This window comes from Nycticebus coucang, unplaced genomic scaffold, assembly GCF_027406575.1.
Source record: "Nycticebus coucang isolate mNycCou1 unplaced genomic scaffold, mNycCou1.pri scaffold_64, whole genome shotgun sequence".
Lineage (NCBI taxonomy): Eukaryota > Metazoa > Chordata > Mammalia > Primates > Lorisidae > Nycticebus > Nycticebus coucang.
In genome coordinates, this window is record NW_026515589.1 from 478,457 (window position 1) to 550,545 (window position 72,089).

The 72,089-nt window shown below is 40.7% G+C and overlaps 1 pseudogene; it reads left to right on the top strand.

Moving 5' to 3' along the window:
• The first annotated feature begins 25,755 nt into the window (after window positions 1–25,755).
• On the top strand, window positions 25,756–45,000 carry LOC128579531 (solute carrier family 5 member 4-like; annotated as a pseudogene).
• The last annotated feature ends 27,089 nt before the right edge of the window (window positions 45,001–72,089 follow it).

Sequence of the window (72,089 nt, forward strand, 5' to 3'; positions counted from 1 at the left end):
GACATTTTCAAAGGCAATGCCTTGGGAAAACAACAAAAACAACAAAAATGAAACTCCTTTTCATTCTGGGTATTACTCATAATACCATATCCGCTTCGAAAACTGCATGTGTAGGCATCACTTATTTTAAAAATACTCTGAAACACTTTTCTTTATGTTACCTTTCATTTTGAAAAGGACACTAAGCAATTCATACCTTTTCTTACTAAATGGCTATTTAGATGGAACTATTTACTCATAACAAAGGAAGGACTACTATAATGATGAGAAAAACCTGTATGATTGAGAAACCTTCTATGAAATAGGTAACTAAAAAAATAAAAGAGTTAAATAATTATAAAGGCAACAGACCACATGCTGGCTAAAAGAATGGACTTTGAAGTAAGATTGATCTAGGTCCAAATGAAGGTTAACTAATTAGTCTTTGACCTTGAGGAAATTGCTTAACTTCTCTAAGTATCAAATTCTATTGTAAAATGAGACAAATATTAATGAATACCCATGTACAAAAATGATAAAATTGTTACAATTGTTATAAGTATCTAAGAGAGTATGCCTGTAATATCCCAATAAATGCTTTGTTTCTCTTGTTATTAATGCCAGTCACATGAAATATAGTGTTTGTAAAATTATTTAGCCTTGTCCATGACTTATTTACGATGCAGAATAACATACTTGGGTGAGTAGTAGATAACAGTAACTACTATTGTTTAGTGACCGAAAATACCTCTCACAGGATTGGACTTTCAAAACTACTTTTCTCTTTTCTAATGTTTCATAAACATGGAGAATGAGAATTAGAGCCAGTAGCTGCCACTATGTTCTAGGTTGAGTGTTAACTGAAGTGATATTTAGTGTTGAACAGAAAGTGACTCCTCTAGGACACCTCTAAAGGATATTCCAGGTATGTCTGTATCAACCTCTTAACTGTCATTTCTCAGATAAAATCCTCACTATCTCTGTCATGACTAAAAGAGTAATTTCGTATCAAGTCTATTGCTTCTATACTGGTCTAACTTCAAACCCAGTTTCTAACTAACATGAGCCAGAATTATATTTTTTTTGCAAAAAAGGAATAATGCTATGCCACTCCCCCAGCAGAAGTCCTTCAGAAAAAACGTCCTTATAAGAGGCTTTGTGGACCCAGGTCCCCAAGATGATCCCCAATAATCCTTAATTCCTGTTATTCTCACTCTATTGTAGCTCCCTCCCATGCCTTACCAGGGGTGGCCTGTGTGGCCCATTGCATACATCAGAAATGATGGTACACTACTTCAACAATTAGGTTTTAAGAAACTGTGGTTTCTATTTTGGGTGCTATTTCAATTGCCTATTCTCTTGGATCTTCCACTTTGAAGGAAGACACTGCCATTACGAGCAGCCCTGTGGACAGATCCACATGGACAGCAGACATATGACCAACAGCCAGTGGAGCACTGAGGCTGCCAGCATCCATTTCCAAGAGTCTTGAAAGTGGATTCTCCAGTTGTAGCTGAGCCTTGAGATAATTATATCTGTGCCAACAAGCTTGAGTGGCCTGAGGAGGTCCCATGAACTATAAGAATCCAGTGAAACACTCCCAGATTTCCAAATCAGAGAAGATGTAGGAGATGTTTACCGTGTTGTGCTGTTATGTTTTGGGGTAACTTGTTGTACAGCAACAGGTAATTAACATGCCTACAAAGGTCCTGATAAGCTAACTTTGCTTCCATTTTTTTTTTTTTTTTTTTTGCTTCAAAGTATTACCACCCTCATCTGCTCATTAGGCTCCAGTTACACAGGGCTTCTTTTTACTCCTCTGAGGGCCAAGCTCTCCCCACCACCTTTGTGCTTGTTGCCTCTACCTAAAATGTTCCTCCTCCCTATATCTATCTAAATGGCTATTTACATTTCTTCCTTCAATGATTTTCTCCTTGACTACACCTACCAACTATACACCTCATCTTTTACTTCACCCCGTACCCTATTTCTTCATATACTAATCACAATCTGTCATCCTATCCCCCCAACACACACATAAGTTCCCATATTAAAATGGAAGTTACCAAAGAGCAAGGACTGAACCCATCACCTTCTCCGTTATATCTCCTACATAACTCAGGCGTGGCACAGGAACTAAATGAATGCTTGTTGCATAAATAATTGAAACATTTCTTTACCAAAAAAGGAAAGAATTATAAAACTCAATTTAGATGCTGGGCATAGTAACAGAGACTAGACATTGTGACCATAGGCACTGAGTCCATTGAGTGAAAGAGTATCTTTGCTAGTGAAAATGCAATTGGATAATGATTACCAATAGAGAATATTCATTCCACTTACTTGGTTTTGGCCACAACAAACACATCATTGTACAAGAATATATGACGCTTCTGCTTCTTCAGGCCTCTTTTCAGTTCAACTGGGCCGTCGATCAGCAGAGTCCTATTGGAGCACACAGATGGTGACACAACAGGTGTTGACACTAGCAGATGGTCTTTCCCACAGCTCAGTAAGTTAAATGATGCAATACAGGCTAAGTTTATGAGGACAAAACCCATTCTCTAGGGAGGTGCCTGAAGCTCAGTGAGTAGGGCCCTGGCCCCATATACTGAGGGTGGCAATTTCGAACCTGGACCTGGCCAAACTGCAACAAAAAAATAGCCAGGTGTTATGGTGGGTAACTATGGTCCCAGCTCCTGGGAAGGCTGAGACAAAAGAATTGCCTAAGCCCAGGAGCTGGAGGTTGCTGTGAGCTGTGATTCCATGACACTCTACTGAGGGACACAGGGTGAGAATCTGTCTCTAAAAGAAAGGAAATGAAAAAAAATCCCAGTCTCTAATACAAATTGAAAAGTGAGCTAGATGTTGTGGTGTGTGCCTGTAATCCCCCCTACTTGGGAGTCTGATGCAGAAGGATCACTTGAACCCAGGGGTGTGGGTTGCTGTGAGCTTGGGGGATGCCATGTGCCCAGGCTGACAGAGTGAGACTCTGTCTCAAAAAAAAAAGGAAAGTTTGGTGAATAAAACAATGCATTTTTTTTAGTATTCTTATTTCCAATTGTTTCTACAAATAAGCTTTAAACTTTGATAAAATGTGCAACCTTTATGTTTGAGTACTATGTGATGTGAGGTACACTTTTGAATCACTTTGAACCCAGCTGAGCATACACACCAGCTCTGAAAAGCTTTATGATTCCTACAAAATATAGGCCTTATAAAGTAACCTCAGGACAGGAGTCAAATTTTTCATTATTAAACAAACAATGCTGGTGCTAATGGAAAAAAACAACAACAACAAAATCAGCACCTACAAGAAATGTGACCTGAAACTCACCATGGAATATAATGTTCTAAGCACACACCACATGTGCAGTACAAAGCCTCGCACTTACCTGCCAGTAGGAGGCTGTTCTTCCAGGACTCTGTCTAGCAATGTGTTTGTTTTCTGTTTTGGAAAAAGTAAAAGAAGACCATGTAGTTTATAAGAAAGTAAACATTGACTTTCAATCCAATTCAACAAGTTTTGTATTGCCCATCTTTATATACCAAGGACTCTACAATTTCATTATGCCGATAAAACTATAACATCTAAAATAGAAAAGTTTTTTTTTTTTTAAAGGATAGCAAGTATGAAAGCTTGTATAGGAAGTAAGATTGCGTTGTATCTTCAGTGAATAAAGTGGTTAAATGTTGATCACAGTACTTGGGAAAAACACCATTATTATTGGTATGTTGTGCCCAGCACTATGCTGAAGGCTGAACATGGATTCCCTGATTAAAGTGTCATCCCAGGAGGTACTACTCTACTTCAAAGGCAGGACAGGTCCAAACTACCCTTCAAGGAAAGAGCAGTACAGGGTGGACAAATAGTTAAAGAAAAGGCCCAGAGAATAGTGTTCTCATGAAAATAGAACGAACCTTGAAATCTTATTTTAAATTTAAATGTTTATACATTTGTAGATAATTCCTTCCATATCATTTTTTTTTCTGTAATTAAAAGGGACAATTTTCTTTCTAATTTAAATATAATCAGGCTACTCTGTTTTCAGTGATCAAAAATTTGGGATAAATGCGGTATTATTTAACTCGAGTTATCAAGATAATTATGCTCTAAATTTAACCTGATGTACTTAACACCTCTAAAATCAGTCCCTAGAGATTCACGAGAAAAAGTAATAACAAAGTCACAAAGAGCCATGAGTGGACTTTAGGCTGTATTACCAAACCCATTTTCCCTGCTCCAGCCTCTCCCCCTGGCTTGGCCAGAGCTCTGACCCATTGTCTAGGAGACTAGACCAGCCCTGCATGACAGCTGCCTGTTGCTCCAATAGGAACCACAGAAACCCTACTAGGTACCGCAGGGTCATTATGCCAATGCAGGATTTAAAAGAACTAATTCTTAGCTAGTAAAATAAAACCTAGCTATACCATCTAATTACAAATGATGCATTTATAAGGGGCTGAGAATAACGCTTTCTTTGGTGTAATTCTTAGCTCACCACATCTCCAAGTCCCCAGAGATCTCTCCCAAATTATTGTTTTCACCCCTGCTCTGTCCTCAGTTTTGCTGTTCCCCTCATTAATCTGTTGTCTCACATGTCAAAACTATATACACAAATTCCTTTCAGGCAACTGTAGGAATTAGATACAACATTAATAAAAGGTTGAAAGCAAATAGGTTAAAAGGAAAATTATCAAATTTCTCATTCAAGAGTTATTAACCTTGAATTATGTTTAGCCTAACTTACTTGCAATATTTTTAAATTTTTTTGCCATGTTGTATATTTAGTGTCTCTGTACAGAAAAAGCCCATAGGTTCCATCACTTTCCCAGAATAGTCGAATCCCTCTCAAGTTCAGTGATTCAATAACCTAGTTTATACCTTATAGCGTGAAAGCCAAATGTCAGTGGTTGCATTACCCACAACTCTTAGGAACACAACCCTCAGGAATCTAACTCCTTAGGCTGATGTGACTACACAACTGGCAAGAAGAAAGGAACTCTGGGAGACAAGGATTTGCATTGCAATATGAAGTGTAGGAGAGTCTCAATGCTGGAAGACTGGATTGAGTTTACTAGAAAAGGAGGCAGTTTGGAAATACTTGATTTTACTTGTGGATACACACACACACACACACACACACACACACACACACACACACCCTCCCTCAATCTCCGAAGGGAAAAAGCACTGAAGACAAAATGTAGATTCAATACACCAAAGGATGAGGGGGCATACTGACTCTCACCCACAGTCAAGTCTTGGGAAGCTCAGACACTTCCAACCCTGGGGAAGGGCTCTCACCCCTCTTCAATGGCCCTCTGGCCAACCCAAGATCCTAAAGGGAAGATTTAGGAAGGGCACTAAAATCAGGACAAGCAGAGAGCCTGTGCAACTCCCTATCACCCTTCAGCACCTTGAGAAAGTTTAAGGAAGAGCCAGGTTTTCCCTCTATCAGCCACTTGTTTCCAGAGAGTCTGGAAGGGTTCCACTGCCATAAGGAAACACAGGGCCAAATATTAGAGTGACTTATGCAGGGGGACAGGGAATTCAGAGACATGGACAGAAACACCAGTGCCAGATCCTGAGTGAAGTGAATGGCTCTTATCGCAGGTACACTTGCTTGGAATCCTTCTACAGAGACCTGAACACCATGGGAGCCCTCCTGCTACCTGGTGGCTAAGTTATTCTGAAGGGAATGTACAAGATGAATTCCTCCTGCCACTTGGTGGCTGTGTTTATCTAGGGAAATCTTATAAGTCATTGCTCAGGTTGCCCCTCCCAACTATGACAAGAAACACATGACACCCTAACACCCCCAACAACACCTGCACCCCTCTCTAGCCTCCAGAGTCCTAATTGGACAGAGGAGCAACACCACCAGGGATCACCACCTCTGCCCTCTCTACAGTACACCAAGGCCTACCACCCCCTGGGTGACCCAGTTTGGTCCAAGGCAGGCCAATCCTCCAGGTCCCCATGGTGACCAGGGTCATGATCCTACACCCACCTTTCCAACTCTCACCACAACCTCCCAGACCTGGAGTTATTTCTGGGCTCCAGCAGTGGGTGTGGGATATCCCCCTTAAATCATACCATGCAGACACCAGTGGTCCATCCTATTTCCCAAAGCCCACCACGCACCTTCATCAAAGTTTGCTGTTCCCCAATGGCACGTGCTGCTGCTCTTGACATCTCTGAGCTGGCCTCACTGAGGGGTGGTTGCCCACATGTCACCTTGTAGTTCTTCTCTGTCTGTGTCATCTCAGTCCTGGCCCCGCCCAGGTTCAGTTGTCCATAGGTCAGCGCTGGGATCTTGAGCTGTGGCATCTCCAAGGTATCCACACCAGTGGGAAGTGGTGCACACCTCAACTTAGGAATGGTCCCCACCAGAGGCAAATCTGTGTCAGTCCTGCTCAGGGTCTGTAGCACACAGGTCACCTCAGGGATGGCCCCCACTGGGGTCAACTCTGTACTGGCCTCACCCAGGGTCTGTTGTGCACTGATTACCTCTGGGATCCCCAACTGTGGTGTTTCCAAGGTGGCCACACTAGGGAGGAGTGGTGCACAGCGCACCTCCAGGACCTCCTGCTGTGGCATCTCCAAGGTGGCCCCAACAGGTGGGAGTGGTGAACAGGTTATCTCAGAGATGGCCCCCACTGAGGTCAACTCAGTACTGGCCCCACCCAGGGACTGTTGTGCACAGATTACCTCTGGGAACCCCAACTGTTTCGTTTTCAAGGTGACCACACCAGGGGGGACTGCTGCACAGCTCACCTTCAGGACCTCCAGCTGTGGCATCTCCAAGGTGGCCCCAACAGGTGGGAGTGGTGCACAGGTTACCTCAGGGATGGCTTCCACCAGAGGCAATTCAGTGTCGGTCCTGCTCAGGGTCTGCGGCACGCAAGTCACCTTAAGAATGGCCCCCACTGTGGTCATCTCTGTTCCGGCCCCACCCAGCATCTGGTGTGCACAGGTCACTTCTGGGATCTCTAAGTGTGGCATCTGCAAGGTGGCCACACCACTGGGGAATGGTGCACAGCTCACCTCAGGTATGGCTTCTACCAGAGGTAACTCTGTGTCAGACCCACTCAGGGTCTGTGGCACACAGATCACCTCAGGGATGGCCCCCACTGTGGTCATCTCCATGCCAGCCCCACCCAGGGTCTGTTGTGCACAGGTCACCTCTGGGATCTCCAGCTGTGGCATTTCCAAGGTGGCCCCACCAGGGGGCAGTGGTTCACAGGTCACCTCAAGGATTGTCCCCAATTGGGTCAACTCCGTGAAGGCCCCGCTCAGGGTCTGTGGCACACAAGTCACCTCCGGGATCGCCCCCTCCCGGGGCATCTCAGTGCCAGCCCCACCCAGGGTCCGTGGCACAAGGGACACCTCGGGGATCACAGGCCTTGGCATCTCCAAAATGGCCCCTCCACGGGGCAGTAGCTCATAGGTACCCACGGGGACTGAGGGCTGAGGACAGGGATAGACAAGGGAAGGACTTTCTGGACTCCCACCCCGGCCTGGGCTTCCCCCTAAGGGAGGAACCAGGCTGCGGATCTTGCTGTTCATGGAGCCTGCAGGGTCTTTTCCTGAAGAAATAAAACTCTCTGGAAGTCTCCAAACTCTCCACAGGATCACAGTGAGTCAAGAAGTAGCGGGAGGGTCTCGGAAACTGTGTCACGGCCAGTAGTGGCAGGAGCGAGAGTGCGGGAAAGTCTCCAACCGACGTGGTGCGCGGGCTGGGAGCCCACCGGTCAACCTCCGCTGGTGCTGCAGGCCCGCAGGTGCAGGAGCTCGAGACCCCAGGAAGGAGGGCGCGGGACAGAGGACGCCGGAAGGATGGCACAGGACTGACAGCGCGAGATGGAGGATGCAGAAAGAATGGGGCGAGAGGGAGGACACGGGAAGGATGGCGCAGGATGGAGGACGAGGGAAGGATGTTCCTGGAGGGAGGACGTGGGACGGTTGTCATGGGAGGAAGGATGCAAGATGGAGAATGGGGGAACCACGCGGGAAGAAAGGTGCGAGACTGAGGACTCAGGGAGGATGGCACGGGATATAGGAAACGGTTAGGATGGCGCGGAAGGGAGGACGCCGGAAGGACAAAGGAAGCCAGAAGGATGGAGCAGGACCAACATCGTGAGATGGAATATGCGGAATGTATGGCACTGAAGGGAGGACGCGGGAAGGATGGCTCGAGAGGGAGGACACGGGAAGGATGGCTTGGGACTGAGAGAGAGAGATGGAGGATGCAGAAAGGATGGCTCGAGAGAGAGGACGCGAGATGCAGGATGCAGAAAGGATGACTCGAGAGGGAGGACGCGGGAAGGATGGCTCGGGACTGAGGACGCGAGATGCAGGATGCAGAAAGGATGGCTCGAGAGGGAGGACGCGGGAAGGATGGCTCGGGACTGAGGACACGAGATGCAGGATGCAGAAAGGATGGCTTGAGAGGGAGGACGCGGGAAGGATGGCTCGAGAGGGAGGACACGGGAAGGATGGCTTGGGACTGAGAGAGCGAGATGGAGGATGCCGAAAGGATGGCTCGAGAGGGAGGACGCGGGAAGAATGGCACAGGACTGAGAGAGCGAGATGGAGGATGCAGAAAGGATGGCTCGAGAGGGAGGACGCGAGATGCAGGATGCAGAAAGGATGGCTCGAGAAGGAGGACGCGGGAAGGATGGCTCGGGACTGAGGACGCGAGATGGAGGATGCAGAAAGGATGGCTCGAGAAGGAGGACGCGGGAAGGATGGCTCGGGACTGAGGACGCGAGATGCAGGATGCAGAAAGGATGACTCGAGAGGGAGGACGCGGGAAGGATGGCTCGGGCCTGAGGACGCGAGATGGAGGATGCAGAAAAGATGGCTCAAGAGGGAGGACGCGGGAAGAATGGCTCAGGACTGAGGACGCGAGATGCAGGATGCAGAAAGGACGGCTCGAGAGGGAGGATGCGGGAAGGATGGCTCCGGACTGAGGACGCAAGATGCAGGATGCAGAAAGGACGGCTCGAGAGGGAGGACGCGGGATGGATGGCTCGGGACTGAGGACACGAGATGCAGGATGCAGAAAGGATGGCTTGAGAGGGAGGACGCGGGAAGGATGGCTCGGGACTGAGGACGGGAGATGGAGGATGCAGAACGGATGGCTCGAGAGGGAGGACGCGGGAAGGATGGCTCGAGAGGGAGGACACGGGAAGGATGGCTTGGGACTGAGAGAGCGAGATGGAGGATGCAGAAAGGATGGCTCGAGAGGGAGGACGCGGGAAGAATGGCACAGGACTGAGAGAGCGAGATGGAGGATGCAGAAAGGATGGTTCGAGAGGGAGGACGCGAGATGCAGGATGCAGAAAGGATGGCTCGAGAGGGAGGACGCGCGAAGGATGGCTCGGGACTGAGGACGCGGGAAGAATGGCTCGGGACTGAGGACGCGAGATGGAGGATGCAGAAAAGATGGCTCAAGAGGGAGGACGCGGGAAGGATGGTTTGGGACTGAGAGAGCGAGATGGAGGATGCAGAAAGGATGGCTCGAGAGGGAGAACGCGGGAAGAATGGCACAGGACTGAGAGAGCAAGATGGAGGATGCAGAAAGGATGGCTCGAGAGGGAGAACGCGGGAAGGATGGCTCCGGACTGAGGACGCAAGATGCAGCATGCAGAAAGGACGGCTCGAGAGGGAGGACGCGGGAAGGATGGCTCGGGACTGAGGACGCGAGATGCAGGATGCAGAAAGGATGGCTTGAGAGGGAGGACGCGGGAAGGATGGCTCGGGACTGAGGACGGGAGATGGAGGATGCAGAAAGGATGGCTCGAGAGGGAGGACGCGGGAAGGATGGCTCGAGAGGGAGGACACGGGAAGAATGGCACAGGACTGAGAGAGCGAGATGGAGGATGCAGAAAGGATGGCTCAAGAGGGAGGACGCGGGAAGGATGGCTCGGAACTGAGGACACGAGATGCAGGATGCAGAAAGGATGGCTCGAGAAGGAGGACGCGCGAAGGATGGCTCGGGACTGAGGACGCGGGAAGAATGGCTCGGGACTGAGGACGCGAGATGGAGGATGCAGAAAGGATGGCTCGAGAGGGAGGACGCGGGAAGGATGGCTCGAGAGGGAGGACACGGGAAGAATGGCACAGGACTGAGAGAGCGAGATGGAGGATGCGGGAAGGATGGCTCGGAACTGAGGACACGAGATGCAGGATGCAGAAAGGATGGCTCGAGAAGGAGGACGCGCGAAGGATGGCTCCGGACTGAGGACGCGGGAAGAATGGCTCCGGACTGAGGACGCGAGATGGAGGATGCAGAAAGGATGGCTCGAGAGGGAGGACGCGGGAAGGATGGTGCAGGACGGAGGACATGGGAAGGATGTCCCTGGAGGGAGGACGCCGGAAAGATGGCGCTGGATGGAAGACCTGGGACGGTTGTCATGGGAGGGAGAATGCAAGATGGAGGATGGGGGAAGGACGTTGCGGGAAGGAAGGTGCAGGACTGAGGACTCAGGGTGGATGGCATGGGATATAGGAAACGGTTAGGTTGGCAGAGGAAGGATGGAGCAGGACCAACAGCGCGAGATGGAATATGCTGAATGTATGGCACTGAAGGGAGGACGCGGGAAGAATGGCTCGGGACTGAGGACGCGAGATTGGGGATGCAGAAAGGACGGCTCCAGAGGGAGGACACGGGAGGATGGTGCAGGACGGAGGACATGGGAAGGATGTCCCTGGACGGAGGACGCCGGAAAGATGGTGCTGGATGGAGTATGTGGGAAGGTTGGCGGGGGAGGGAGGATGCGGGAAGGACCACGCGGAAAGAAGGCAGGGGACTGAGGACTCAGGAAGGATGGCACGCGATATAGGACACCCTTACGATGGCGCGTGAGGCAGGACGCGGGAAGGACGGCACAGGACCAAAAGCGCGAGATGGAATATGTGGAAAGTATGGCACTGAAGGAAGGACGCGGAATGATGGCTCGGGACTGAGGACGCCAGAAGGATGGCGTGGGACGGAGGGCGCGGGATGGAGGTCGCGAGTAGCATGGCTCTGCACTGATAGTGAGGAACAGAGGGCCCAGGAAAGAGACTAGGGGGAGGATGGGGAGGGAAGGAAGGCACTGGCAGCAGCTCTAGGGCCTCGACATCTCTTGGAACCTGTCCACACTCCCAGAGGCTCGAGTCACAGAAGACCAGCCCTGATGGCCCTTGCAGCCTCTTCCTTTAGGACCTTCCATCACCTCCAGCCAGGGAGGGACCTTCACTGTCATGAACACAACTGGCAAGAGAGAAAAGGGTGCTGGTAAGGTGTGGCTGAGGCTCTCAGGCCAAGACACAGCTCCAGTGAAATCGGCCTCTTCGGGGACAGGCACCAGTCTGGAGGCAACAGAGCTGTGACTGCCTTTCAACCCTCTGGCCTGTACCCCTGCAGCCCTCCTCCCTTCTCACACTCCTGCCTTGCCAGGTATGATGCTGGCTGAATGCCAGACCCTTTCCAGGCAGCCACAGCTGTGGAAGTTGGTTTGGGGACATATGCTTGAGAAACCGGGTGGTGACCTCAGTCTGAGTGCAGAAGCTTAGGCTCTAGTGTTGAATGGAGGGGGCACTGGTTAAGCAGAAGCGGAAACTGCGCAGCACTGCCCAGACTCTTGAGTGGGGCTGGCCTTGGTTTCCACATCTGCCTTGGGAAGGCAGCCCCCAGGCCCTGTGGTTCTCAGAGGGTGGGTGCAGTCCCTGAGCTGGAGCTCAGAGGAACAGAGCAGGCTCTTGGATGGAGAACATCCCTCCTCCTATACCCCATGGTCAGAGGCAGGAAATGAGACGAAGCTTCCCCTTCCATAAAAGGTAGAAAGCTCACTGATACTAGGGCTGTGCAAGCTTTGTGTCTGTGAGCTGGAGCAGCATGGATTGCTAGCCACCCCCTCTCTACTGGGGGGAGGAGGAGGCCCAACCTTCACCTGCCTTCACAGTGCCCCTAGATCCCACCCACCCTCCCTGTGAGCATGGGTGGGTGGGAAATGCCTGGCTCAGGTGTTGTTCTACACCCTGCTGATCACAGAATCCACTTCCCGCATGGCCACCCGGGGCCTGACAATGTCAGCTAGGACACCTTCACCTTCTGTCTATGCTCTCTCTTCCAGGTCTTGCAGATTATGGTCATCTCCACACCCTAGTCATGTACCCAGGCCATGCCATTTACTTTTTGGCCCCCTCTTTCAAGCAGAAGCAACAGCGTGCAGCTCCCTCCACAGCTGCATTCAAATCCCTAAGCCATGGGCACACTTGCCACCAGTGGTTGGGGCTGGCCAGGGCCAGCATGCTGGGCAAGGAGGAGGCAGAAAACCAGGGCACAGCAGAGAGTGACAGCATGAATGAGGAGAAGGCGGAGCGCCCAGAGGCCTGGAAGGGATTTCAAGGCAGCTGGGCCAAGCCAGCCCAGGCCACAGGACCGCTGGAGGCACATCTGGGAGAGCCATACCCAGCTGAGAGGAGCCACATGAAGATGCCAGCCCTGCCTGCAGGTCACCACATCTAGTGCTTGTTGCAGCCCAAGGCAAAATGGAGTTCCTCCTGATCATGGACTTTATGGTGACACTTACTCCAATTAAGCCTAGACTATGGTTTTTCTTTTTTTTCCTGATAATTTGTGAACTCTATATTTAGTACATCTTTTTTTAATTGCCCTGTTTTGTTCAAAGTAAATAAACAAGGATGTAGTTGAGTAACTTATCTTGAGTATTGTGATATGAATAGCATTTTAGTCATTCAACCCTAATGAAGTACAAATAACATTTTGTATTTATGAATGACAAAAAAATCAAAATAAATATGTAAAGGTCATTCCTTATACAAGAATTTTAGATCATATATCCAGAGAGAACATTAAAATAAAACCTTTAACACCGCTCATGAAATAATGGATTTAGGCAATGATCACCAAGGAATGTTTAAACAGGTAAAAGCTGGATGGAGAAACTAAAATTAATTCACCAATCATGTTGAATCAATTGATCAATCTTGCCGATATGGGACAATCATATATATTATATAACCTCTTAAAAAGATGCTTTAGGGCGGCACCTGTGTCACTCTAGTTGTGTTAAAGGCTTTATTTATTATAAATGTACACTGATTTATTTGTGGGTGGAATGACATATGGTGGTTGTAAGGAGTGGAATAAAGGAAACCCAAGTGGCAAAAGTTGATGGAAATTTAGTATACTGTTATCACTCAGTTGTATGTGATTTAAAATTTTTATATTCAAATATTAACATACTAAACTATTTCTTTGAACACACAGAAGACATTTCCATCAAACTGATATGTTAGAAAATGCCATAAAGGACAGATAATATGTTGAATGGCAAATCTGGATTCTAATTGGCCATCATTGTTACAGTTTCAATCCCACAAGATGAGCTTTAACAAAAATAAATGCCATAGCAAATGTTCAGAATGAAAGAAAGCTTACTTCTTTGCAATATATGAGAGAGAACTCACAATGCTGATATGAAAACATTTTCACAGCATCTGTGATTGAAGACATGTTTCAAATCGTGGATGCAAACAACTCATTTTTTTTGTTCTCATTTCATAATAACAGGCTAGGATTGCTTAGTTCTACAATTTTTGTTATAAAAATAAACAGGCTTGTAAATTCTATTTTTATGCTTACCTGTGATGAAACTATATAGGCAAGGTTTGTGTGCTGTCTTAACATGCAAGTCACTATTGCACATCAATACTAGCTGTAGTATACTTTGACAACCATGGTGGATACTCAGTTAGGTAGAAGGCTCTGCTGTACAGTGGCTGGCTGTGTTATTCTTATTTTTATTTTCTATCTTTTTTTTCCTTTTTGTTGTTGTTTTGGCCGGGGCTGTGCTTGTGCTTGAACCCGCCACCCCTGGTATACAGGGCGGGTGCCCTACTCCTTGAGCCACAGGTGCCACCCCTGGCTGTGTTATATATATATATATATACATACACACACACACACATATATACATATATATATAAAAATTCATAGCTTTGTACATTAATGCAATCATGGGGTACAATGTGATGGTTTTATATACAAATTGAAATGTTTTCATCAAACTTGATAACATAGCCTTCATAGCATTTTCTTAGTTATTGTGTTAAGACATTTATATTTTACACCTAGTAAATTTCACATGTACCCTTGTAAGAAGCACGGTAATTGTGGTCCCACCTATTACTCTCCCTCCCCTCTTTCTCCCCCCTCACCTCTCTCTCTCCTTTTCCCTTCCTCCTGGGCTATAATTGGGTTATAGCTTTCATAAGAAAGCTATTAAATAGGTTTCATCAAATAATTTGAGTACATTGTTACTTTGATACAATGAATATATTGGACACTTTTGCTTTCATTCTTGAGATACTTTGCTAAGAAGAATATATTCCAGCACCATCCATGTAAACATGGAAGAGGTAAAGTCTACATCCTTCTTTAAGGCTGCCTAATATTCCACGGTGTACATATACCGAAATTTATTGATCAATTAATGGGTCCATGGGTACTTGGGTTTCTTTTATGACTTAGCAATTAGGAATTGGGCTGCAATAAACTTTCTGATACATAGATCTTTTTTATAATGTGATTTTTGGTCTTCTGGATATACACCTAGTAGATTCTTGGTAGAATCGAATGGCAGGACTATTTTTAGATCTGTAAGTGTTCTCCAAACATCTTTGCAAAAGGTTCCTATTAGTTCGCATTCCCACCAGCAGTTCGAAAGTGTTCCCTTTTATCTACATCCATGCCAGCATCTCTGGTTTCGGGATTTTGTGATGGGGGCTAATCTTACTAGAGTTAGATGGTATCTCAAAATAGTTTTGATTTGGTATTTCTCTGATGATTATGGATGATGAGCATTTTTTCATATGTCTGTAGGCCATGCACCTCTCTTCTTCAGAGAAGTTTCTCTTCAAGTCCTTTGCCCACCCTGAGATGGGATCATTTGTTCTTTTCCTGCTAATACATTTGGGTTCTCTGTGGATTCTGGTTATTAAACCTTTGTCAGAGACATACTTACAAATATCTTCTCCTATTCTGAGGGCTGTCTGCTTTCTTGACTTACTGTGTTTTTGGCTGTGCAGAAGCTTTTTAATTTGATCAGGTCCTAGTAGAGTATTTTTGATGCTGCTTCAATTGCCCTGGGGGTCCTCCTCAGAAAATATTCGCCCAGACCGATTTCTTCAAGAGTTTCCTTGCAATTTCCTCTAGTATTTTTACAGTTTCATGTCTTAAGTTTAAATCTTTAATCCAGTGAGAGTCGATCTTAATTAATGGTGAGAGGTGTGGGTCCCAATTCAGTCTTCTACACGTCACCAGCCAGTTCACACATCACTGTTTGTTAAATGGGGAATCTTTTCCCCAGTGAGTGTTTTTAATTGGCTTGTCAAAGATCAAACAACAGTAAATAGGTTCATCTCTTGGTTCTCTATTCTGTTCCATATATCTACCTCTCTGTTTTTGTGCCAGTACCATGCTGTTTTGATCACTATCAATTTATAGTATACTCTGAGGTCTGGTAGCGTAATTCCTCTTGCTTTGTTTTTACTTCTAAGTAATGTGTTGACTATTACAGGTTTTATTCTGATTGCATAATAAAACGAAGTATTTTTTTTTTGACATCTTTAAAGTATGATACTGGAGCTTTAATAGGGATTGCATTAAAATTATATATTGCTTTGGGTGGTATGGACGTTTTAACAATGTTGATTCTTCCCAGCCATGAGCATGTATGTTTTTCCATTTGTTAGCATCTTCAGTTATTTCTTTTCTTAGAGTTTATGGAGACATTTCATGTCATTTGGTAGGTACCCACCCAAATATTTCATCTTCTTTGGCACTACTATGAATGGAATAGAGTCCTTGACTGTTTTTCCAGCTTGACTATTGTTGGTATATATAAAGGCTATAGATTTATGATTGTTGATTTTGAAACCTGAGATGCTACTGTATTCCTTGATCACTTCTAAAAGTTTTGTAGTAGAATCCTTGGTGTTTGCACATATACAATCATGTCATCTGCAAAAAGTGAAAATTTGATCTCTTCTGACCCTATATGGATACCCTTGATCGCCTTTTCTTCTCTAATGGTGAATGGCTAAGACTTCCATTACAATGTTAAAAAGCAGTGAAGACAATGGGCAACCTTGCCTGGTTCCTGATTTGAGTAAAAATGGTTTAAATTTAACTTCATTGAATACAATACTGACTGTGGGTTTGCTGTCGATGGCCAGTATCAGTTTAAGAAAAGTCACTTCTGTACCAATTTTATTAAGTGTTCTGATCATGAAAGGATGCTGGATATTATGAAAAGCTTTTTCAGCATCAATTGAGAGAATCATGTGTTCTTTGTGTTTTAATTTGTTTATGTGATGAAAATCTATTTATAGATTTACATATATTGAACCAGTCTTGAGACCCTGGGATAAAACCCACTTGGTCATGTTGTATAATGTGTTTGATGTGTTGCTGGATTCTGTTTGTTAGGATCTTGTTTAGTATTTTCGCATCAATATTCTTTAGTTATACAGGTTTATAATTTTCTTTTACTGTTGGGTTTTTTCCTGGTTTGGGGATCAAGGTGATGTTTGCTTCATAGAATGTGTTGGGTAGTATTCCTTTTTTTTCTACATTTTGGAAAAGGTTTAGTAACATAGTTAACAGTTCCTCTTTAAAAGTTTGCTAGAATTCTGATGTGAAACCATCTGGTCCTGAGCTTTTCTTTTTAGGGATACTTTGTATAGTTGATGCTACTTCAGAACTTGATATAGGCCTGTTCAACATTTCCACTTGATTCTGGCTAAGTCTTGGAAGGTAGTGTGCTTCCAAGTATTGGTCAATTTCCTTCGAATATTCATAATTCTAAGAATAAAGTTTCTTGTAATATTCATTAAGGATTTTTTGAATTTCTGAGGAGTCTGTTGTTATTTCATCATTACCATTTCTGATAGATGAAATTAGAGATTTTACTCTTTTTTTTTTTTTCTTGGTTAAGTTAGCCAGAGGTTTCTCTATTTTATTGATGTTTTCAAAAAACCAACTTTTTGATTTATTGATCTATTGTATAATTCTTTTGTTTTCAATTTCATTTAATTCTGCTCTAATTTTTGTTATTTCCTTTCTTCTACTGGGTTTGAGTTTGGAATGTTTTTCCATTTCCAATTGCTTGAGATGTCCCATTAAGTTGTTAAATTACTCTGTTTATGTTCTCTTGAGGAAGGCTTGCAATGCTATAAATTTCCCTCTTAGGACTGCCTTTGTGGTACCCCAGATGTTCTGATAATTCATGTCTTCACTGTCATTTTGTTCCAAAAATTTGGTAATTTCCCTCTTAATCTCATTTATGACTCAGTTATTATTCACCATAAGGTTACTTAGCTTCCATGTTTTTGTATGAGTGTGCAGATTCCTTTTGTTACTGAGTTCAACTTTTATTCCATGGTGGTCTGAGAAGATGCAAGGAATCATTTCTATTCCTTTAAATTTACTGAGTTTAGACTTGTGACCTAAGATGTGATTGATTTTGGAGTATGTTCTGTGGGCTGATGAGAAGAATGTGTATTCAGTTTTGTTGGGATGAAATGTTCTGTAGATGTATGTTAAATCAAAATGTTCAATGGTTAATTTTAAATCTAAAATTTCATTGCTCAGCTTCTTATTGGAGGATCTATCCAACACTGTCAAAGAGTGTTATAATTTCCAACTATTATGGAGCTGGAGGAAATCAAGTTGCTCGTGTCTCTTAGAGTTTCTCTTATAAATTGAGGCACATTCTGGTTGACTGCATAAATATTAATAATTGAAATTTCATCCTATTGAATATTACCCTTAACAAATGTGAAGTGAACATTCTTAACCTTCTTTATGTTTGTTGGTTTAAAGGCTATTGTATCTGCAAATAGAATTGCAACACTTGCTTTTTTCTGATTTCCATTTGCCTGAAATATAGAGGATCATCCCTTCACCCTGAGGCTATATTTATCTTTTAAGGTAAGATGAGATTCTTGTATGCAGTAGATATCTGAGCTGAGTTTTTGTGTCCAGTCAGCCAACCTGTGCCTCTTTAGAGGACAATTTAAGCCATTCACATTAATGGAGAATATTGATAAGCACGGTAGAATTTGGGGTATTGAGTTTTTCAATAGTCCAGTGGACATTTTTAATCCTTTTGTCACTGTGGATGTTGGAGTTTGATCAAACGTTTCTGAGTGAGTTTACTTTTGTATTGGAGAATTGTGCTTGTCATTATGAAGGATAGGTCTGAGAATGACCTTGAGAGCTGGTTTAGTTATGGCAAATTTCTTCAACATGTGAATGTCATTAAAGTATTTAATTTCTCCATCGTAAATGAAACTCAGTTTAGCTGGATACAGGATCCTGGGTTGAAAGTTATTTTGTTTTAGGAGAATAAAAGTCGATGACCACCCTCATCTAGCTTGAAAATTTTTAGCAGAGAGAACTGCAGTCATTCTAATATTCTTCTCTTTGCAGGTTACAGTTTTCTTATGTCTGGCTGCTTTCAGAATTTTCTCCTTCATATTAACTTCAGTGAAGTTAATTATGATGTGCCGGGGGATGTCTTATTCAGGTTGAGTTGTGCTGAGGTTCTGAAACTGTCTGCTATCTGAATTTCAGAATCTCTTGGCATGTCTGGAAAATTCTCTTTCATAATTTCATGGAGAAGAGTCTCTGTGCCTTGCAAAGCCACTTCTTCACTTTCAGGGATTCCTATGAGTAGAATATTAGTTTTCTTTGAATTATCCCAGAACTCTCTGAGAGAATGATTCGTTTTTGCTCTCCATTTCTCTTCCTCTTGGAGAGTTTGAAAGTGTTCAAAAGCTTTATCTTTGATGTCAGAAATCCTTTCTTCTGCTTGCTCCACTCTGTTACTGAGGGATTCTACTGTATTTTTTAGATTTTTGAGGGCTGCAAATTCTTGTCTCAGTATGTCAAAATCTTTGGTGATTTTGTCTTTAAATTCCTTGAATTCTTGAGACAACTTTTGAATAACTCCTAGAATTTCTAATTCCAACTTTTCCTCCATTCTATTAATCTTGTTTGCAGTCCAAATTGTGAATTCGTTTTCTGACATCTTGGCCGTCTGTTTATGAATGGGATCTTCAGTTGTGTTTGCCATATTTTTTCTTGTGGGGGTTGATCTACTCTGGTTGTTGATGTTACCAGAGTTTTTTTTTTTTTTTTTGCTGTTTCCACCCCATGATTATTTTACACCATTTGACTAGATGAGCAGATAAAGAGAAGTTGGGTTGGGGGCTCCAGGAATAGTGCTTAACCAGCCCTTTGCCCAAAAGCTTTTACTAGTATCTGTGTCTTTTTCCTTGGAGCTTTGCCAATGACCCATGCAGTGATATGGCCTGAGCAACTGGGGACCTACTTGCTGTGGTGGGGCTAAGTGACTCTGTCTTCTTTTCATCTGGGCTCTGTCCTACCCTAGTGAATAAGTAACTCTGGGTTGAAGTCTCAGCTCTGGAGATATACCAGCAATTAATTCACCCCCCCACACACACACACAGAGACAACAATTGGAACATGAAAATCAAACCTTCCTACAACTACAAACCCAGGGTACCACTTGGATAGTCCTCGGGCGATTGGCCCAGTTCAAGAGGTCCAAATCAATTGTCTCAGTCAGCACCTGTCTCAAGTGGGAGTGTTCAAAAGGTCTCTGGCAACTAGATTGCAGGGGTCTACTGGCAACTCAAATACAACTTGCTCTGGTGCTCTGTGAGATCAGGAGGACCCACCCAGGAAATATATTAGTCTGGGATGTTGAAGCCTCCTTCCCCCTCTTGCACCTCTGTCACACTCAGTCACTGATAACCACACAGAGCTTTGACACAGTTCCCTCCAATGAGCTAATACTCCAGGAAGTTGCACCTGCAAGAATTACAGGGAGATCTATGTATTCTCAGCCAGGCTGCTGCTCTCTGCCAGTATCCAGCAGGTGGAGGTGAGGCCTGACAACCTCAAGTGCTTAATGGAGGCTGTTAACTCAGTTTCAGCCCTGCCCCTGATTGATGTTACTGACAGAACAGAACAACTTCGCAGAATTTGTTTCTGTCCCACCTATCTTTCCCTGCAGAAGAGACACTGTTTGAGTTTGTAAAACCTGTGACTCAGGCCCTGTCTGTGCCGCTGCCCTGTCTCAACTGCAGTTTGTGTTGGAGTGGCACAGTTAGCTGTCAGTTCCAGCCTCTGCCTGTCCTCCTTTGTCTCAGCTAATGATCCCCTGAGGGCTGGATGCATCATATTCACAGTTTAGCGGTCCTCTGGGTCAGCCCTGCCCTGAGAATCTGCCGGCTTTGCGTGCATATATTCTAGTCCCCAGCTCCACCCAGGCTGGTACTGCCTCAGCCAAACTCTTTACTCATGGGGCCTGCATTTCAGTTCCAGATCTGTTATGCCAGTGATTTCCATGGGAGAAGATGCTCGGCCTCCTCTGGTTGCCCAGAAAGACAAGGAGTGTGACTCCGGAATATCCAGGGGTGAGCCCTATTGTTGCCACTGCGACACCTGCTCTGTGCCTCTGGGTACTGCTGCTCCTCTATGGTTCCCTCTCAGCTGACTGTCCTCTTCTTACTCACATGCTGCAGAATCAGCACTGACTAGCATAGTCCATGCCTTGTCCACAACTTTCAAGAAAATACCCAAGAATCTGGAATCCTGGGGGACAGGCCTCCAGACCTCTGAGTGAGAGTGAAGGGGAGTGCTGGGAGTTCAGAAGAGGTAATAACACAGATAGAGAATATATACAGTTTTATATAGTTTTATGCCTGGGAGGAGAGTGCCATGGCACCCTAGTTGGGGAAATAGGTCCAGTTTTAAGAGGGTCTCTCCCGTGGGATGGGAGGACTTTTGAGCTCTACCCACTTGTTTGTGTGAAGTACTGAGAGCCATTCTCATAGGGAAGGGGACTCCCATCCACTCGAAGATGGATTTTGTACCTTTTGTTTGTATCTTTGGGGTCACCGCTCACCTCAGCAGGGTTGATGTGCATTCTTTAACCTTCTCTCTTGGCTCAGCTCTAATCCTCCAGGTTACTTGCTAAACTTCTGTCCTTTAACTGTCCTCTGGATAAGAGCCTCTGTGGAAATCTGGCTTCAGTCAGCCATCTTGCCTCCCCCCTACCCCCAAAGTGAAAGGTTCTTAATCTAAGGAAGAAAGATTATTGCAAGGCACAAAACAAAGGAAAATGGAATCCCCATTCTGTAGAAATCATGTGGTCTTTATTTCCACCAGGATGCAGGTGGGGTGGAATCAAGAAAGGAATTCCACATGTGGATTGTGGTGGATGGGGAGGTAAAGGCTAGTGAATTTTATTTTCCTTTAACTCTCACTTTATTTTGAAAATTTACTCTATTAGATATTAGGCCGGTCTCAGAGACTCACACCTGTAATGTGCTTTTTTTTTATTTTATCCAGTCTCACTATGTCACCCTCAGTAGGTTGCTGTGGCATCGCAGCTCACAGCAAACTCAAACGTTTGGGCTTGAGCCATCTTCTTGCCTCAGTCTCTATGCAGCTGGGACTACAGGAGATTGCCACAATGCCCACTTAGTATCTCTATGTTTAATAGAGATGGGGTCTCACTTTTTGCTTAGTCTGGTCTTGAACCCTAGAACTCAGGTGATCCACCTGTCTCAGCCTCTCACAGAAGCTAGTATTAAATGCTAAGCCAACACGCCTCGCTTAGATGCATAGAAATTTAAAATGTTAAATTCAAGAGAGCTTCTTCCAGTAAAGTCCCAAGGGCCTCACTTAGCTGATCAACTTACTCTCAGAGCACTAATATTTCATGTCTTCTCTCCTTTATTACTCCTAGCTTGTTTTCTTCCACATCTCCTTATTCCAATAAATATAATTCCAAAAAAGAAATGGCCAAAGTTTGTTTTCTTTATTTGACTTCTTGATATTCAATTTTTCCATCCTTCTTCCTTTTGGAAGCCTTTCTATTTAATGTTGCTTAGGGATTTTTCGGACTTCTAAGAATATAGTGCTTATTCAGAATAATCAGGACACTCAGTAAATAGGCTTTATAAATAATCAATAAAGATTAGAAAAGCAATAGGTTATAGTTGTTAAGGAAAACACACATGTGGATACACACACACACACACGCAGTTAGACATTTGTGTTTATACACACAGAGCTTCACTGGAAGAATAAATAAACATCAGCACCATGGGTCACTTCTGCTGACCCAAAGGATCAAGCCAGAGCATTTAGAAAGGGGAGTCCCTTTCTTTTATTTTCTTTCTTTCTTTCTTTCTTTTTTTTTTTTTTTTGAGACAGTTTCACTTTGTTGCACTTTGTTGAGTGTTGTGGCCTCACAGTTCAAAGCAACCTCAAACTCTTAGGCTCAAGGATTTGCCTTGCCTAAGCCTCCACAGTAGCTGGGACTATAGGTGCCTGCCACAATGCCTGGGTGTTTTTTTTTTTTTTTCTTTGTTTAGAGATGGAGGCTCACTCTTTCTCAGGCTGGTCTCAAACTCATTATATTGAGCAGTCCACCCACCTCAGCCTCTGAGAGTGCTGGCATTATAGGTAGAAGACACCATGCCCAGATTTGGGAGGTTCTTCCTTACCATTTTCTTTAAATTTTTATTTTTAACTTGTGGTATAATTTAAGCCTACTTTTATGACTTTTAATTTTATATCTTTATGATGCATGATTTCTTAAAAATTAAAAAATAGGGTGGCGCCCGTAGCTCAGTGGGCAGGGTTTCGGTCCCATGTACCAAGGGTGGCGGGTTCAAACCTGGCCCCGGCCTAATTGCAACAAAAAAATAGCCGGGCATTGGGTCAGGTGCCTGTAGTCCTAGCTACTTGGGAGGCTGAGGCAAGGGAATCACCTAAGACCAGGAGTTAGAGGTTGTTGTAAGCTTTGTCACGCTATGGCAATCTACCAAGGGCAATAAAGTAAAACTCTATCTTTACAAAAAAAATAAAATAAATAACAAAAGACCCACAATTTTTCAGTACCAAGGAAGGGCAAGTAAATAATAACAAGATGAAAGCAGGGCCAAGCATTCCCTGGCACTGTGGGCCCTGTTCCTACAGAACCAAACACTTTCAGGGACCCTGGGAGATATGCTAATTTACAGAAGGAAAATGCCTGCAAACCAGCTTGATTTATATCTGTATCTATGACTATGTGTTTGAAAATATGTTTTTAATAATTTTTGAACAGAGGAAGGACCCACAGAGGTAAAAGTGCATGTGACGGTGATATGATTGGTGGCAACTTGGCAGTGGTATAGAAGATCCTCGGTGGAATTGTGCTGAGGGAGAGAATCCTGACCTCAAAAGGTGTATGCCATAGGATACCATTTCTAAATTCTAGAAAATGGAAAGCAACAGGGACAGAAATTAGATCAGTGCTCATGTAGGGCAGCATTAGGGAAGGAATCTGAGGAACAATCAGAAAGGGCCGTCCAGAGGCCTTTGTAGCAGTGAGGTTCTTTATATTGATTGTGGGAATGTTTTCCAGGGAGCATAAAATACCCAAGTGTGTCTAATTGCACACATTAAATATGGTCACATGATTGTGCATTAGTTATCCTATGGTTAGAAGAGACTAAGAGGGTACAGCCAAGAGAACAGGTATGGACGCTGCAAACTCACACAAGGGTGACATGGATCTGGGACATCCTGGAATCAGGAAGAGGATGGATGAGCTGGAACTGCCACCTCAAAACTTCCTTGAACTTCCTTACAAAAAGATTCTGTGTATCAAGCTGATAAGGAGCAGGGTTTTCTGTTTCCTTGGGGACACTTTTTCTAGAAATAGATTGCTGTGAATAACAGAAAAGGTGGAGCTTCCACTCCCAGGTGGCACCTGTGGGTTCTGCTGTGTCCATGGTGGCAGCAGCAACAGCAGCAGAAGCCACAGGCCAGGCCTGAGCAGCAGCTGCTGGGTATACACCCTCTTGGGGGGTGAAAAGGAAGTTTTTGTCTCACTACCCCGTGGGCCTGGAGCACTGTGGGTGCACCCAGGCTGCTGTCATAGGACTGACAGAAATAATCAGCCTCATTGTCACTCTGGAGTCCCGTGATGGTCAGGGAGCCTGAGCTGCTAGACTTGCAGGCAGAGAATCTGTCAGGGACCCCTGAGGATCTATTGCTGTTACCATAGATGATGGATTTAGGGGCTGTTCCCTGGAGCTGCTGGTACCAGGATCAGATAGAGAGAAGAGTTAATATTAATTAGAGATTCCTCATTTTGTGGACCAGCTGAGTGTTACTACTTTAGGTGTTATGTTGAGTAGTCTTCAGCCAAAGCTTGAGCCTAATAAAATGGCAGTATAGAATTAGAGTCAGTGATTCTGAATTAGGATGAAAATAAATGGTATGTGGAGAGTCTGTGACCACCATGGTGTCCTATGAAAGCATCTGATTTACACTAGAGGCATGGCCAAAGGACTGCCATTGGTGCCACTATGCCTATGGCTGAGATTTGTGGATGTGCTACTTTTCAGCACAAGGTCAGTGAAAATGCAGAAAGTATTTTTTCCTTTTTAATACACCCAGACTGTACCCCATGTTGGCAGCCTGTGCTTCAATGAGTCCCTACTTCTCCAGCTTGGGTTCTTTTTGAAAAATTTTTAGGAGAAAAAGAAAAACACATAAAACTTATCATCTTAACCCTTTTTAAAATGTACCATTCAGTAGTGTTAAGTTGTCCAGAATATTTTTGTCTTGCAAAACTTCATACCCATTACATTCTATAAATCTGACTACTTTAGATACCTGATATAAGTGGAATCATACAGTATTTGTCTATTCGTCACCGGCCTATTTCATTTAGCATAATGTTGAAGATTCATCCAGCCTATAGCATGAGACAGGGTTTCCTTCCTTTTTAAGACTAAATATTATTGCATTGTATGTATATACTATATATTTTTTATCCATTCATCTGAGGATGGACATTTAGGTTGTTTCTCTGTGAACATGCTTAGGTAAATATATCTTTGAGATTGTACTTTCAGTATTTTTGGATGGAGTCAGAAATGGTGTTGCTGGATCATATGAGAATTCTGCGAGGGACCACCGTACACTTTTCCACAGCAGATGCACCATTTTTTCATTCCCACCAACAGTCCATAGGGTTCTAATTTCTCTACAACTATGTCAACACTTGGTATTTCCTGTTTGTTTGTTTGTTCTTATAGGAGCCATCCTAATAAGTGTGAGATGATCGTCACTGTGGCCTTGGTTTACCATGTGATGTTGAGCACCTCTTCATCTTTCCATATACTTATTCGCATTTGTAGACCATCTTTGGAAAAATGTCCTTTCGGGTGATTTTTCCATTTCATAATAAGGTTATTTGTGTTTTTGTTGTTGATGTTGTTTATACAGAGTGGACGTAAATTTTGTGTGGAATTTACTACATTAAACTATCTTAAATTGCACAGGACTGTAATGTCCACCTGTATATGATTTTAAAATATTTTATCTCATTCTGTAAATTGTCTTTTCATTTTGTTGACCATGTCCCATGACACACAGACATTTTAAATTTGGATGTTGCCCCTAATTTTGATTTTATTTGGTGGGCTTTTGGTGTCATATCCAGGAATTCATTGCCAATGTGAATCAATATCAGCCTGCTGGTTATGGTCTCATTTTTACCTGAATGTGAGACATTAACTCAAAATTCTAAAGTGCACTCTAGGGAGAGAAGTTAGAGTTAAGTTATGAACTTTGTGACAGACAATCTGGTGCCATGCTCACTGCCAGGGGAGGTGCTAGAAAGACAAGAATCCTGGGAGAAGGTCAGTGCAGATTTGAGCAGGCTGGTGGGAAGCGGTCGTGCAACTCCATCACAAAGCAGGGACCCAAACATCAGGTATGTTGGATTTCGGTAAGACATTTCATTTCATCTGATGCCTTTTCAGCATTTGTCGAAGTTGGAGGCTACAAGAGTTTTACGGAGAAGTACATGAATGCCATCCCATCCATAGTGAAGGGGGACAACCTGACAATCAATGCCAGCTGCTACGCTCCTTGGGCGGAGTCCTTCCACTTATTCCGAGATCCTGCCATGGCGGATGTTCCATGTCTGGGAATGACATTCAGAGCACCCATTACAGCTCTGTGGTACTGGTGCACGGATCAGATGAAGTGTGTGTGTGCACACATGTGTGGGAATGCATTTGCTTATGCTGTTCTTTCCTGTAGAAAAAAAGAATTAGTTTCTATTGTGTACACACACATCAGTTAAACACTCAAACATTTCTACATGGCTTTTTTTTATTTAATGAAAAATAGCTGCCTGGTACCTCACTCTCTACCCTATTTCTTGTCTCTCGGATGCAGACACTTTCAACTCTTTCAATTAGGTTATTGACATTTATTCATATTTTCTAAATCCCTGTGCTCAGTGTGTGGTCTGTGACCATCAGCAAGGACGTCACCTTGAAGATCATTAGGAATAAACACTTTCAGAACCTATGACTCTGTCCAGAACCATTGAATCAGAATTTGCTCCTTAACTTGATCCTCAAGTGAGTCCAATAAGTGCCCGTGTTGCTGCCCTTTGGTTTCCAGTTTTAGGATTTCTCTGCTGGCTTCCCTCGGTGAGCCGTGAGGGCTCAGCTCTCTTACAACCTTCCATTCTCAGTTCCACACGAGCACATCTTCTGCCCCCCACCCTCTTGATATATCTTCATCAGAATTTTGTGACTTCTTCAATGAAATTCACAACAGAGCCACAGGACATGATCTGTTTTTTTGTGTGTCTGTCTGTTTTCTTTTAGCTTTTTAGAATATTTTCCATGGTATGTATTCTCTAATTTTTTGTTTTAAAATTTCTTACTAATTTTTAATCATTAAACACCACACCCTAAAAGTATTTCCGTTAATACTTGTAAGCACACCAAGTACTCCACAAACTCTTTTGCTCATTTTCTCTGGGAGCCTCTTTCCTCTCTGTTTTGTGCCCTGCTCTGCCCACGACCCCTTCACTACTATCTTTGGGAAGCCTTTTGCCTCACTCTTCAGTTAAATCTTCTTTTTTTAGCATCCCATGTGATTTTTTTTCTTGGTTTATTCCCTCTTTGGGAGCAATTAATACATCTAGTATTTTTCTGAGATTGGTGTTATCATGGGAGGTCAATTTATTGTGGATTTGCATATTTGAGAATGTCTTCATTCTAACCTTTCCTTGATAGATAATTTAGTCATTTACACATTTCTAGGTTAGGAAGACTTTTCCCAAAGTTATACATTCATTGTATTCTGAATTCATCTGTTAACAGATTAGAATCCAGAATGTATTCTTGATCCTTTAGATATGACTGCTGTTTTCTCTCTGGAAGTTTTTCCTTTGTCATGAGAATTCTGAAATTTCACCACTATTGTGTGGATCTATTTTTGTCCCTTGTGATGAGCACCTGTGAGCCTGTTCAACCTGATAATTGATGTCTTAGAAAATTTGGGGGAATTTTTTTCCTTGATTTTTTTCCATTTTGTTTCCTTCTTGGGACCTTCTATTTAGTGGTGGACTCAGCTGTCCTCTGGTGTCTATACCATTTCTCCCCATTTTTATCTTTTGGTTATTTTACTCTGCTTTCTAGAACCCTTCTTTAACTTTATCCTTGTTTTTCTGCTTTTGTTTTTATAACTTTAGAGATCTTATTTTTTGTTTACTGAATGTTCATTTTGATAATCTGGATTTATTTTATTTTATTTTAAATTATTTTCTCTCTGAAGAGTATCTGTGAACTTGAAGCTTATAATTTCACAATTGTTAGCCAGTTTTGAACCATAGTCAGAGCTTTATTTTCTCTATATAATCAACTGCTTTTCAAAAAAAAAAAAAATGCAGGCTCAGTGCCTGTAGCACAGTGGTTGCAGTGCCAGCCATATACACCAAGGCTGGCTGGTTTGAACTCATCCCAGGCCAGCTAAAACAACCATGACAACTGCAACAAAAAATAACCAGGGATTGTGGTGGGCACCTGTAGTCCCAGCTACTTGGGAGGCTGAGGCAAGAGAATCACTTAAGCCCAAGAGTTTGAGGTTGCTCTGAGTTGTGACACCATGGCACTCTACTGAGAGTGATATAGTGAGACTCTGTCTCAAACAAAAGAAAAATGCATCATTTAACCATTAACCTGTGGAACCATTTCTACTATCTATAATTCATCCCAGACCACCTGACTTGCATCCTGTAAGTGGCCCCGTGTTCACTTTAGTTCTGATGCCCAGCCCAGCTTGCCTACCAGCAGGGCTCCCTGGCTCCCCTGCGGTTTGTGTTATATCTCCACGTACCTGCTTCCAGTCCTCAGCCTAAAAATACGTCTGCTTCCTCAGCACTGAATTGATAACCACTGCTGTCCTCCAAGGACAATCAAGCAGAAAAAGCATCTCTATTATTCTGGTAGTCCTTGAGAAGAAAAAATATCCAGAAGTTATGTCATTATGGGTAGAATTCCTACATTGCTGCAAAATTCTTAGTTAAGAGATTGTATAATTTAAGTAGGGTTATGAAATAATATGCATTCCTTTCCCCACGACTGTCATATCATAACTCAATGAGGTTCTCAGAATATTCTGAAGAAATCTAGGAATGAATGTCTCACTGTTCTGTTTTAACGGCTACCTGACCATGGTGTTTCCATGACAAGTGGCTTAATGTCCCATGGAGACAACTGCCCCGTAACAAGGGAAAGGCATTGACGATGCCTCTGTGTATTACAGACATAATTTAAACACATAATTTGTGGTGGAATCAGAAGGTGACAACTTTGTACCTGGCAGGGCACATTACCATTATTGCATTGCTGCCTGGGAGCCGTGAGCATATTTTAATAGTAGCTAATATGTACTGACATCTATATACCAAGGTCCTACATACATTATACCAGATATTCAGAAGTCCTTGCAGTAGGGAATCCTATTTTAGAGATGAGAAACCAGATTCTATTGCCTTTTATTTTCTACTAGCCATGACATCATTTCTCATTGTCATGTTAAACTCTGAAAAGAGATACTTTTTGAAATCATTCTCTGGTTCTTTCACGAGTGTTTTCCTGGCAGGTTATCGTGCAGCCTGGTCTGTGTGGCAAGGACATGTCCCACGTGAAGGCCGCCTGCATCATGTGTGGGTACCTGAAGCTGCTGCCCACGTTTCTCATGGTGATGTCGGGGATGATCAGCCACATTCTGTACACAGGTGAGCCCTGAATCCATATGGCCTGTCTCTGTTCTATGCTTGGATTCTGAGACAAGTTTTTAAGATGCAGTAAAATCGTTACAAACTAGAAAATCCATTCTGGATGGAAGGAAAGGCAGAATTCTAAGTGAAAGAAATAACTTGCATGGCAGGTGGGAGGCAGGGAAATTTGGCACAGTTGCCACTTTGCTCCCTTATCCCACAAGCCTGTCTTCCTGTGGGTATTTGATTCCGTGAATACTGTTTGTGAGTGGCGCGGACTGAGGAAGCACAGAGTGTGAGACATAGCCCACTGGAAGCTGGAGTAGATTTCAGCTAATTTGAGTTGGGTGAATGGTAGTGGTTGGGTCTGATGACGTCTTGGACTGAGAAGGGCTTGGAGATGTGCTGTCATATCTTAGTCCCTCTGAGGCAGCTGGAGAACTGAGTCCAATTTCATCGCTTTGGAATCGGGCTGTTTGCGGTATGTGAATTTCTGAGTCATCTGAGGGTAACTTCTAGTGCTGAAAGTCTTCCTAAAATATACACTTTCTTTTGTTATTATGAAAAGTGGGGAGAATGTAACCAATTTCCTACAGAAATCCATTGGGTAAGACTCAATGGATTTCATGTTTTCTCAGGGGGCACATTAGTTTATTTCACTGAACTCTAACTGAGACAAACACATCAAGGGACCAGAATCCCTTCTCATTGCAGCCTCATGGTGTGGTTTATAACAGGAAGGAATGTGTAGCCATCTAAGTAGGGAACTGCTAAAGAAATCATTGTATATTTCTTTTCTGTAAAGTTGCACAGAAGAGACTGAAGAATATCTCAAAACTTGGGAAATTGCTGAGGTTATTATGTTACATGTAAAAAGAAGGTTACAAAATAGTATCTCAACCATTACCATAGTTATGCACAAAAAATTATTCTCTGGGAAAAAAGATTAGAAAGGGATATAGAAAAGAAGCTCATATCATAAACTGTTATTATCCTGGATCATACTTTATCAACTTTCTCTATATTTTGTTATGATACGTTTAATGATAATTTTTAAACAAAACAAACAAACAAACAAAAAAAAAAAAACCAAGCACACAAACAAACAAAACCCATTGTCTTATGTAATTGCCGGTGGCATGAGGCATCATCACGCACCAGGTACTCAGCCTGATTGGCCATTACAAGTGACACCTCCTCTGAGATGTAGGCAAAACACGCCGGGCTAAATAAGACCAGACAAAGGACTTAACTTCCTGTGTATCCCTGCAATGTGTTGTTCCTGAAGGAATTTCTTCCCTTGCTGTTTTTCTGGAGGGTGGGATCAGCGTCCTCTCTTTGCTCTCATGCTGTGGCTGGGCCACATCCCAAGAGAAAGCCCCACCCCATGGGTCAGCTCAAGGAGAGCTGCAGAGATGAGATGCTATGAGCTCTTGTTCTAGGCAAAGCAGCAACAGACCTATGGTATGGACTTCAAACTTCAATCTCCAATTTTAAGGCAAATGTCTTTTCTTCCCCATGATCTACTGAAGTTACCAATTTGTTCAGCTGTTGTGATTTGTGGCTGTCTGGACTTCACTGAACTCACCCCTGAAACCTTCCTCAGATAAGATGTCCTGTGTGGTGCCTTTGAATGTGTGAAACACTGTGGCACTGAAGTCGGCTGTGCCAACTATGCCTGCGCAATCGTGGTGCTGGAACTGCTACCTGCAGGTAGGAAATGTCCCTGCTGAGATGGCCTTGGAGGTCTTCATGGGTGGGACTTCAGGAAGGGCTGTTGTATAGTTCTTGGTAATTCTGACATCCATTAATTCATATCTGTGCATCAGACATTTTGTGAGCACCTTACATAGGCTACAAGCCCTTTGCAAAGCCTGGAGATTTTATAGACAAACCAGATACATTTCCTGTCAGAAGACACCTTCCTTACTTCTACAGATTCAAGATTATCTTCCAAGGCAATTAAAAAGAGTTAAATGATCTGCTTGTCAATAAAAGAGTTTAATGGCCATAAAATTATAAATGCAGGGGCTAGAGGATAACTATTTATTCTGCCTTTCTTGGACTAGTGGTATTCAAATATTATATTTCAATCTATTTAATATACAGCCATTTATTGAGTGCCTATCATGTGCCAGGTATTGCTCTTGCACTTAGAAAATATCAGTAAAATAGGTACAAAGCCCCTGTCCTTAAGAGTTCACATTTTAGCATTTTGAAATAGCAAATAAACAACACATATAATTTAAGTACATTGTTAGGATTCCAGAAGGATTTCCTACTGGAGTGAACAGAAGCAGCGTCAGGTACAGAGCTCAGGACTGACCAGAAAATCTCATCAGAGGTTGGCTAATATCTGTGACCTTTCCTTCACAATGATATACATGAGCTTCATCAATAGGAAGGAGGCGGGAGTCACTGGCATGAATACTTCCATCCACTGTCTGTCAGGGAGGTTTAGAGCCTACTTGGCAGAGGAAACTGGTTCAAAACTCTTGTCTTTGCTCCTGCAGAGACTTCTTTAGCAGAAAAACTTACTCGCCTTCTTCCTTTCCAGTTATCTAAGGCTTTAGGAACCCAAGAGTTCCTTCCCCAAATAAATATGCTAAAACATGGTTTCCATTCTTCTAAAACTTGTTGCAGGGGATGATCTCTAAGTTTATACTTAAGACTAAAATTCTATACTGGATTATTCTTGGATCATTAAGAAATATGCAGAAACCTCCACATACTGATGTAGATGGATAAGGACATTAATTAATGCTCCAGATGACATGTTTAAATGGCTCTCCTGTTGAGCAAGGCTCTCATGGAGCATGGTGTCCAGTGACTAACAAAGCCCCTCCTGCCTCCAGGACTGCGTGGCCTGATGCTGTCTGTCATGCTGGCCTCTCTCATGAGCTCTCTGACCTCCATCTTCAACAGTGCCAGCATCCTCTTCACCACGGACATCTACACCAAAGTGCGGAAGCAGGCATCAGAGAGAGAGCTCCTGATAGCTGGAAGGTGAGGGAACCCTGGTTTCTCCCTAGAATCTTCTGGAGAAGTGCATATGTCTACGTGGACTAGGATTAGGATATTCAAACACCGACACAATTGCATTCATTAAGCAGTGGACCATTTTAGAAAGGGACAGACTCATGGAGGGGGCTAATTCCAAGATACTGCTGGGAGAGTTCCCTCCATGCAGTGGTTCCTGAGTACCCAGTGGTCCTTGAAGACAGAGAGCTTGAAGGAAATAAGCAGAAAGAAAGGATTGTCTTCTTTCTTCCCTTTATACTTTCTGAGTGGACCCTATATTGTCATAGAATTTTCTAACATTTTAAAGATCAAAGTGTAATGTTCAGAAATATAGTGTAATATACAGAAGTGTATATATACATAAGTGTAATATACAAAAGTAATATACAAAGTGTAATATACAGAAATCATAAAACATAGCTGTATAGCTCCGTAGTTTATTATAAAACGAGCACCCATTTAACCACCAACCAAGTTAAGAAATGGAGATTACCAGCATCTAGAAGCCCCCTCTGGGCTCCAACTTCCCAAAGCTAACCACTGAGACGCTGAATTGTATAATGTGTCTTTTCCCAGTTTCAGGTAATGAAAATAGACGAACTCAAAATTTAATCCTTGTTGCAAAGCTTCTTTCCTCTGTGTTATTTTGGGATATCCCATCATGTTGCTGTGAGTAGCTGAAATCTGTTCAATTTCTTTCAATGTGGTATTTCATCACAGTAATATATCTGCTCTACTCATGGACATCAGAATTTATCTGCTCTACTCATGGACATCTGACTTGATCATTTTTGTTAATGTCTCTTGGTGAACATTGGCACACATTTCTACTGAGGAGATTGTTACAAATGTGCATGTATTACAAAGGCTACAAACTTAGCCTTTCAAAATTTAGCCATTCTTTTTAGAAAGGACTACAAGAAGAGATCTTAAAAGAAATTGTGACTCTTTCAAAAAATGGTACAATTGATGGTGATGATGATTCTCAATGTTGGAGGGGCTTTAAAATGTTTGCACGTAGGATCTATTAAGTATAGAGTATAAATGTATTTTCTTGTTGTTGTTGTTGTTGCAGTTTTTGCCTGGGGCTGGGCTCAGACCCACCACCCTCAGCATATGGGGCCGGCACCCTACTCCTTGAGCCACAGGCACTGCCCCAGAGTATAAATGTCTTAACACAATAATTAAGTAAATGAGATGAGGGATATATTAACTAGTGTGATGTAAGCACTCCAAATTGTGTATGAAATCAGCACATTGTACCCCATATATGCGTTAATGAACACATGATCTTTGTGTTTATGACTTAATTAAAAAAATAAAATGGTTGACTAGAGCCTTCTGATATTTACCTTCTCCACAATAAAGAAGCAAAATATGAAATAGATGATCACAATTTGAATAGGTGACAGGAAACTTCTAAAGCAAGGAAGGAGAGAAAAGGAAGGCAGCCTGCATGACAAGGACTTGCCACGAACCAAGAGAGGCTTCCTGATGAGACGTGAAGTGAAGCCAACAACCCACAGCCTATATTCCTGCCATGCACTCTTACAATTCAAGCCACAGGAGAGACTCTTGCTTGACCTTTCTGGGCAATGAACCTCAAATAGGGAGGTGCCTGGAGACCATGTGAATGCATTGCTTCACCTTCACAGGGGAAACACACAATGGGTCCCACATCCACCCCCCAGTCCTAGGGAGCTACAGCACAGTGCCAATGTGAGAGCCCAGCCCCCACCGAACTGAGCCTATCCCTGGAGCCAAACAGCCCCTCCATCTCCACATCACTGGAGCCCCCTCTACATGCCCCACCCCTATTTCCTGCTGCTCTTGTTGGTGCCATCAGAGCCAAAGGTAAACCATTCTGCACCAGCAGAAGAGCTATTGCACATTTTGTGCTCCTCCCCCTTGAGTTGTTGCTACTGCTGGTTGCCAACACTGTGGCCGAGGTAGGAGCAACTGACAGCATCTCTGTTTCCTCCAGAAGTGGGGCTGCTGCACACTTGTAAGAGCTCTGAGGTCGGACTCCTTCATCCATGGCAGCCACCCGAGGCCAAATCACATGTCCCCAGCTTCCTGCTTCCATCTGTTGTCAGTGAAAGCAGCCCTGCCCCTAACAGCATCACGGGCACAGTTGTTTCCTGTACTGTAACATTTCAGTCCTTTCTTTTCTTAAGAACTTATATAGTCAAGGAGCTTGATTTTGTTTGGAAAAATCAACAAATGGCAACAGGAATGAGTTCAAAAACTAAAGTACAACAAACGTGCCTATAATAACTTATGTTTAATATCTACAAGATTTTATTTTCTTGTCAGGATATTTATTCTTGCAACAATTGTCATCAGTATCCTGTAGGTCCCACTAGTACAGGCATCTCCAAATGGACAATGGATCTGTTACATACCAGCGATGGGTAGTGATCTTGGATCTCCAGTTGCAGCCGTCTCCCTGCTCGCCATCTTCTGTAAAAGAATCAACGAACAGGTCAGTGGAAACTGAAAAAGCATTCTCCCATATAGAGTGGGGAAAAATTGTTTCTTCCACTGCATTCTTGATACCCTATTTATACAAATTGTAGCCCATCTCAATTTCTGTTGAAGTCAGCCACAATTTTTGAACCTCACTAAAGGATAAAAATACAGTACACATTCATGGTACAGTATTTCTTAAAAAATATTGTGTATGTGAATTTCCCAGTGCTGAGGAACACAGGTTTAGGAAGCAGACTGTCACAGTCCAATCATGGCTGTACTACCTAATAGTATCGTGATCTGAAGAAAATTACTTGGCTTTGTAAAATGAAGATAAAGATAGTGTGTCTATTTATGGTATTGTGGGCTCCTGTGAGGATTAAATGAGAAAGTACATGAAATGCTTAGAGGAAAACCCTTAGTAAGGGTTAAAAATATGTTAATTTCCATCATGAAACTTGAGCACTACATGTATGATCAACTATAGTGGACCATGTACATTCAATCCCTTACTTGTTCCTTGGTTATTAGCTTTATTATTAAGATTTTGCACATGAGGATCAGATGCAGAGATGTTACTATCAAAATTCTTTTCACATATTACTTAATATTAGTAAGTAAAGTCATGGGATTCAGACTCGGGTGTTCCTTACTCCAAAGCTCATATCATTATATTAATACCCAGACAATACCATTTTCCTAAAGCATGGCGTCTTGAACAAAGGAAGAGGGGAGTATCTTTCCACCTGTATCAATGCCTCAGGGAAAATGAATGCTTTGCATTGTACAGAGCTTAATAGAACTCTCAAAACTACCTAATATCAGTTCTACAAATTGTGTAACATAATTCATAATTTAATTTGTAAAATAAGTCATAATTCCATATATGTATGTGTATGTATAGGCCTGTATATATGTACACATATATATTAATATGTGTGTGTGTGTGTGTGTGTGTGTGTGTCAGGAAAATTTCGTCTTGAGTCAGTGTAGACAGTAGTTTCCTGGAGTTAGAGAATCAACATTGCAGTAGTGTTGCCCCAGTAATAAACATATATGTTTGCAATTTTCTCTGTTTTGGTAACTTTGTGTTCAATGTCAGCCATTTGTTGCTCCTTCACTGAGGAAGCAGCAAGGTGATAATTATGACTTCCTTGAATGAGTTTCTGATCTTTTCTAAACACTCCTATTTTGTTCTTGCTTCTTTTGCAGGGAGCATTCTGGGGCCTAATCACTGGACTTGTGATGGGCCTTATTCATATGATCGCAGAGTTTTCCTATAGAACAGGGAGCTGCCTGGCTGCCAGTGACTGTCACAACATTATCTGTGGAGTGCACTATCTGTACTTTCTCTTCATTCTCTTCTCTGGGATGACCGTGGATGCTCTGGGAATTTCTCTGTTAACAAAACCCATTCCTGACGTACATGTGAGTGATAAGTAATGGATTTATGCTCATTTAAAAATAAGGGTTTGTTGCCTTCTAAAGTTGTTGCTAGTATATTACTCCCAGGCAATGTATTCATTGTAATACTACAGTGAGAACAGCCCTGAGAAATTATCATCCAGTCCTTCAAACAAACAACCATTTGCACCTAATATGTGCAAACCAGCAGGGATAGGTAGTAAGATGTTAGGAAATGAGTGTCATACTTCTCAAATTTCACAGTGCTTTCAGGAGATAAATGTACACCATTTTTAAAACAGGATGTGGGGAAGAGAATGACAACTGTTGTCTAAAGACTTCACTGCAGAACTGTCACTGGGTTGTGCCGGTTTTGGGTGAGGAGAATGTCGTATACAGAACGAACACGGGTATAGAGAGAGAAGGAAGAAAAACACACAGCATAAGGGGGAAGGACAGAGAAAGCGGAGTAATGAGAAGCAGTTTTTTTTGTTTGTTTTTTTTTGCAGTTTTTGGCCAGGGCTGGGTTTGAACCTGTCAACTTGGTATATGGGGCCAACACCCTACTCTTTTGAGCCACAGGCGCCACCCATGAGAAGCATTTTTTACTTTAAAATTGGCAATACTTTTAATATGAATTAAATATAGTGTTTGTGAAGATGTGGAGAAATTCCCGTAGTCCAGAACTGTGGATGAGTGACTAAGCTTTATAATTTACAGGAGGGCAATTGAACAGTATTTATCATTTCAAAATTTCTATACCTTAAGAGTCAACAATCTTACTTTTAGGAGCTTGCTATATACAAATTATTTACAAGTACTTATATATATGTAAATATATATATAAATATATATATATATATACATCATACACACTCATATATATATATGTGATTTTCTCTGTAAAAGTTTAAAAATGGAAAACAGTGGGGAAATCCAAACTTCATCATGAAGAGCCTGAGTACACAATAATAGTGTATTGAATATTATGCATCTGCATAAAATATTAAGAGGCACGCAGAAAAATAAGTGCAGAATAATATGATATTGTAGAGTTGTGCATTTGTACTAAATTTCCTGTAGATAGATACATGTTTGTCCAACCATAGAAAAAAGTCTTAAAGCATACACTCCTGAAATTTTCTACAAAAAGTATCTCAGTAGAAAGGGGCACTGGAGGGCCCTTGTAGATATTAATCATTTTAAAAATAGAAATAGAGCCTATATTCTATTTTTTCTTCCATCCCATTACCTTGAGTCCTTGTGAATCCTTGTAGTTTAGATGTATTTCTTGGAGGTGGTAAATACCTGGGTTGTGTTATTTCATCCATTCAGCCAGTCTTTTAAGTGCTGCCTTCAGACCATTAAAACTGACTTTTAGTGTTGATATTTTGGATATTGTTCTATTCAACATGTTAGATGATATCTTACTGTTTTGTATTCTCTTTGATACTATTGTTTTGGAAGAGCCATGAGCTATTACACTTTTTGGCAGCTATCGTGCTGTTGTATGTTAATGAACTTTTGAGCATTTCATGTAGGGCGGTTCTAATAGTAACAAATGCCCTCAGTCTTTGTGTGTCTGGGAACAACATTATATGCACTTAACTTATGTAACTTAGTTTAACATGACACAATATCCTTGGCTAGTAGTTATCCTATTTAAGGACACTAAAAACAAGATCCATTCCTTAATTGTTTGTAAAGCTTCTCTTGAGAAGCCTGCAATTAGTCTAATGGGTTTTCCTTTGTAAGTTATTTGTTAATTGATGTTTTGGAACACTACTCATGAGATTCTCTCCTTTGTGTTAATTCTGGCCAGTGTTATGATTAATCACATACCTTGATGGTTCCCTTTTGCAATGAGTCTCCTAGGTATTCACTGGACATTCATCTTTTCTTTATGTCTAAATATCTTGCAAGATGAGGCAATTTTTGTAATTATTCTCTTAAATAGGTTTTCTAAGCCTTGTGTTTAGTCTTCTTTACTCTCATAGATGCCTGTGGGTCTTACATTTGGTCATTTTATATATGTGTAATCCCATATTTCTCTTAAACCTTCTTCATTTCTCTTGATTCTTTGTTATTTTGACTGATTTAGTTAGTTAGAAAGACTTGTCTTCAAGCTCTGCAGTTCTTTCATCTGCTTGGTGTAATCCACTCTTAACATTTGCATTGGGTTTTATATTTATGTAAATGAGTTTTTATTTCTGGAAGTTACTTTCTTTTAATGTATCTATTTCTTCAATAAGCTTTTTTAAAAAATGTTTTCACTGGTTTCTTTGAATTTGTTTTCCATTTTCTCTTGAAAGTCATTGAGAATCCTTATAACTCATGTTTGGAATTTTTTTTTTTAATATGACATTTTACTATTTTTATTTTGGTTGGAATTCACTGCTAGAGAGCTGTTGTGCTCTTTTATGGGTGCCCTTTCATGCTGATTCTCCATACTCCCAGAATTCTTGCACTAAATTCCTTCTTTTTTTTTTTTTTTTTTTTTGCCGGAAACAGGTTTGAACCCACCACTTCCAGTATATGACGCTGGCACCCTACTCCTTAGATCCACAGGTGCCACCCACTGAATTCCTTTTAATTGGTAGCAACTGCCTATTTTTGTCTCCCCCCACCCCTTACTCATAAGAGTGTGTCTGTAGCATATGTTGGAAAAGAACCTTTGGCTTTGCTTGTGAGTACTTAGAAGGTGGTCTAGATTCTGAATGAACACCTTGGTTACAAATATCCTTCATGTGGTGGTTTTCTGAATTTCCAGTTACATGTAGACTATAGTAATAGTGTGCTATGTACATAAGCAATACTATCTCCTTTTGACAAGGAAAGTTGGAGTCTTTGAAATCCTTTATCTTTCCCCAGCCCTACAGTCTCTCAACAATGTGAATTATATTGGAATGGTAGGTTTAATCTCTATGACAGTATGAGCTGCTTTTGGGTGAGAGTCAGCCAAGCTCTGTATAATTGACTCAGTAAATACTGTTTGGGGATGTATAAGTTGCCCTCCTTGCCACTCGGTGGTGATTTCAGAAAATAGCCAGCTGCAGTTTTATTTTGGGGGACCTGTGAGGGGCTCTGGCACTTCAAGAGAAGCACTCCAATGCCCAAGGCAGTCAGTGGAGCCCTAGATCTCCCAGGGGACTACTTCGCTGGCTGGGAGTGTGTGGGGTGAGTCTTGCTTCAGTCTCCACAAAGGTGGGCATAAAAACTGTCCTGGTGAGGATTAAAGGACAAATCTGAGGCCACTAGGGAAAGCCACCATGGAGGGGCTGAAATGGACCCACCAAGCCAAAAGTCTGCTCACAGAGAAGAACCCCTCTGAGATTCACAGTCTGGCAGAAATGCACAGCCTGTACTCTTTTCTCCCCTGCCCCAAGGTCTCCTTCCAATATCTGGCCACAAGCAGCAGAGCAAAGTAGCTGAGCTCACCAGCAATGGTGTCACAGGCTGGAATTTCTCTACCCAGGATTTTGCCCAGGGCTGAGAGATTGGCTTTCATGTGAGGAGAGGGATGCACTGTGAGTGTGCTGGGGTTCGGACCCACACTACAGTCTCCTTTCAATTCTGCCCTGAGCTCCCTTACCTCCTAATATTAGTTCAGAAATCCCCATTCTATTCCCTCAAGAATCCAGATTGAATCCTGGGCGTATGGGATTTGGCCTGGGGGATACCCTTGGTCCTCCAAGTTCAATTGCTGACCATGCCACAGAGACATGCACTGTTTCCAAGTTGTGCATGGAGTGCTCAAGTAGGCTTAATGCCCCTCCATGTGGGTGTGTACCTTGCTTTGCTGAAGTAGCCAGGCAAGCAGCACCAGGGAGGGCTGGCAGACAGGGATCTCATAGTCCAAGCACCACTTGGTCCACTGGCAGGTCCATAATAGGAAAAGTATGAGCCCCCACTTTCTGTGGGAGTCTCACTGTAGGGAATATACCAACCAGAGGGGAAGCAGCTGCCCCAGAGACCAGGTCAATTGTCCCTTGGTGAACATGTGCCACTCAGCAACAGTAGGAAGGGGAGGAGACACAGAGGCAAGAGTCTGCATGGAAGTGATCTGGCATACTGATCCTCTTTGATTTTATCCCAAGAAGGCATCCTGCCTAGGATGTCGTAGCTCTTGGATTACACAGTTACCCTGAGACCCACAAGTCCACTGTGGCCACCACATTCTGGAAGGGCAATGGGAAGTGTTTCTGGTGGGATCAGTGACATGAATGTCAGTAGCTCCCTGGGGAGCACAAAGACACACAATAGGTAGGGACACACCATGGCATCCATCATCTCAACTCAGGTTTGTGTTGATCGGGGACACTGGCCACCTAGTGCTCTGTTTTCAAGAAGCTCCTCATTCACTGGCAGCAGCTTTTGGGCTTTTGGGGATGGAGAAGCTCTCCAGCAGGTCTGTAGCCATCAGTCTGCCAGAGATGTGAGTGAAGGAGAAACTTTCCATAAGGACATAAACTTTCCAAAGGACTCCAAGTGTCTGGGGGGATTGATCTCTGCCAAAATCTTGCTCCTTCCTGTTTGTTTCCACAATGTCTTCCCACAGATTCTTCAGTAGGATCTGGCACTTTTCCCTTAGAATTATATCTTTTTTTTTTTTTTAAATCTAAAAAGTTTCCTTTCTGGGACGTTCTGATGATCTATGTCTCTAGTTATCCATCTTTCCCTCCTCCTCCTTCATTGACTTGAATTGTGGATTCAAAAGCCCACTGATTTTTGGAACAATTTTCTTAGAATGACCCAGTGCTGGTGTTATTAATTGTGCCAAATACCATGCCTTGTATCTGTGGCCAAAATATGACAAAGTATATGATAGCATAAATTCTATAGTATTAAAATTATATTTACAGAAAAAATCACAAGTATAAAGCTTAATGGTTTAAGATAATGGTATAGCTTACAAATGTTTTAAGGTGGGTTGGGAAAAGGGAAATGTAAGGTATCAATTGCAGTTGTAACTCAAGAATAGTACAATCTAAACATGATAGATCTTGAAAGAGAACTTAAGAAGATATTCTAAAAGTTGATAAAGCATCCACTACATAAACTGACTTTGAGGTTGTTGTGAGCTGTGACACCACAGCACTCTACCCAGCACACAGAATGAGACTCTGTCTAAAAAAAAAAAAAAAAAGTTCAATATATGGAAGGAAAAGTAGTAATCATCTGTTTTTTTCTAAGTTGAAAAAGTATATCTTTATTTTGCTTTAATAGGCTAGATAATATCTTATTATCAGATTATTATTTGTCTACATCTTGAGACCAATAACAAATTATAAATTATGGAACTAAAAAGTTTCAAGACTTTTGTTTATGGTAAAGGTAGACCAAATATATATTTTTTTTAATAGAGTCTCACTTTGTCACCCTTGATAAGAGTGTATGGCATCACAGCTTAAAGCAACCTCAAATTCTTGGGGTCAGGTGATCTTCTTGCTTCAGCCTCCCAAAAAAAAAAAAAAAAGAAAGAATGTTTTAGGTAGCAAAATTTGGATGATAAGAAAAATGAATGAAGCTAGGGTTAGTAGTGAAGGTAGGTTAGTTAAATCTTAATGCTTCTGAAATTATAAATCCGGAACTATAAATTTTAAGCATATTATTTAAAGTTTTGAATAACTACCAGAATTAAAAACAGAGATCATTTGAAATGGGTGGCATGCTTTTGTGAATGAGTGTGGTAGGAGACATTATCTTTATGATCTATACTCTTCTGTGCAGTTTTATTTTTTAAAACTATGCAGTAGTAAAAGGTAGCATCAGCATATTGCAAATATTTCTTACTAATATACTTGTTTGTATTCTCCTCTATTCAGCTGTCTCGCCTGTGCTGGGTTCTTCGAAACAGTACAGAGGAATGAATTGATTTAGATGCAGATGAGCAAAGGCAGGATGAAACTGAGGATGGTGTTGGAGAAGGTAATATCTTGATTTTTCATGTAGGAATTCTGTATGTGTATGGTTTGTACTGTCTTTCTTTTACCGCTACATTCAGCTTTTGATCATTACATTTATAAAAAAACTGAAACTTTAAACTCTTACCTTTCCAACAACCAAGACAACATATGAAATTCATCTATTCATTTGCTTCCCTGTCAGTCTGTGCATTCATCACCCATCTGTGAAACCGTATTCCAGATTCCAAGTTGCCAATCAATTACAAACCCTCTTACTCCTAATTATTCATTAAGGGTACAATCTTGATTGGCTGTGATTAAGCAGGTAACCTTTCTCTCTTATGTTGTTTCTCACTTTTCTCCCATTATACCCTATGTTCCAGACAGACAGTTTTTGTCATTTTCCCCACATACAACAAGCACCCTAAAATATTTCTACATCTTTTTCAAGAGGAAAAATACGTATTCTTTGGAACTTTTTTGTTGTTTGTTTTTGAGACAGATCTCTCTCTCTATTGCCCAGGATAGAGTACTGTGACATCATAGCTCACAGAAACCTCAAAGTCTTGGGCTAGCTAGAGCAGTCCTCTTGCCTCAGCCTCCTGAGTAGGTGGGTTCACAGCTATGAGCCACTACATCCCACTAGTTTTTCTGTGTTTAGTGGAGATGGGGTCTCGCTCTTCTTCAGGCTGGTCTTGAACTCCTGAGCTCCAGGAATTCTCCCACCTCAGCCTTTCAAAGTACTGAGATTACAGTCAGAAGCTACAGTGCCTGGCCCAAACTAACTTCATATCTCACTTTCTTCACAAAATGTCTCCAACGTCCATGCTCAGGACTCATGACTCTTTTTAAAAAACTATTAACAAGGTCTCTAGCACTTCATGCTATGTTGTCTTTTTCTCCCTCACATTAATATATGGGTATAAACTATTAGGTTACATAATTTTCATTTCTTAGGTAAAGTCCAAGTTATAGTTGAGCCTTGCTATGATGTTTTAAACTGGACACTAACTGTTCTGTTTGGGTTTTTGTTCTTCCAACTAAAGGAATAGTTAATGCTTTCTACTTTTTAAATTTTTTTTAATATCAGCTCTCCTGAGTATGAGTGGCCCATAATTTTCTTTTCTTTTCTCTTATTTTTTTCTTTTCTATTTTTTTCATTTCTGTTCTCTTCTCCTTTCTTTTCTTTTTTTTTTTTTTCTTAGTCTCCATTTGATTTTTGGTATTAAAATCATAGTGTTCAAATTCAATAAACCAGAAATTATCCCATTTATTCACTTTAAGGAAATATTTCAAAACAATCAAAATTATATCTTCATTGAATTTTGGTATTTTGTCAATAATGCCAATAGTGTTACTTGTCGAGTGGGGGGAGACAGAGAGCAAGCAAGAGTCAAATTTATACAAGTGCAGGGCTATTTAGAATACTTATTCATTAATCAGTTTGGGAAAGTTATATGTTTGGGGGATTTTGGACAATTAATACACGTTTTTAAGTATATTGGAATAAAGCTATTTATAATATCTACTTATCCATCTCTGCTTCCTCTATAATTAGATTTAGACTTATCTAGTGTACTTTTCTCAAAAGATAAACTTTGGCTTTGTTATTTCTGTTATTATCCTTCCTTTCTACATTGCTACTTTGTGTTTTTGTTTGTATCCCCATCTATCTACATTATTTGGTTTTCTTATGTTTTTCTTTTCTAACTTTATTTTTAACATTATTGCATATTTTGAAAGATATCCCAACATTGATTTCCAGTGAATCTGGACATTTGCTTTCTTCTTTTCTAATGTCAGTATCTAAAGCCATATACATTTCCCTAAAAACAACACTTCTGCTGTTTCCCACAGATTTTAATTTCTATAAATTTCATACTTCTGCTGTCTCTCACGGATTTTAATTTCTGTGAAATTTTAATTTAAGTTCTATCATTTTCATACTTTTGCTGTCTTTCATTGATTTTAATTTCTATAATTTTCATTACCATTTATTTCTGAATATAGTTTTCCTTTCATTATTATTTTTCATAAACATTTACATTTAGAAATATGTTTTAATTTTTCCAGTGCTGCAACTAATGATCTTGTACAAAAGTCTTTTTGTATTTTTCCTTATTTGATTGTTGTGTCAAAAGATTAATATTCATGGAATTTTGCTGGGTACAACCAAATTCCCCCCATAGGAGGTGAGTTAAGCTTTCCTAGCAACAAGGTGTGAGACTGTCTTTGTCACATGGCACATTGTGACACCTTGGCATTTATGCCACTGCTAAGTGAGAAATTATATCTCAGTATAGGTTTTGCTTAAGATTTACTTTTATATGTGAGTTTAAAAAGCATTTGTCTATTTTCTTTGACTTGGTAATCTCTTTAACATGTTTACATGGAGCTGTTGAAAATCTCTCTCTAGAGATTTTAGATTTTCTCAAGATATATGTATGTATATATTTATAATATATATTTTGGGTAGCTATTATATTATATATTTCTATATAACTCTCTCTATATATATTTATTTTAAGTAGTTATATATTTAAGATAGTTAATCCTTTATGATATAATATACAGATGTTTTCTTCATTTGGTCATTTGTTTTTGCTTTGTTTATTGAACTTTATGCCATGGAAAAGTTTTGTATTTTCACATAATCAAATCTATCTGCATTTTCTCGGGAGTTTCTCTAACATTAATTATAAGCAGCTGTAGTCATTCCTTACAGTCATCTGCACTACACTGACAGGGATTTCCAGTTCCCATATTTGGTGGTTATTTATTTATTTTTATTTGTTTTCTTGAGCAATTTCGTGGATGTCTCAGGAAGACTTTGGACTTGTTCTGTGGTTTGCAGGAAATGGGACCCAAGCTGGCCAAGGAGGAGGAAGAGGCCCTTAGGAAGAAGCTGACTGACACATCTGAGAGGCCTCTCTGGAGGACTGTGGTGAGCATCAATGGCATCCTCCTCCTGGCCATGGTGGTCTTTGCTTATGGCTATTTTGCCTGAACTCTACCTGAACCACTAGAATAGTTAGTAATAAGTTATAACAAGGCAAGGGGTAATTGTATTGATTTTAATTCTATAGTTTATGTTGTAAAGGGGAGAGGAGCAGTTGGTAATTTTGCCTAATGAGGTGACTTAAAGACTTGACATTTTACTTTTGTTGTTTCTTTGTGTAGTTAATAAAAAGAAAGCTGATAATTTGTGAAAGTATGAAGTGATCCTATGTACGTGTACACCAGTCATATAGGCCTAAATACTTTTGTCCAGATCTATCACTCTATCATTAACAAACAAAAATTGTACATATTCAAGGCATTAATTTACAATGAAATAATTTGATGTATCTATGTTTTGAAACACTGCCCACCATCCAGTTGTTTGACACACCCATCACTTTATGTGGTTAACTTTTGTGAGAACAATTAACATTTAATGTGAGCAAATTTCAAGTATACAGGACAGAATTATTAACTGTAGTCACCATGCTGTACCTTGATTAGAGAGTGACATTCCCTTCTATTAACTGGAAGGTGGTGCCCTTTAACCAACATCTCCTCACTAACTCCACCCCTCAGCCCCTGGCAAACACCACCCGCTCTCTGCTTCAATGTATTCAACTTTTCATTTCAGTCTTATTCTCAATAGCCAAGGTAAGGGGACAAACCTGAAGTAGATGAACGATGAACAAAATATGATGTATACATACAGAGGAGTATTCAGACAATAATGACAAAGGAAATCCTGCTATTTGCAACATGGCAGAACATGAAGGACATTTTGCTAAGTGAAATCAACCAGACACAGGAAGGCAAATACAGTACGATCCACTCACAGGTGGAAAGTTTTTATTTTATATAGTTGATCAGGCATGATGCCCTACATCCCACTTGCTTTCTGCAGTTTCCAGAAATGTCCATTTAAAAAGAGCACCTCAGTAGTGGACATCCTTGTCTGGTTCCAGTTCTAAGTGGAAAAGCTGTCAGTTTCACTCAATTAAATATGATGCTAGCTGTGGGTTTGTTGTAGATGGATTCTATCAGTGTAAGAAATGTCCCATCTATGTCTAATTTCTTAAGGGTTTTTGTCGGAAAAGGATGCTCAATTTTGTCAAATGCTTTACACCTGTGGTGCATCTTACAAGGGTATATGTGAAATTTGGTAAATGTGGAATGTAAGAGTCTTGGCACAGTAACTGAGAGAATGCCAGGAAGGCTATGTTAACCAGTGTGATGAAAGTGTGTTAAACGGTCTGTGAAGCTAGTGTATGATGCCCCATGATCATATCAATGTACACAGCTATGATTTAATAAAATAAATAAATAAATAAGAGGATCATATGGCCTTTGTTTTTGCTTCTATTTATGTGGTGAATTACATTTATGAATTTGTGAAAATTAATTCACACTTGCATCCCTGAGTTGAAGCCTACTTGATCAGGATGTATATATGTATGTGTGTGTGTGTATATATATATATATATATAATTTATTTATTTATTTATTTCTTTATTGGCTGGGGCTGGGTTTGAACCCACCAACTCTGGCATATGGGGCTGGTGTCCTACTCCCTTGAGCCACAGGCACCACCATAATGTATAATTTTTTTTGATGTGTAGCTGTATTCTAGTTCTGGAAACTCTAGACAATGTAATCACACAAGAAAAGGATATTACAGATATCCAAATGGGGACAGAGGAAGTCCAGCTCTCACTCTTTGCTGACGATATGGTCTTAGAAAGACCCAGAGACTCAACCACAAACTTTTTGAAGTGGTAAAGAAATACAGCATTTATTGGGTTATAAAATCAACATCTACAAATTAGAAGCCTTCATATATTCCAGTAACAGTTAAGCAGAAGCTTCAAAGGAAATGGAATTCTTGGGAATGTATCTAGCAAAAGAGGTGACGAATCTATGCAGAGAGAATTATGAAACCCCAAGAAAAGAAACAGAAAAAAATAACAATGGAAGGACACACCATGCTCTTGGCTGAGAAGGATCAACATAGTTAAAATGTCCATACTACACAAAGTGATCTATAGATTTAATTCAATACCCATTAAGTTACCAACATCATACTTTGAAGACCTTGAAAAAATAGTACTTCATTTTGTGTGGAACCAGAAAAAAACACATATAGTCAATAAATTCTTAGAAATAAACAAACAAAACCAGAGGCATCGCTTTACCAGGCTTCAGGTCACACTACAAGTCAATAGTGGTCAAAACAACCTAGCATTGACACAAAAACAGAGGCATAGATCTGTGGAAAAGGACACAAAACCTACAGAAAAAAACAACCATCTGATCTTTGATAAACCAAACCAAGCATACATTGGGGAAAATTATTCTTATTTAATAAATGGTGCTGGGAGAACTGGATAACCACATGTAAAATCCTAAAACAAGACTGACAATTCTCACTGACTATTCTCAAGACTGACAAAAAAATTGATTAACAATGAATAAAGTATTTAAATATAGGACATGAAATGTTAAAAACTTCAGAAGAAATTGTGGGAAAAACTCTTACTGATCTCAGCCTAGGGAAATATTTTATGAAGGAGACTTCATTGGTAATTGCAGGAACAACAAAAAATAAATAAATAGAACTTAATTCAGCTAAAAAGCTTCTGTACAGCTAAGGACATAACAATTAAAACAAACAGGTTACCTTCAAAATGGAAAAAAATATGTGAATGTCATGAATCTGACAAAGGGCTGATAACCAGAATCTGTAGAGAACTCAAATTAATCAACAGAAAAAAATGAAACAATCCCGTTTATCATTGGACAAGAGACACGAACATAACCTTCTCTGAAGAATCGCCTACAAACATATGAAAAAATGCTCACCTTCCCTAATTGTCAGAAAAATGCAAATCAAAACTACCCCAAAATATTGCCTAATACCAGAGATAATAGTTCACACCACAAAGTCCAACTTTTACACTGTTGGTGGGACTGTAAATTAATATAGTCTTTCTGGAAAGAAGTATGGAGAATCCTCCAAGAGCTAAAAGTAGACCTTCCATTTGATCCCACAGTCCTGTTTCTGGGTATTTACCCAGAATAAAACAAATCACTTTATTTTAAGGACATTGACACTAGAATGTTTATCACAGCTCAATTCATAATCAACAATTTGTGGAATCAACCTAAGTGCCCAACAACCCATAAATGGATAAATAAACTGTGGTATATGTATACCATTGAAGGCTATTCAGTCATAAAAAGATGAAGACTTTACATCTTTTTTACTTACCTGGATGGATTTGGAGAACATTCTACTTAAGAAAGTATCCTAAGAATGGAAAAGTAAGCATCCAATGTACACAATACTAATATGAAACCAATAGATGAACAACTATACTCCTACAATTAAATTCAAGTTGAGAGGTGGAAGGGAGGGTTGAGAAGGAAGGAGGGAGGGGTATTGGTGTGCTCTCACCTAATGACACAACATAAAGGTATATGGCACACATCCCGGGTGAAGGGCTGAACTGCACCTTGGACTTTGCCTAAGAAAGGCAAACATTGTCACCTAATTGTTTGTACCTGCATATTAATCTGAAATATAAACTAAAAGGAACACCTCTCCCAACTCTGCCTCACCTAGCAACCTCCTCATATATACAACATGACTTCTCCCAAATCACTTTCATCTCGTGATCTTAAGGATTTAGAAAAGAAAACTATTTCCCAGTAGTTGAGGAGGAGAGTGAGCTAGACATATCTGTTGTAAATAGTTTTGAATATGCTAGAAATTATTAGTTTTGTCTTAAATCCATCCCACACTAATTACCAGAACATCAAACTACTGATATTATTACAGCCTTGTTAAATATAATTCACATATCATTAAACTCATTTACATAAAGTATATAATTTAGTTTTTAAAATATATTCTCAGAGTTTACAACAGTTATCAATCTAATTTTAGATTATCATAATAATTTAGTTATTGGCATATTTTACTTTAATATATGTTTCTGTGTCCTAATTTCTGTTTTATTTTGACATTCTGAATGAGAATTATTTCTTTTTCTCAATTTATCAAAAAGAAGAAATATCAGAAAGAACAACTATCTCTATGTTGGATTATACACAGGTTTAAAAATACAACTTTTATAAGTAAATCAACAAACTATATTAAAATGTGTTTAATAAGTGGCATAGGAACACATATTCATCATATTGTTCTGAAGATTCACACAATGCTCTGTCTATAGAATAAATATATTACTCTACACTGACAACACATTCGTCTTTCTACTCTCATGAAGTTTTTAGAGAAATAGCTTTAGCAGTTGAAAGCATAAACTCCAGTAATTTTTGTAGACACGCACATCTTTTTACCTAATGTGCAGTCCTCCCTTAGTATTATTCTGTGACTGACTTTTTCACACAAAATATACATTGGAAATCTTTGCCTGCCAGTACTCATAGTTCTCCCTCATTCTTTTTAAGAGTTGTGCTACTTTCCATAGGATTATTTTCTATAATTTGGCCACTTTTCTACTGAGAGATATTCACATTGGTAGCAATTATTTGCTATTATCAATAACACTCGACTGGACATGCCTGTATGTTCACCTTTAGATGTAGCATCTAGTTTTCTTTAATAATGACAGAGTATATTATCAATCGTAATTCATTTTCATCAATTGAACAATTGAAAAGTAAATTTATTTTTAGTTTCTCCATTTTTATATATTTGCATATATTTATTAGCTATTTATATGTTTTGTTAATTTGGTGCTTTAGCCAATTTATAAATTAATTTGTAGATATTCTTCAGAGATCTTGTTTGTTTTCATTTACATATAAATAGTAAATTCTTTAAGGCTGTGTCTTGCGTTTTAATTTCATGTTGTCTTTTCATGTCCAAAAGCTTTAATTCTTACTTAGTCAAACTGTTTTATTTTTTCCTCTGGGTTCTGTGTTTTGTGACTTGCTTTCAATTGGTTATCCTTTGATGGTCTGCCATCTTTCCTTTGTTATCAGGATGTTCTTCAATCCTGCTGTTTCCGCATTTGCTTTTCTCTCTTTATAGTGCACGATGAACTATCGTTAAGCCTAACTAATGTAAATCAAATGTATTCATTTTAATTTAGGCCTAATATTGCTGGTGACTCTGGCTCAGTGGGTAGGACGCCAGACCCATATACTGAGGGTGGTGGGTTTGAACCCTGTCCCGGCCAAACTGCAACAAAATAATAGCTGGGCATTGTGGTGGGCTCCTGTAGTCCCAGCTACTTTGGAGGCTGAGGCAAGAGAATCGCCTAAGCCCAGGAGTTGGAGGGTTACTGTGAGCTGTGACGCCACAGCACTCTACCGAGGGCAATAAAGTGAGATTCTCTGAAAAATAAAAAAATAAAAAATTAGGCTTAATACTTTATAATACTGGACATACATAATTTCCTTAATCATTCTCTTTCAGATGGATATTTAGGTTAAATATGTTTTTGGTGACCCTGAGTAGTGTGGTGGCAATCATCTTTATACACTAATTCCTACTGGTGGTTTTATTTCTATGTATAGACAACTTGACGTGCTATAACTGAGCCCAAGATACATTTGCGTATGCTTTAATAGGTATTGATAGACTATGTTTCAAAAGTTGAAGCGATGCACCTTTCTACCAACCTCAGTAGTCCTGTTTCTCTTGTAGGCTCAGCAGCAAAAAAAAAAAAAAAAAAAGTTTTCACTTTTTCAGAAGATTATTATCTTCATTGATACAAAAGTTGCACATGAGTGTGAATTATTTATCTGTTTGAACTTTATTGAGTTGGTTACTTATAACCTTTTCTAGTTTTTCTTGGTATTTTATTGTGGGGGAACATTATTGTACAAACAGGAAACTTAAAAATTGCAGAAGTTGAAAGTATACATTTAACTAAATGAACTGCAAAACTTTTATATATCAAAAGGCACTGCACAAAAACTTTAAAATATGGAAACAATTAGATATTATATGACATGCAAAAAAATAATAATTGAGGGAAAAAATCAAGCCTATTTCTTGAGCTGCACTTAAACGGGAAGAGACACCTTTAGACTTCCTAGGTCGGGCATAAAAAGTTTTCGTGTCCTTAAAATAGATGATGTCTTCATATAGAGGACGCAAATATTCCCAATCATAAGAGAGAAAAAAATGATAAATTGGACTACACCAAATTGATAAACTGTGACTTAACAAAAGTCTCCTTTAGGAAACTAACCAGGAAAACCACAAAATTACAGAAATTTTTACAGTATGTGCAAATGACAAAGGAGTTGTATCAAAACAAAATATTAACAGCAATTAAAAAAAATAGGCTAAAAAGAAACACTCTGGGGTGGGGTACTATGAACACCATTTGGGTGATGGGCACACCTCCAGCTGGAACTCACACATTACAAAAGTGATGCATGTAAATAAAATATTTGCTCCCCCTTAATATTTTGAAATTAAAAAAAAAAGGCTGAAAAGAGGTGCCCAGCACTCACCTGGTCCATGATGAAGAGGCAAAGGAGCACAGTAGGTAATCACAGGTCAAAAAGAGAACACTGCAGGGAGCGACAGGGCACATCTGAGGGAGGGAAGGCACCTGTGTCTTCCCAGGTTATGTTGAAAAAGGCCAAGAGCCTCTGCCTGGCTCACTCACTTCACCCTTGGGCATCACTTGTGGCAGACACCCCACCGTGAAATCTTAGTTTCTGTCCTTCCACAGATCTCTGGCTTTCGGCTGCACTGCAGTTTAGTTTTGTGTGGCCCTCCATTCCCTTCCCTGGAGTGTCTATTCTTCCCTGTAGAATAGAAACAATTTAAGGCAACCAACATGATAAAGGTGTCACCTCTGTAAATTTAGAAATGAAACAAAACTGTAAAACACATTCATAAATCTGTAGCTTCAATTATGCTGTGCCTTACTCACAGAGGTCTTTTGTTCTCTCGGTTACTTAATGAAAGTAAATGGCAAATTGTAGTCCTGTCCAAGGCCCCAAAGTAAGTGTGGAGGACCCCTGTGGAAAAGGCATGGGCTTTCCCTGGAGGATTCTCTCCAGTCCATGTGAGTGGAAATGAATAATTCCTAATCTCAGGAGGACACTGATGAGGACAGGTCCATACAGGAAACCATGGTTGCTCCCTAGGAAATGTCCATGCTGGGATTTAAACCCAGGCCGAAGGTGAGACGGTGTATCTTCCAAGGTCATGTTTTCAAAGGCCAAGAGACTCTTTCTGGCTCCCTTGAATCACTCACTTGTGCAGCCATTGACCAGCAAATCAGAGCTCTGAATGCCCTTGGCCTTCTCTGCTGCCAGGAAGCTCAGGCCACATTGGGGACCTGTATGTCCTCCAGCCAAACCCACACTCCAGTGCAGACCTGTGAGTGAGGCCACCTCCAGAAGATCCCAACCCCTTGCTGTAGATTCAACCCCAGTGAGCGAGCCTCCTCTGAGGTCCCCAGACACATCAGTGGGCAGGAGAGGGCCATCTCCACTGCCTCCTGTCTGAGTCCCTGTCCCTGAGAACCATGAGCAAAATAAAATGGTTGTTTTCTCCTATCTTAGGGGAGGAGGAGGCTTTTTCTAAAGAAAATTTCATACCAAGAGCACAAGAATAACACACTTGTAACAACATCAAAAGGTACAAAAGCGTGTACATTAAAATTTGGGTTCCATCCTTCCCTCCTATGCGGCCTACCAGGTCCTGCCTCTGGAAGTAGCAACAGTTAGAATCTGCACATCCTTCCAGATGTATTAAACAAGCAGTCATATAGCGCTGATACTGCTGCAAAGCTTTCTAAAGACTTTGCCTACATTCACTTATTAATTGTTCCTTTAATGTGGATACTCAGGAGGCAGCAGGAAGGAAAGCTCCCTGCTCAGTCTAACAGTTGTCTACAAATGGGAGTCTGAACTGCTCTTGCCTTTCAAATGTTGTTCCGCATTTAATACATTCCCCAATTTGTTTTCATATTCTCCACCCTTTTTGCATTCAATGATGTATCTCTCTCTCTTACACATCCATTCATGCGTGTACATAAATACACACACACGTGTATATGTGTGCTCATGTACACACACATATATGCATATGTAAGACACTCACACACATATACATAATTTTTATCCAGCTGAGGAACATTAAAAGTCCTGTTTAGAACATCACCTTTTCCTTCCCACACCCCTCAACTACTTAATTCCTAGAGACATACAGAAGCCTTTATATTAACCCAGCTGTTGTCCCTCATCAGTGACTTATTTATTAGCCCTGCAGTTCTGTGAAGAACCCAGCAGTGATGGGGATTTTACACTGTAGTGTCTCCTGTCTTTCTGGGAAGCTGCTTTGTTTTAAATAAGGCAATTATTTCTTTTTTTTATCCTAATAATTTCACTTGTTCCTTGGTTTGGGGCTTTTCTATGAAATGGATCAGTGACTTTGTTAATCACAGATCTTGTTAACTCATTCCTATGCCCAATATTGTAACTGGCTCCTTAAGCAATAAAGATTCTAATTAAAGAATTATTTTTTTTGTAGTTCCCTTGTGGTTCAAATTCCAGGCCAGTAAGATTTGCTAACCAGAACTTTGTAACTTTCTGTGCCAATGATATGTTCCCCATAGAGTTTCTTTCCCTGAGGAACAGTGGAAACTCTGCAGTGGAAACTTTGCAGCCATGAGATAACTACAAAACCTTACGGTGCCTTTGTTCAGAAAAGACAAGTGACCCACTACCACAGATTGTGCCCAAGGATCCAGGGAGCCTGTGCCCGAGACTGAAAAAATGTCTAATATTAACTACCAGCTCATTATAATCCTGTGATCCCCACCTTGGACAGGCCGTATCCATCATATTTTCTTCATGGGATGTATGTACTAGTACTACACTTGCGTGCCCCACACTCTACCCCAAACACCTAATGATATTCATTCCCTCGTGTTTTATTCATTTTCGTCTCCAAGAAACCCCCCCTTTTGTGTGTGTGTGTGTGTGTTTTGGCCAGAGCTGGGTTTGAACCCGCCACCTCTGGCATATGGGACCCGCGCCCTACTCCTTGAGCCACAGGCGCCGCCCTAAACCCCCCTTAACCTATTGGTCAGGAAGGCAGGTTTGAGGCAGTCTCTGCCTCCCCCTCCCAGCAGATTCATCTCCTGCAGTAAATCCTTACCTCCTTGACACTCCCCCTTTTCTCAGTAATTGGCTTTCTGTGCAGTGAGCAGCATGAACCCCCCATGTGGGTCTGGTGACAATATTCATGACTAAATTATAAGAGTGATGTGACTGATTGTTCACATATGAGCCAATACATGTTTTATCCTAGAATGTGATGTCATCTGAAACTCTGCATTAATAATATTAATTATATACTTTCCATCAGACAAATAGTGAACTTATAACAATCCTTTAAAAAAAAGTACTCAGAGATTAGTCATTCTTTCCTTATACAGTGACAAGGAAATGGATCAGTGACTTTGTTAATCACAGATCTTGTTAACTCATTAAACACAGAAAAGGAAATACACATACATGATACAAAAGGATTTATATCATTTGACAATTAATGTGCCTTAGAGAGACACAATGAATTTAAAGTATTGTTTGTTGATTTTCAGGAACAATTGTTTATTAGATCAGGGAATGCCTGATAACTCAAAAACTCTATACATTGGTGGTTATAGTGTTTTAAATCAAGGCAGAAATTTCTTTTTATTTTTACCATGTTAGGTGTGTCCCTTTTTACAGGGAAACTTTCACTATTAAATATATGTCATTTTTCTCACATAGTTTCATAAACAGAATAATTATGTGTGAATGTGAGATTGAGTTTTTGACAAAAAAATAAAGTTCTCTTTAATGACACCCTTGGACATGTAAAAATTCACTACTTGGACCCTATTGGGTGGCCTGTGTTCACTCTTAAAGTTCTGTGATGATCTGTCACCATGGTGATGTGATGATGTATGTCTTGCCTACCATTTCAACTGTGACCTGCAGTTGGGAAGCTCATACTTTAGCAAAGTCTTACTGATTTTCCCTTCATTTATCTATTTAAAGTCCTTCAACGTGGGAAATATGAATTCCTGCTGGGCAGGTATGCTTATACTGATCTTCTGATTGTGATTTCTTCAATCACAGCACATTAGTGTGTACTGAAAATCTTCTTTATTTTGACATTGCTTACTCTACTTTGTTTACATATTTGTGAATGTGTTTACAGTTTTGTTCAATTTCTAAACTTATACATTTGACACCATTATCAAGTTGAATCTATTTAGGAAAATGTACTGTTTCCCAATGAAATGCTGTACAATCTTCCAGAGAATCAGAAAGAACACACCATACTGCCTCCTGACACCTAATACAGCAAGAGACAGTACTGGGAAGGGAATGAGGGGCCACCCCAAACCAAACTGTAGACCAGTCTAAAGCCAGAGGTATTTGAAAGGAAATAAACTAAGATTTCCTGGTGGGATATCTGTGGGGTTGATGATAACAGGGTCACTGGCTGTTTGTGTGCTGCCAGGAAGGGTGGTGAGAAGCGACAGTGCTGAGGGTTGTGGGATGGACATTTTGTAGAAAAAAGAAGGAGGGTATGTGTGGTCCTCAGGAAGGGGCCTGGGGTGGGTTCCCCAGTTCTATCTGTGGAAAGGTCCCTCTCTGAGGGCCTGGGTCTCTGTCCCTACCCTGTGAGATCTAGGGAGGCAGGGAGAGTTTGTCCAGAATGAGTTTGGAGAGGAAGGATGTGAGCAGCACCTTACACACTCTGTGCTGGTGCTGCCACTGCCCATTCTCAGCCACGGCTGCTCAGACAGTTGCTCAGGTAAGTCGTCAGGGAGAAAGTGGGGACCTCAGATGTAATTCACTAAGCCTCTGAGGCTCCAGCCCAGATGGCCACCTTTTCAGTAATTCCCATGAACTACTCCTCCAGGCCGGGTCAATAGAAGAGGATGTAATTCTTGGCATTGCCACCAGGTGGCAGTTGGTTTGGAACATTCAGGATTCTGTGCCAGCTTGAGAGCCAAATTGACCACTGGTCACATCCAGTGATCAACTGGTAATGGGAAGACTCATGCCAAGGCACTGACAGTGTGAAGCTCCTTGGGATAGGAGGTTCGAACACTTGAAGCTGCCTTTCAGAGAAGCTTTGTTTGTAGGAAACTGTCACACGGAGGTCAGGGATAGAAACCTAGAAGCAGGAGGCTGAGTTATGCTGTGACCCTTTGTCTTGACTCAACACCATCTTCCAGGGCATGAGCCTAGTGTCTGGATACTTGAGAAGACATGTGACAAGAGCTCTTGGCTCAGGGATCTCTGCCTCTAGAAAATCAACAACATTGTTATCCCAGATCCATCACTTATCAGTGTTGTTACTTTTTACTTCTGAAGAAAGTCACTGAAAATCTCCAGATTCAGTTCTCTAAACTGTAAATTATGTGTTGTAACCCCTGCTGTATGTATCCCTCAGGGTAATGTTGGTATCACAGAAAATGACAGTCTCCATGAGCTAGAAAGCATCACACCTGTGATGTTGGATATGATGAAGTAAACTTTCAACCTTCCCTGCCCTGAACCCATTCCGGATTCAGGATCCTTCCCTGTATTCAACCAATCTCAAGTGTCTGGCTTGTTATTTCACACATTTCAAGTTTGAATCCTTCAAGGCCCTTATGAAGCATTTTTCTTCTTAATGCCTTACATGTTTTTTATCACTGTTAGACACATCTCCATGTCCACGTCTCAAGACAGGGAACTTAGGAACAGAGGCATCTCCATGATTGTCCTAGGTCCATGCAGAGTCCGTAGAGGATTTAGACCCCTCCCCTTAGGCACCAGTTTCTGTGTCCTTGGTCCCTCTGCTCTGCTGCTGTTCTGTGCTGTCAGGTCTAAGGAGACATGTTTTCCTACAGAATTAGGGTGTTGGGTTTTCATTGCAACCCCCACTGCAAGTTGATCCTACAGAATCAGAATCTTTCAGATTCTGAAGACTCAGCTAAGAAGATTCAAGAAAAGTAGATGAAAACTCTTTTCTCTGTGAAGCTAGTGAATGATGCCCCATGATTATATCAATGTACACAGCTATGATTTAATAAAAATATATAAATAAAAATAAAATAAAATATCATTAAAAAAAGAAAACTATTTTCTATGAATAAAATATTCTAATTTCTCTATGGTCATCTGCCAGCAAGATGTCTATAGCTGTCTTTATTTTAAAATATTTTCCAGGATCCTGCCACCGGAATACATTATAAAAACTCTTTCTCCCCTAGGGACAAAAAAGCCACTTTCTGGTGTTTCCAGGAAGTGGGCAAAAAGTTTCCAAAAGTGGCCACAAAAGAGGACACGCTCAGAAAAGAAGCTAAATGAAGGTATGATTTAAAGCCAGGTATTAAGTAATACACATTCAGGTATAATAATTCGGGTTTATTGAGTGTCCCATATTTAAGACAAATTCAAAAAATGCTATGTATTTTCCCTTGTTCAATTTTAACAATATTAACACAATGAGTGGTGATACTATTACAAAAGTAATGATATACTGGATTTAGAACTTTAGGTTTTGTAAAATTTTAATAGCATACAGCATAACATCTCAGTCTATTATTTAGAAATTTTATGTATTTTAAAACATGACCTGAAGTGAATTTTTCATGAAATACTGACTTTTAAAATTAAATAGACCTTATGCAGAAGAATTTTACATTATCATATAAATTGAACAGACAGAGCAGAGCATTGGTGTTCCCCTCTCTCCATGCATTTCTTTTCTTAATCACGTCCCTCACTGATGTGGTGTGCGTGTTTCAGTGACTGCAGGTATATTGATCCTGAGGACTGAAATAAACGTGCTAAACTCCTCCAGCAAACTAACAGACACAGCTTTGGTAAAAAATTCACGTTGTGGAGTTCCAGGCTGTGGCAGGATGGAGGGACGGCCATGTTTCTTTTGCGTTCACCCTTTCCCTTTACTAATCATTACCTAATTTTATTAAAGCTCAGTGTGAGAGAAAAAAAGAGCCAGGAGACCCCTCTGCGACATTATCTGACTGTGCCACACTCCTCTCATTTCTGTGGGTAATACGTGACATCCACTATAAACCAGGAAGAGTTTCTTAATAAGTCACTTCTCCTTGTGCGGTGGTTCTGTCCAGTCAGGTGAAGGTGTGGAGTTCATGGACTCATCCTGTAAACTTCACTCTTTTATATACAGGACCTACTTGTGATGCCTTTAAACGTCATATCTCCAACCCCATATGATCACGTATGTTACATATATGGAAACCTAGTACTCTGTGCCTGGGTCTCTGTCATAATATTCATAGCTCCTCTTGCAGCCTGGGATTATGTACACCTGACCAACTTCTTCATAAACTCCTGTCTTACTCTCCATTCCTGCAAGTGCCTGTCCCCTGCTTCTGCTGAGCCTGCCCTTCCCAGCCTCTCAGAATCACTAGGCTGCAGCTTGTGAGGCCTTCTAAGAAGGAAAGACCCTTCCTAAATGCACAGACGCTGTGACCCCTGCAGGGGATGATACAGTATCAAGAACTAAAGACCCGAGTTTGGGTTGAGGTTCAGTCTGTGTTGTACAGCCTGGAGATTTTGACAAACTCATAATGTCATCCATCCCTTTTACAAAATAGTGTCATGCCCTGAACCTGACCTGTGCCTTAACTATTAATATCTCTCCCCTTTTGTGTCAATCTCTGCCAACTTTGGATATTTTTACTGTCTCCTTAGGTTTTCTTTTTTCTTTTTCAGAACTGTATGTAGTTAGAATCACAGTAGGTAAAGTTTTGTCAGATAGACTTATTTACTTAGCAATATAGACTGAATATTTTTTAGATTTGTTTGTAGCTGAAAATCTCAGTAGATTTATCACTGAATAATATTTCAATGGATCAGTGTAACAGAGTTTAATGGAACGTTCACATCTTGTAGGACATGATGGTTGCTTCTAGAATGGACAGACATGAAAAAGCTACCATAACTTTCTTGTGCTCTTTTTTATGTTGACATAACGTTTAATTTACTTGGTTGAATATTTAAGATTATGATAACTAACTACTATAATAAGGCTGTGATTTCCCTTGTAAGAGTTTGGTAGAATTTACAAGTGAAACCTTATTAGACTGTTAATGTTTTTGTTATTGTTGTTATTTTGAAAATATATTAGCTATTGATTCAATTTATAAAATATAGGCCTGTTCATTTTATCTATTTCACCACAGGTGAGTTTTGTTAGTTTCAGTGAGGACAGAAATCAGTCCACTTTGTCTAAGCAATGCAATTTATGACTGTAGATATTCACGATTGTTTTATCATTACCCTTTTAGCAGTATGAGATCAGTAGTTACATTATTGGTACACTGTGTCTTCATTACCTGTGTTTAATGTCACTAGAACTTTTTTAAGCTTACCATTTTGAAGAATTAGCTTTAGCTTTGAGAATTTTCTCTATTCCTATTTGCCATTACACTGGATTCTGAAAGCATTCTTTTTTTCTTCTCTTTGCTTTATAACACACATCTCTTTTTATCTCTGGTTTCCTAATGTGAAAGCTATATAATTAGATTACTTTTTTTTTTTTACTTTTGATACAGAATTGTGAATGTAAATAATTTCACTTTATAGTTAAAGTAATAACTATTGCATATATATCACCACCATATTTTTTGGGGGGGAATCCAACAGAAGTGATGATATATTCAGGAGGAGAATAGACAGCTGCACAGAAGCTGAATGGTCTTGGAACATTTCAAGAAATAAGTGTGTACTGCCTCGGCTTCAAAATGAGTAACAGGAGTGAGGAGGAGTGGTGTTTGAATAATGAAGTGCATTTTCATGTCAACATATTTGTAAAATGAAAATTTTACCTGCAGTTGGTTGCCCTGGACAAAAGGCCTAGCCTCCGTCTTTCATTTCCTTCCTGCTCCTCTCCTTGGCCTTCCTTCCCCACCACGGAGCACGGACCAGCTGTAGCTCAGGCTGTGCTGTGACCCACACACCTGCACACACTCCAGCGCACGTCCACATCAACACGAGCTCCCTGAGTGAGTCTCCAGCAGCACCTTCACACTGACAGATCCTCTGTGTTCTCCCAGCTTCCCCAGAGCATGTGGTGGAGGAGGTGACAGGTGTGAATTTGGAGGAGGCCCAACCTGATGTGAAGGTAAGATTTACGTTCATTTTCAGATATAGAAATGTTTTTTTGGTTTCTTTTACTTTTTTTTCTTTTTCAGTTAAGTTACGAAGTCTGACCGTGTACATTATAAATGATGTCAACAATTTCTTGGTGGAGGGAATGTCTAGTGAGAGTTTTGTTGTCAACTAAACCCGACCAAAGATGGCATTTGAAAAAGACAACTTTGCTTACAAACTGTATAGTAGTGAGCATTATCCTCAGTGGCAAATTTTCTTTCTTGAGAAAGTTTTGCTGATGAGGTTCAAGATGGTGGATGAAAGGCATCTCTTCATCAGCTGCTGTTGGGGAGATTGGGGAGAGTGGACTCCAGCCACCTCTGGATTAATTGTCCCCCCCAGAATAATCAGCATTCTGGGGGCACAGTGAGATAACAGGGGACTGCAGTGGCTCAGGAGGAGGCCACTCCAAATTCCAAGACAAGGAAAATTAAACAGAAGGAGGAAGCCAGAAGATAGAGGAGGGAAAGAAAGTGAACAAGAAGAAAACACACGTGAGGAGGAAGGAACAAGACAATTTTGTCAACACGAAAAGTCACAATAGGTCTCCACCACCAGAGGACCATGAGGCCACTAGCACAGAATATCCCATCTATAAAAAAACTAGGGAATATGAAGAAAGAGAATTTAGAGAAAGGATGGCGAGAATGATGACAGGAATTGAAGGAAAAGTGGAAAACTACCAAAAGGAAATCCACAAAGTGACCCAGAAAATGAATGAAACACATGATGAAATTTGAAAGGATATATGAGAGCTAAAGGAATTGAAAGAGTCACACAGGGAACTTAAAGATGCAGGAGAAACTGTCATAACAGATTAGACCATGGTGAAGAAAGAATCTCAGAACTACCAGGATAAGGCTCTTGAGTGAACTCAGGCATTGAAAGGGGCAGAAAAGGCTGGGCGCCCATATATCAGTGGTTAGGGCACCAGCTTTGTGCTTCGGGACTGCTGGGTTTGAACCTGGTCAGAGCCTGCTAAAAAAAACAAACACACAAATACCTGGGTGTTGTGGTGGGTACCTGTAGTCCCAGCTACTAGGGAGGCTGAGGCAAGAGAATTGCTTGAGCCCAAGAGTTTGAGGTTGCTGTGAGCTGCACTCTACGGAGGGTGACAAAGTGAGACTTCATCTCATTAAATAAAGGGGCAGGAAAAAAGATTGTAACAGCAGAGCAATTGCTTAGAGTTTTTCTGATGTTAGGTATTGAACAAAAGACCTCTGCACATAGGACACTGCAAGGCCTCATAGTGTTTTCCTTTCTCTCATTGCAGGTGGACTCCGGGGAAAATATCAATTGTACATGTGCACCTATCAATCTCTTAGTATGGATAAATCTAAGTAATATCAAATTGGCACTTGCTTGCTCTTATCAGTAGAGCCTCCTGTTTCCAGCTACCTGGGTCGGGGGCAAGCAACTGATGGTGCATTAAAGAACTGTGACCACGATTATTGTCCATAGAACACCTGAGTTTTTAGATGTCAGGGATAGTGTGTGTGAGGGTTGGAAGTTATTTAGGGGTAAGTCCATATTCAGCCAATATTAATGTGGTTGTCTGAGTGTGTACATTCCTTGAAGACATTTGTACTTATAAGCACAGCTCAGTACAAGTGTCACTTTTCTTTTTTATTTATTTATTTATTTATTTATTTATTAAATCATAGCTGTGTACATTAGTATGATCATGGGGCACCATACACTTGGTTCACAGACCGTTTGACACATTTTCATCACACTAGTTAACATAGCTTTCGTGGCATTTTCTTAGTTATTTTGCTAAGACCTTTACATTCCACATTTACTAGGATTCACAGATACCCTTATAAGATGCACTGCAGGTATAATACCATTAATCCCCCTCCCTCCAACTACCTCCCCCCTCCCTCCCCTCCCTTTCCCCCTTCTCCCTATTCTTAGGTTGTAACTGGGTTATAGCTTTCATGTGAAGGTCCTACATTAGTTTCATAATAAGGATGAGTACATTGGGTACTTTTTCTTCCATTCTTGAGACACTTTACTAACAAGAATATGTTCCAGCTCCATCCATGTAAACATGAAAGAGGTATAGTCTCCATCTTTTTTTAAGGCTGCATAATATTCATGGTGTACATATACCACAATTTATTAATCCATTCGTGGATTGATGGGCACTTGGGCTTTTTCCATGACTTAGCAATTATGAATAGGGCTGCAATAAATATTATGATACAAATATCTTTGTTATGATTTGATTTTTGGTCTTCTGTGTATATGCCCAGTAGAGGGATTACAAGATTGAATGGCAGATCTATTTTTAGATCTCTAAGTGTTCTCCATATCTCTTTCCAAAAGGAATGTATCAATTTGCATTCCCACCAGCTGTGCAAAAGTGCTCCCTTTTCTCCACATCCACACCAACATCTCTGGTCTTGGGATTTTGTGATGTAGGCTAGTCTCACTGGAGTTAGATGATATCTCAAAGTAGTTTTGATTTGCATTTCTCTGATGATTAAAGATGATGAGTATTTTTTCATATGTCTGAAGGCTTCATGCCTGTCTTCTTGAGAGAAGTTTGTGTTCAAGTCCCTTGCCCAGCCTGCGATGGGATCCCTTGTTCTTTTCTTGCTAATGCTTTTGAGTTCTCTGTGGATTCTGGTTATTAAACCTTTGTCGGAGACATAACCTGCAAATATCTTTTCCCATTCTGAGGGCTGTTTGCTTGCTTTACTTACTGTGTTTTTGGCTGTGCAGAAGCTTTTAGAGAGGAAGTAAGCAACTTAATGGGACATCTCAAGAGACTGGAAATGGAAGAACACTCCAACCGCAAATCCAGTAGAAGAAAAGAAATAACCAAAATCAGAGCAGAACTAAATGAAATTGAAAACAAAAGAATAATGCAACAGATCAATAAATCAAAAAGCTGTTTTTTTGAAAATGTCAACAAAATAGACAAACCTTTGGCCAACCTAATCAGCAAAAAAGGAGTAAAATCTCTAATCTCATCAATCGGAAATAACAAAGACAAAATAACCAGACTCCTCAGAAATCCAAAAAATTCTTAATGAATATTACAAGAAACTTTACTCTCAGAAATACAAAAATCTGAAGGAAATTGACCATTACCTGGAAGCACGTCACCTTCCAAGACTTAACCAAAATCACGTGGAAATGTTGAACAGGCCCATATCAAGTTCGGAAATAACATCAACCACACAAAATCTCCCCAAAAAGAAAAGCCTGGGACCAGATGGTTTTATGTCAGAATTCTACCAAACCTTTAAAGAGGAATTAGTACCTATATTACTCAACCTGTTCCAAAAGGTAGAAAAAGAAGGAAGACTACCCAACACGTTCTATGAAGCAAACATCACCCTGATCCCCAAACCAGGAAAAGACTCAACAAGAAAAGAAAATTATAGACCAATATCACTAATGAATATAGATGCAAAAATATTCAACAAGATTCTAACAAACAGAATCCAGCAACATATCAAACAAATCATACATCATGACCAAGTTGGTTTTATCCCAGGGTCTCAAGGCTGGTTCAATATACGTAAATCTATAAATGTAATTCAGCACATAAACAAATTAAAAAACAAAGACCATATGATTCTCTTGATTGATGCAGAAAAAGCTTTTGATAACATCCAACATTCCTTCATGATCAGAACACTTAAGAAAATTGGTCTAGAAGGGACATTTCTTAAACTGATAGAGGCCATCTACAGCAAACCCACAGCCAATATCATATTGAATGGAGTTAAATTGGAATTATTTCCACTCAGATCTGGAACCAGACAAGGCTGCCCATTGTCTCCATTGCTCTTTAACATTGTAATGGAAGTTTTAGCCACCTCAATTAGGGAAGAAAAGGCGATCAAGGGTATCCACATAGGTCAGAAGAGATCAAACTTTTGCTCTTCACAGATGATATGATTGTATATCTGGAAAATACTAGGGACTCTACTACAAAACTCTTAGAAGTGATCAAGGAATACAGCAGCATCTCAGGTTACAAAATCAACATTCATAAATTGGTAGCCTTTATATATACCAATAGTCAAGTTGAAAAAACAATTAAGGACTCTATCCCATTCACAGTAGTGCCAAAGAAGATGAAATACTTGGGAGTTTATCTAACGAAGGACGTGAAAGATCTATATAAAGAGAACTATGAAACTCTAAGAAAAGAGATAGCTGAGAATGTTAACAAATGGAATAATATACCATGCTCATGGCTGGGAAGAATCAACATTGTTAAAATGTCCGTAGTACCCAAAGCAATATATAATTTCAACGCAATTCCCATTAAAGCTCCACTGTCATACTTTAAAGATCTTGAAAAAACAATACTTCGTTTTATATGGAATCATAAAAAACCTTGAACAGCCAAGACATTACTCAGAAATAAAAACAAAGCAGGAGGAATCACGCTACCAGACCTCAGACTATACTACAAATCAATGGTGATCAAAACAGTGTGGTACTGGCACAAAAACAGAGAAGTAGATGTCTGGAACAGAATAGAGAACCAAGAGATGAATCCAGCTAATTACCGTTATTTAATCTTTGACAAGCCAATTAAAAACATTCAATTGGGAAAAGATTCCCTATTTAACAAATGGTGCTGGGTGAACTGGCTGGCAACCTGTAGAAGACTGAAACTGGACCCACACCTCTCACCATTAACCAAGATAGACTCTCACTGGATTTAAGATTTAAACCTAAGACATGAAAGTATAAAAATACTAGAAGAGAGTCAGGGAAAACCCTCGAAGAAATTGGGTTGGGTGAGTTTTTTATGAGAAGAACCCCCCGGGCAATTGAAGTGTCACTTTTCTTAAGAGAAAAATTCCACCACCATATCCCTCTTTCCATAAAGAACCATAAATCTGGTTTACTTCAGATGTGCCTGTGCTGAGGTATGACTGAGTGGGTTTATGGAATAAGAGATTTGGTGAATTAATTTTGGTGGTGGAATTTGGTGCAGAGATGAATGGCTCAAGGTGTTGACCTAAGAAGAGGCACATGGGAACTCTGTTCCAGTCACAATGTTGATGCTCTGGGACATTGAACTGAAATCAACACCCACCTGTAGGGTGGAGAACTTACCACCATGCCAAGGAATTCCAAGTGCACACCTGGATTTGTTATGGTCCACAGATACCCCCAAACAGTGTCCATCAATATAAGGTGCTGCAGTGATCACAATGTGCAGTGTGGCAAAAGGTACATTGAACAGCACGCCTTGGCAGGATTATTAGTGTGAAGCACACATAGAGCGATCTCAGGATTCCAATCAGCTGACAGACTCTGAGAACTGAGAGGCCCACATAGACCAGTGTAGGTCAGCATCCGGTAATAACGAGGTCAATCTTCAACCCTTGGGTAAAGCAGAGATGAAGAAGGGAGATATTGTTTTGTATTGAATAAACGATTATCACAAGGCTTAGAAAGCCTCAAATCCAGCAGTGCACAAACTCCTAGGTTTCTTCTAAATGAGCACAATGTGGTTGTCAACCTGTTGCCCAAATGAGATTTCCTAGATGACCTGTCCTACAGAGCTGGTTAGAGGTTCAGCCCTCACCACACACTGAACCCCACACTGCACTGTCCCTCTGCCAGAGCCTGGTGTGCGCATGAGCAGCAACTCACCAATGGACACACACACCAGAGGGAAAAGTGTCACAGGATCAGTAGGGGTTATGTGTAAATGATAGGAGAATTCACCGTTTTCTAATCTTTTTCATTTAATTATCTTTATTGCAAAAGATTAACAAAGAAATATCAGTGAATATATTACTCAGAATTGAACTCAGTCCACCTGGAAAGAGGACTTGTAGCAAGTATAACGTCTTCTAGAAGACTGCCATAGACAGTAGCAGCACAGGTAGTTTTTGGGGCAGAAAGGATCCTGGCAAGTGTCAGTAAGGTAGAGACATTTAACATTTAACTTGCCTTCCTCATGGGCAGGGGGATCCAGATTTGTGATTGAACACACAGGGCATGTAGTTTTTAGATAGATTAATTGACATTTTTAGGTGGCCTTCAATTAGACAGTAAACACTCTGTCTCTCCTGTTGTCCTGGTCCTCTCATTGGTCTTTCCTGTCATCGCACATCCACATCAAGAAGTGTCCACGAAATAACTCATGACCAACCATTTCAAGGCACTAAAAGTCGCTCTGTCTCCTAGATCCATCTGAGTACCCACAGGACAAGATCACTTGGACCAGGGCAGATGACAGAATTTCATCCATGACCAAGGTCAGGCTGCCTGTCTTTGTCTGAAATGAAATATTGCTGTCTTGTTTTTTTCTTTCAGTGGGAAAAAAAAAAATGTGTGAAAACATAAATATGGTTTGAATAGATGTTGCATATGTTTTCTGTTGTGGGTGAAATTTTGATTGAGACTGTTAATGGCTAAGACCTGGTTCAAGGATTCGAGACATCATTAAAAATTACGGCTTCAGTACAGACTGTATTCTCGTGATACTCTTCATTAGCAAAATTTTTCTGTCTTTAGAAAGTGTTTCTGTAATTGCCAATTAAAATGGACTTCAGCGATACATCTTCCACAAAAACCATGTGCCTTTGGGCAAGAATGAGATTGCTCTGTTCTTGCTTTCAGGGTCCCTCACCTTCACCACCGTTTCCTGTTCAGTTGTTTAGTGTCACCAAGTGAAGAAAGCTCCTGTGCAAATAGGAAACAGAATAGCCTAATGCTCATGCTAATTTATTTATTTATTTATTTATTTCTGTAATTACAGGTGGCCTCAGGAGTCAGGAGAGAGGGTATGTATTCTGGGATCTCTCACTTTCTGTAGAATAAGTTACATTTTAGAAAGTTTGAAGTGTCCACATTGGCTTTCCAGTGGAGAGGAGGATCTGGGGTTGAAGGTAAAAGCTGGTTTTCAAACAAATATCTGTGGTGTCCCCATCCCCTGTGTTCCAGCTGCTCTGATTCTGTGTAGGGACTTTCTGCAGGACCACACTCTTCCTCTTGGTTAAAAATGCTTCCAATAATAATAATAATAAAAGTGCATCCAAAAGTACAGAAGAGAGTGTGGAGAAAACTCTTGACAAATTTGACTTAAACATATTTCATGAATAAGACCCCCACATCTTAGCAGCAAGACTAACAATAAATAAATGAAACATGATCAAGGTAAAAATCTTCTGCACAGGTAAGGGTACTATAACTAAAGCAGATAGCGTTCAGAAGGGGAGAAGGTATTTGCACACTATAAATCAGAAAAAGAGCTGATAACTACCATCTACAGAGAACTCAGATTAATCCACAAGGAAAACACAAGGAAGAACCCCATTCATAAGTGTGCAAAAAAATTGAAGAGAAACTTGTCTTAAGATGACAGAAGAATGGCCAACAAACACAATGAAAAAAAAATTGTCATCCTTAAGCATTAGACAAATGGCCATCAAAACCACTCCAAGGTATCACTTAACTCCAGTGAGATTGGCCCACATCAGAGAATTCCAATCTGCAGATACTGGAGTGGATGTGCACAAAAGGGAACACTTCTGCACTGCTGTTGGCATTCCAAATTAGTACAACATCTATGGAAAAAAGGAAGTGAAGAGAATTCTCAAAGAATAAAACTTGACTTTCCATTTGGTAGTGCAATCCAATGACTAGGTCTCTACCCAGAAGAAAAAGTCATTTTACCACAAGAACATTTACACTAGAACGTTCTTTGCAGTCCAGTTCACAATTGCCAAGACATGGAAGCAACCCAAGTGCCCGTCTGCCCATGAATGGATTATCAAACTGTGGTATTTACACCATGGAATATATCAGCCATAAGAAAAGATGGAGATTTTACATCTTTTGTGTTTGCCTGGATGGAATTGAAACATATTTCTCTTAGTAAATTATCTCAAGGATTGGGGGAAAAAAAAAGAAAGAAAAGAAAACAATGTACTCCACACTAAGATGAAACCAATATATAAACAACTACACATCCACATGAAAGAACAACATAAGAATAGTCTAGTCAGGGAGAGGGGCAGATGGCAGAATCTCACCTATTGTGCACAATGTGAGGGTGTTCAGAATGGCCCCTGGGTGAAGGGCTCAGCTATAATTTCAGGTGTATCTCAGAAATCAAAACTATGCACCACAGGTGTAATCCCACAAGGGTATATGTGAAACTTAGTAAATGTAGAATGTAAATGTCTTAACAATAACTAAGAAAATGACAGGAAGCCTATGTTAACCAGTGTGTTGAAAATGTGTCAAATGGTCTATAAAATGAGTGTATGGTGCCCCATGATCACGTTAATGTACACAGCTGTGATTTAATAATAAAAAAAGAAAAGAAAAAATATCAACAGGAAAAAAAAAAGAAATCAAAACTATGTAATCTCAAGATTTGTATCCTCAGATCAATTTGTACCCGCGTATCAATCTAAAATAGAAAAAGAAAAGTGCACCCTCTGCAGGGAATCCCTCTGACCCTGGACACCATCCTCAATGCTGTGGTGTCCCAGGCCTCAGGGAGTTCCTAACCCTGACCCTGTGCCCAGGACATGCCCACAAGTGAATGATTGGATCAGAGTAGCCAACTATTCTGCCAGGAGACACCAGGATATCTTTGGATCTTTAGAGGTGTGCTATCCTATGTGGTCAACAAGAGACAGTTGTGTCTCTGTGTGTTTTAATTAATTATAATGAATAAACTTAAAAATTTACAACTTCTTTGTACTAGCCACATTAAGTGCCCCATAGTGACATGTCTGTACTCTAAAGAGCAGTTCCGTGCTCGCAGCAGACTTTCTGGGCAGCCAGGCATAAGCAGTGTTTGTTAAAGTCCTATGAGTCAGTAAGTGTGTATGAGAGTTATAATTTAGGATGATGAGATTGGAGTTATGAGATTTGATGAGAGAGGTGGGGCAAGATGGTGAACCAGGGAGGCCTTGAGGCTGAGTTCCCCTAGAGCAACCTAGAAACGAGAGTTAGTCCAGTGGTCTAGAGTGGTGATTTTGCTTGGAGCTGTGGCTTGGGGTGTCCTGTAAGGCAGCTGGGTGCTGGTTTCTGTACCTGAACTGGAGCAGCAGGGTGGAGAGCTGACACTCTAGGCAAGTCTTGTGCAGGGACCCAGTGAGCGCCCCAGTGGGAACCCCAGTGGGCTGCTGCTGCTGCGAGCCATGGAGGTACAGGATGCAGTGTAGCCTTTTCAGTTTTCATTTCTCAGGAAAAATGTGTGAAGTGGATTGCCTTCCATATACAGCAACCAGATTTGAGGGCTGGCTGGAGTGGATTTCCCACCAGTTTGGGAGCAGAAGAGACAGCATGTCTGGGAAGGTCCTGGTAGCTAGAGGTTTGCCATTATGGCAAGGTCATGAGGCCAGGCCCCCTAGAGGACTATAGCAATATTAGTTCCACCTGCTAGGATCAGTCCCCTAGTTGTGACAGGCTCATGGATTCTACCATCCCATAAGAACTGTTGTCTGAGGGCAAGGTGAGAACAGCCTCTGAGGGATTTAGGTGAGATCTGAGTTCCCCACATGGCGGAAACTGATTGCTGAGGAAATAATCAGGCGATCACTGTGGACATTTAAGTTGAGGATCTGGTATATGCCTGGGTTATAGGGAGAGGGTTTCAACTGTGTTCTTCCTCCTGTAAAACTACAGCACCACCTGATGTTTCAGCAATATATTGCAACACAAATATTTTCATTCTAAACTCGCACCCTCCCACCATATATATATACACACACACACACATATATACATATATATAAATATGTACATAGGTAGATAGATATAGATAGATAGATAGATATAGATATAATTAGTTTTTTATTTTGTTTATATGTTTTTTTTGTTTGTTTCTTTGGGTTTTTTTTTCCTTTTATTTGTTACTGAGGTTGCTTATTTAGGGTTCTTTAAAGCTTTATGATATTTTGTATCAATGTGTTTTGTTTCTTGCTTGTTTGCATGGTTGGTTCTTTTCTTAATTTCTATTTTTACTTTTATGAAGAGCAAGGGCTCCTGTATATTTTGGTTACAGTATTTTAGCCTCATTTATTCTCTTTCCATGTTTCACTCAAGTACATTCTCTCTTTGGACGGTGACTTTTTTCTTTTTTCTTTTTTTTTTTTTTTTTTTTTGGCAGTTTTTGCCCAGGTCTGGGTTTGAACACACCACCTCTGAGATATGGGGCCAGCTCCCTACTCCTTTGAGCCACAGGTGCCGACCTGGACAGTGACTCTTGTACCTTTCTCATTTCTCCCACAATAATTGGCTCTGCAACAGCTAAGATATCCCCTTCCCCTTTTCTTGTCTCTCTCCTTTCATTCCTTATTCTACTTCCCTCTTTCTCCTGTATTAGATACAATAGTATTTTTAATTTCCTTTATCTATTCTTATGTTAATATTATTTTTATTTTTTTTTTCTTTCTAAGAGCTGGGGGGAAACAGCTGTGGTCTGGAAGGTAGGCAACAGCAGTGAGCTGGCTCAATGGGGCCAATAGACCTTTCTACCTCTAGCCCTGGGAAGATAGTGTTGGCAAGACCGTGCTGCAGAATTTTTCTATTTCATTTTCATTCTTCCTTAATTTTTCCTTAGTGTTCATTGTTTTTTTCTCTTTTCCTTCCCTTCCTAATCTTGCCAGAGTAAGAGTCCCACTCAGGCAGGTAAGGACTACCTGGTTTCGAGGTACCCTCCTCCCAAGGGTCTTGTCCTCCCAAGGCCCTTGAGTTACAAGCATGGCCTTAGCACGACGCTGATCCATACCATTTCTTAGATCACTCTCAGCCTGTCTTCCTGTCTTCCTTCTCTCCTGTTCCCTAATATTTGTTTTCTTTTCATTCTTCTGTTATTCCTTATTCCCTTTTTTCTTTTCTTCTTTATTTACTTATTTATTAAATCATAACTGTGTACATTAATGCATTTATGGGGTGTAATGTGCTGATTTTATATAAAATTTGGAATGCTTACATCAAACATAATGTTCACCTCACTTATTTATTGTGTGAAGGCATTTATACTCTCCTCTTAATCGTTTTGACATATACCCTTTCACTGTGCACAAGAGGTGATTCTTTCATTCATTTTTACTCTTCCTTTCTTTTTTCCCTGCTACTCCCTGCCTGCTTCTTACCTTTCACCTCAGTTTGGCCTCACACCAAGAGGTCACTTCATCACATAAACTATGAGACAAGGTAATTTAAAGCAAATGAGGAACTGAGAAGGAAAGAAGATGTGCAAAAAGGTTAACAAGAAGAAAATACACATAAGGAGGAACAAAAGGAAAATTTCAGGCACCATGAAAAAACAAAATAGAGCAACTCATCCAAGGGAACATGAAGCAGCGTTTTACAGAAGACTCATCCTATAAGGAATTAATTGATCTGACAGAAAGGGAATTTGAAATATGGATGATTAAGGAAATAAAGGGAATTAATTTGAAAATAGAACTAAAAGTTGAACAAGAGATATGTATAATGTAGAAAATAAATGGATGAGCTTAAGGAAATGAAGGAGACAATTTCAAGGAATGTAAAGAAGCAGTATAAAGTATCAGAAATAGATTAGATCACAGACAAGAGAGAACATCAGAATTAGGTATTCTAACAGGTAGTTAGAAGAGAGAGAATGCAGAGCAGGCGCTTAGAGAACTATGAGACTCCATGAAGCATTCAAACATACAGATAATAGAAATCCCTGAAGGGAAAGAAGATTGTCCCAAAGGTATGGAAGCTCTACTAGAGATTATCAGAAATGAAAACTTTCCAAGTTTTACTAAAGATCCTGACACACTCCTTTCAGATGGATATCGAATCCTTGGTCAACTCAACTCTAACAGAGCCTCTTTAAGACACATTGTAACAAGCCTGTCCAAAGTCAAGATGAAGGAGAAAATACTGCAGGCAGCTAGGAGTAAGCACCAACTAACC